This window comes from Hippopotamus amphibius, chromosome 9, assembly GCF_030028045.1.
Source record: "Hippopotamus amphibius kiboko isolate mHipAmp2 chromosome 9, mHipAmp2.hap2, whole genome shotgun sequence".
Taxonomy (NCBI): domain Eukaryota; kingdom Metazoa; phylum Chordata; class Mammalia; order Artiodactyla; family Hippopotamidae; genus Hippopotamus; species Hippopotamus amphibius.
In genome coordinates, this window is record NC_080194.1 from 74,085,073 (window position 1) to 74,156,058 (window position 70,986).

Below are 70,986 nucleotides of genomic sequence, written 5' to 3' on the forward strand. Positions count from 1 at the left end.
CGGGCCCCCTGCATTGGGAGTGCTGAGTCTTAGCCACTGGACCACCAGGGAAGTCCCTCACTCACTCAAGTTTTAAAAAACTTTAGTTGTGCGTGTACATAGTTTAAAAAGTCTGTAAGGCTCGTAATGGAAGGTAGTAGTCCCCCACTCAACACAAACACGTACACACACACACACACACACACACAGACCACTTCTCAATCTGCAGAGGCAATTGCTTTCAGTTCTAAATTATTTCCCTATATTGCTACTTCTTGATTTTTTAAAGTACCTTTTTAAAGTTTTAAGTACCTTTCTCTCACCACCCACTCCCTTTCTCCTTGCTCTCTCCACACCCACATGTCCATTTTGTGTTCCCTGTCATCCTCCCACTATAATTACATCACACATGTCGTTGGAACAGTATTCACTGTTTGCATTATTAGACCACATAAATGCTGTTGACAAGTGAGCCATGTAATATGTGATGATTACTTTTCCTTTCCTGTGTAACAATTACAGTTATGTAATCTCCTCTCAATATGTTTAAATACCTTGGATAGTATACGAATTTCATCTTCTTGAAGGAATCTCTTCCAGAGTCTTCCATCCTGTTCCAGTCAGGATTACTTTCTACCGCACAACCATTGGACTGGGGATTCCTCTGCCTCCGTTGTGGTATCTTCTCTTCCTTCGATGCCATACCTTCTCTTTCTTGGTTTACTCACTCATTTCTGTTGGGGCACACCCTCTAGTAGCTTCCTGAGAAAATGTGCAAAGAGACCTTACATGTCTAAATATGTCTTTACCTGCATCCTTCATGATCATTTGGCTGGTATAGAACTCTGGGATGGAAATAATTTCCCTCAGAATTTTGAAGGCACATTTTTTCCTAGTTCCCACCTTGCTATTGAGAAATCCAATGTCAGTGTGATTCTTAAGCCTTTGTATGAAGCCTACTTATTTTTTCCTTCTATCTGGAAGCTTTTGTGATCTTTTTGTTCTCAGGGTTCTGAAACTTTGATGTCTTGGTGACAGTCTACTTTCATCAGTTGTGCTGAATCCTCGACATTTCAGTCTGAAACTGATGTATTTCAACTCTAGGACATTTTCTCCAATCCCTCTTTGCATAATTCCTATTATTCAGATGTTGAGTTCCCTGGACTAGCCCTCCAACTATCATATCTTTTCTGTTTTCCATCACTTAGCCTTTTTGCTCTATTTTCTCAAATTTATATTCCAACCATATTTTAATGTTTTTCATTTTCTGCTATTGTAGTTTTAATTTTTAAGAGGTTTTTTGTTTGTTTTCCCTGTAGCATCCCATTCTTGTTCATGGGTGCAATATCTTATCTCTTAGGATGTTAATGATAGTCTCCTCTTTAAGTCTTCTGCTTTTTGCATAGTCACTATCTTTCAAGTTCCTTTTTTTTTTTTCCTGTTTGTTTAACCTCATTCTTATTAGAGGCTTTCCTCAAATGTTTATTCATCCTTTGCTGCCTGCTTATATTTAAGAATGGGACACTAAAAGACTTGATATAAGTTGATCATGATTGGCGCTGTATGCAAGGATCTATTGGGCCATTCCGTATCTTTTTTGTTGAGCTGGTCAAGAGAAAAGCTCTTCAATCTCCTGCCTGGAGGGTACTCTCCTGGCAGCTGGAGTTTGGGTAGCCGCATGGAGAAAGAAGGCTAGAGGCCTCAGTATTGGGTACAAAGTGTTCACTTGATTCCCGTTGTCAGAGTGCCCCCAGAATAGAGATCCTCTGTTACCTCTCCTGAGAATAGACCTTCAGTATCCAACCAGGAGGGAAGGGGTCTGGAGTCTGATTGCTTCTTAAAGAATTTTAAAGTATTTTCCTTTTTTTAAGCCTCCCCACCCACCCAATTTCCAGAAATACGTGGGACAGCCAATTCCTGAACCATTTGGGGGTTTCGCAGTGTAAACTGGGCTGCTCTTCAACTTTCTTTATTGCCTATTTAGGATTCAGTCAGTTACCATTCTTTGTTGGCTACGTCTGGTTTCTAATATTTTGATAAATCCCTTTACTGCTGTTTTAATTGGTTTCAGGAAAGACCACAGGGTGAGTGCAACTTGCTATCTTTATCCTGTTTCAATTTTTAAATGAACAGCAACACATTTCAGAGCACGAATTCTCTGTTTCCAATTTATAGAGGTAAATAGAGTGTAACCAGAATATGGAAGAGGGCCTGCAGGGGCCTTCCCCACCAGTTCTTTACCTGTTAAGATCTTTTCTGGCTTTAAAAGCCCAGGTCAAAAGCCACCCCTTGTGATGCCTTCCTCAGTCTCCCAAGCTTGTATCTTGTTTTATCCAAGTTGGACTTACTGAGTGATAGACATTACAGAACCTTATAGACATTATTCCACTTAAACCTTTATACTTTATAGCTATAGAGGCTCAGAGAGCTGGATCCACAGACCAAGATTCCACAACTAATGAGTGACAGGACTGAACTCCTGTCTCTACTACCCAGCCCCTGTGACATTATCCCTATCTCAGAGGCTCCCCAAAGAAGGAGCTCACATTCTAGTGAAAAAAAGGCACATGTACTGCAAAGTCAGCCCCAGGTACAGAAAAGCAATACTGAATAGGGGTAAGGAAGTTGAGTGGTGTGTAGTCCAGAGGAAGGAGGGCTTCATCCCAAGTGACTGAATCAGGGTGGGCTTGACAGAGGAGGTGCCACAGAGAGGTTAATCACCAGTTCCTGGTAACCCAGCAGAAAATGTTGGTTTCAGGATCTAAACCCATCCCTTCTAATTCCAGGTTGCCTTCTTCTCCCACCCTGTCCACTCTTGCTTTACCCGGGCCATCAGCTGAGGGGAGGCTTCCTATTCCAAAATATCTCTTCACCAATGTTTCACAATGTGTCATGTATGGCCCGCCTGCTTGTCCCTAAAAGCCGGTTATGGGGTCCCACCTTAGACATACCTAATCAGTGGGAGATGGGGCCCTGGAATCCGCATTTTTAACAACTGTCCCCGGTGATTCTTGTGCTCAGCTAAGAGTGAACAGCCCTGGGCCTATAGTGACGCCGAACTGCGCAGCAGGCAGAGCGAGGACACTGGAGTCAGCACTGCCCTTCTTGGCTCTCGCTAGGTGCCGCCTCAGTTTCCCGCCTTGGAAATGGGCCGAAGTGCTGCGGGCTGCCTGCCCCAGGAGCACAGGCACGCTCCACACCTGCCTCCCTCCCCAGGCTCCTTTCCGCCCGCCTTCATCCGCCTCGCCCCGAGTGGAAGGAAACAGCTGGGGGCTCTTCGCTTCCAGGCTGCGGTCGCCTCCTACTCGGCTGCGGACGCGCCCTGAGGTTGGGGGCTCGGGGCCCCCTTTCCGCACGCGCCGGCCCCCCACCGGGGACCGCAGGGGACCCGAGTGCGCGGCGCTCCCCGCCCGCCGGGCAGCCTAGGCCCCCGCCTCCCTCCGTCCAGCCCTCCAGCAGCTCATAAATATTCCCTGGGTCCGGAGAGGGCGGAAACGGACTTTCCAGCGCGCCTTTGGCCCTGGCCCACCTTCCCCCGGCGCGAACCATGCGAGGAGAAGCCTGGACCCGAGTCAGCGCCCCTCCGTCCGCGAGGCCTGAGGGGCGCATGCGCGGCCCGGGACAGGGCGGAGGATTACCTCTCGCACCCCGGCCCTGCACCCCGCTTCCCATTTCCCAGCCCGGGTGCGGGGCCTGGGCAGCAGAGGCAAATGGACCCACGATGGAAATCTGCAGGAGGGCTCTGCACTCGACCCAAGGGTCAGGGAAGGCTTCCTGGGGATATTTAAGCTAAGTTCTGGGAGCTGAATGCATACAATGGACAGCGGGAACAGAATATGCAAAGGCCTAGAGGGTGGCAGTTGGGGAAATTACAGGTATTTTGTGTTACTGAAGTGTTGAGTTCAAGGTGAAGTGTCACAAGACGGGACCGGAGAGATTGGCAAGGACCAATCCAAGCAGGGCCTTGTAAACAGTGCGTGGCAGGCACTGTAGGGTTCTAAGCAGGACCTGTGCTTGAGCCAGATTACTTGCTTTGAAGAAAGACCACTCTGGTTTGGTGTGGGAGGTGGAATAGAGAGGTTGCAGGACATGAGTGAGGAGTCTGTAGACAGAGGTCATGGTGCCTGGGCCAGAGCAGCTACGGTGGGGATGGAGAAAAGGGGATGATGGACTGGAGAATTCCTGAGTGTTAAGGGTAGGGCTCAGTGATAGGCTGGATGATGGGGTGGATGGTCCAGCCTTTCCCAAGTGGGAAGCAAGGGGAGGATAGGGCCTCCTCCCATGATGTGTCCCTCCTTCTCTATCCATCCAGCTTGGATCCAAGGCCTCGTTCTGTGCCCTACCCCACCACCTCCAGGAAGCATTCCCTACTCCTTTATGGATTTCAGAATGTTAAAACTTGTGTTTGGTTATTTGCTGTCTTGCATTGTTCTAGAATTAATTTGTGTGCATCAGGCTTCAGAGGAGCCCAGCATGGTGGTTAAGATCACAGTAGAATCCTAGCAGGCTGGCTCTGTAACCTGGGAAAGTCATTTATTCTCTCTGAGCCTCACTTTCCTCATCCATACAAAGGGGAGAATAATCCCTCCCTTGAAGGATTCTGTGTGCCAGGCATGTGGTGTGTGCTCAGTGAGCTTTTTTTCCCACTAAACTTAGTCAGCCTGGAAACCTAACAAAGGTCTCCAGAGTGTCTCCTGAAACTTCTTTTCTGGAGCTTTCAGATAGAAGTAACAGAGTGGGGTAATAGAAAGATTTTAAGGCTGGGATTGGAAGGCACGAGACCCTGCTTTGGACTTCCCATGTGACTTCAGGCAAGTCGGGGCCCCTTTGTCTGCCTTGGACAACAGGGAGTGGGTGAGATGGCCCTTGGAGTCCCCACTGCTGCCCTCAGTCATCCAGTTTCCAGTGGAATTCCATAGCTCCCATAAAGCCCTGAACACTGTGGGATTAGCCGTGCTCATTCCCAGGCTGCCATGACCTCCTCCTTCCAGCCTATGAATCTGGTTTCCCTCTATGGCCATCCTAATGGGGAAGCAAAAGTATCCCCCTCCTGCAGACCTCTAGAGACCAGATCTGGGGCTGGTCCTCCAGCAGGGCTTAGAATCTAGTGGGATTGGGCCTGAGTTTCCTTGGGAGGCAGGGGCACTTGGAACACAAGTCCAGAGCTGCAGTTCCAAGAGGACAAAGTGGCAAGGGCCTGGCTTGGAGCAGCTGCAGCAGCTATCAGGACATGGGAGGTGGGCATCTGGGAGCAGCAGGATGAGACATATGTGAGCAGAGCCATGGGATTTGAGTAGGTCCCAGCTGAAGGAGCCATCACAGTGGTGTTACCGCACCCTTCTCTTTGCCCAAATGAAAATTAAGTGAGCCGCCCATGGTCATACAGCAGGCTCATGGCAGGAACAAAGTGGTAAAGTCTTCTGTGTTCAACACAGGTGAACTGAGTCACTGAATCATCTAGTCCAATGACACTGAGTAAATTCTTAATAAATGCTACTTAATTGAATACCAGGTCCTATGCTGGGAAGCAAAGGGTCGCACCCACACTCTCTTTCCTCAAGGAACTCAGAGCCAGGGAAAAGCAAGAGATGGACACACACACATTCCTGGCCTATGCAGAGGTAAAGGGCAGCCCGGGGATTGGTAGGGATACCCAGAAGAAGATGGGCTTGAATCCCTGCTAAGGGGCAGGCTTGGGGCTCAGTGGTGAACTTGGGATGAAAGGTGTGTTAAGGAAGCCTTCCCGGAGGGGGTGACATTTGAACTGTTCTTTGATGGCTATGCAGGAGTTTTCTAAGCCAAGAAGGCAGAGAAGGATATTTTAAGCCAAGGCAAGAGCATATGCAAAGCCATGAGGGCGGGGAAAATATGAAGTGTTTAGGGGGTTGGTGAGTGTTTTGCTGTTTAGGAAGTGAGGCTGTAGTTGTCAGGAGGGGTGGGAATGGGAAGGGCCTTGAATGTTGGGCTAAGTGTGCGTGGAACCCCAGGGCAATGGGGAGCCATGAAATGTTTCTGAGCAAGGGAATGATATGATCAGAATCCATTAGAGAAGGGAACATTCTGTGTTTGGTAAGCCACCTGGAGAGGCCTGGGGGAGGGGGAACTGGGGCCGGGGACCTGTAGGAACACCTGCCTGTGCTTCAGTCCACTGGGACTTGTTTAGGTCAGAGCCAGGCTCCTGGGACTGATGGCTTCTTCCCAGGTGGACAGTAGGTGGCGCTGCACCCCTGTGCATCTAGCCTCATGGGCCGCACTACCTGCCCCTCACCTAGGCGGTGCGACCCCTTGTCCTGCTTGGCCCTGGTGATTGGGCCCTATCTCTGCCTCGAAAAAGATTGGGTTGGGGTGTGTATGTGTGCTTGGGGGGGGGGGGGTGTGGACTTTGCTCCCCCTCCTCCAAGAGCAAAGAGGGCCACCTGCTTTGCTTTACAGAACCACAAGATGGGTGAGCGGGGAGCGCCTGCTGACTCTTCGGGTCCGTTTCGCAGGTAGGGGAACTAAGGCCCAGAGAGGGAGGAGTTTGCTCGAGTCGCTGCGTGGGTTAGTAGCTCAGGGGTTGTTCCCGTGTGCCACGTGCGGGAAGTGTACCTGTCCCCTCCTCCTCCCGAGTCCCTCACCAGTCTCCTCTGCCTCGCCGTTCCCACTGCCTCTTTCCCACTCAGTCCTCAGCCGTCTGCCTGGCCTGGCCATTGTCCCCGTCTCCTCACAGGTCGCTGCACGGTGGTCCCTTCCATGCCTGCCTGTACCTCTCCCCTCCCACCCAGCCCCCACCCAGTCCAAGGATTTTCCTCACAGACAGAGGCAACTTTCACCCTCCCTGCCGAAGCCCTCCCCTGCCCCACCAACCCCAGGGGCTCCTGAGCCCAACAGTCTGGCCCTGGGAACAGGGCCCACGTCCCTCTCACAGGCCTTATCTGCTCTGGATCCCTCATGCTCCTCCTCCCTTCCCTGTTCTACTGGCAAACTCCTGCTCATCCTCCACGACTCAGTGGGGCTTCTGAGAGCTGGGGGTTTATGTACCCCTCCTGGGCTCTCATGGCTATGACTGCACTGTCACAGCCCCGTGCCCGGCTCCTCTGCCGGGTGACCTGGAGCGCCTCTCGGGGGGGACCCCTAGCTGGAGCTCAGTGCAGCCTCTCTGGGTGGCTGGGTGACCGGCAGGAGCATTCCCAGGTCAGCGCATGCCCTGCTGCGAGCCAGGTGCGGTGCTGGGTGCTGCTGTAGCCTCTCCGTTCCCAGCACAGCCCGGGCAGCTCAGAGGCTGCAGTTACTCTCCCGTTTTTGCGGAACAGGAAACGAAGTGCAGGAGGTCAGGCAGCGGGTGAGTGAATGAGTGCGTGGAAGGGAGCGCAGCAGGCTGCGGGCAGCACAAGGCCTCGGGCCGCAGCGGAAGGGCAGCGGGAGCCACAGGTACCCGACGGTCTGAGTAAGGCTAGTGTGGGGCTAGCCAGGCGGCCACTTGGGGTGCCTGGGGCAGCTGGCCCTGCACAGTGAGCGTCCTCCCTGTCTGGGCACTTGGGGAGCCCCCCCCACCGTTCTGAGTCAGGCGAGGACCTGGGGCCTGAGTACCAGACGTGTTCACGTGGCGGCGGTGAGGCAGAGAGCGCGGCCGAGGCCCGGGAAGAGGCTGCTCCAGTGAGCCAGGGCGGGGCAGGCCCCGCCGGGCAGGAGGCTCAGGGTCTGAGCTCAGGCTGGGCCAAAATACCAAGACTTTCCAAGGAGCCCTGTGGTGAGCAGGCCGGATGCCGGGAAGTCAGAGGTAAGGCTGCCCACGGAAGACAGGCGGGCAGGACGGGCAGGACGTGGTAGCGAGCCGCAAATATTTGCTGCAGAGAATCCCAGGCCTGGGGATGGGCAGGGTGTCTCAGGCTTCTGGGTCACAGTGTCAATGATGGGAGTGTCCTCAGCTTGCTGTGCTACCTCAACCTGGTCTAGGTACCAGTAAGGAAAATTCTAGCCTGGAGTACGCCAAGGGGACCCTGTGTCTGGTGCCCAGTCTTGAAGCTACGCAGAAGCCAGAGATAGAAGGGCCCTCGATGTCTAAGCCTGGGCCCTGTGTTGTCTGAATGAGAAACAGGCACAGAGAGGGACTGCGCCTGCCTAGTCCCACAACAAGCCAGGCCCAGAACTCAGGTCTCCTGATTCTCAGTCTGATTCGGTGATGACTCTAAGCACATTCCCTCCTGTTCTTCTAAGACTTGTACTCAGATTCTTTGGGGGAACCTTCTGGGGTCATTTGGTACAGCCCCTGTGGCTGGACTTCATCCTTACCCTCTAGGAGGCAGTGTTCAGAACGCTTTCCTGACCTAAACCCACTCCAAATAATGCTGGAGAGCTTCCTCGAGTCTACTCCTGCCCCCTCTAGCTGCAGCCGTGCTGCTTCGGGATGTTTTGGGGGCAGGGCATTGTGAGGAGTTGCTGGTGAGGAGAGGGGTGTCTGCCTAGTGGCAACGCCCAGCTCAACCTGATGCATGCCCACCCGATGGCATCACTCAGCTTGGTGAGGTCATCCTCTCTCTGGGAGGTCAGCTCCCGGGGCCTCCCATGGGGTCCTAGTCAGGTCATCTCCCAGACTCAGCCAAGGGGCCCAGCCACTTCTAGAAGGCACCTCTTCCCCTGGGTCATCAGTCTCAGGGTGGGGCACCTCTTCCTGACATCCATTTCTGGATGACAGGGTTTCTGGTCACTGCTCCCCAGCTGTGGGCTGCAGGGAGAATCCCTGCTGGTTTCCTGGTGGGAAAAGTCAGATTAGCCCCTGGGATGGTGCCACCCGCTCACCTTGGGGGCATGAGGGAAAAAGCATCATCCCAGCGCACGTGGGGAAATCAGGCGCGTCTCAGCACGCCCCAGAGCCTCGGCTCCCAGCCTTCTGACTCTTCCTCAGGCCCTGCCTCATCCCTGAAACATCCTCGCCCTTCCTGGGGAAGGGTGCACTGAGGGTGCTCGCCCTGACAGCATTCACCGCGTTCCCGCTGCTGCTTGGTGTGAATGCCTTCTCCGGCCATCCTCGCCGCCACTCTGGGTGGTGTGGGTGTCTCCACTCCCGATGATCCGCTGAGACCCCAAATTTCCAGGCCGCTAAGTGGGGGAACCAGGACTTTAATGTCCTTCCAAATCCTTACAGAATCAGAAGCTGTCCCCATTCGTGGATAGGGAAAGACCATTATTGCTTTTTCTTAAAACAATTGTAACTGGTGAGAATAACCATTCATTTCAGCTAGCCCATAGTAGGGGCTCAAGAAGTATTTGTTGAGGGAAGGAGTGAGTGAATGAACCAGCTCTCAGGGATGAGGGGCTGGATGAAAGGACCTGCCCTTATTGATGTTCAGCCCCTGCCCAGGGAGGGGGCTGCCCCATGGGACCCTAAGCGCAGAGCCACCTTTGTCTCTCGCCACTGTCTGGGACGTCATTTCCTCTCCCTCACCCCCCACCACTGAGGGATAGGCAATGCAAGTCTGAGGAGGGGACGAGAACCAGGGTTAGGTGGGGACTGAATTAACAACGGGATGTCCCCCGTGTGTCTCTCCTACCTTTGTGCTCCCCACTTCGCTGGGAATATACCCCTGGGGGCCCTCCTCTCCCACAGTCTCGACATGCTCGGGGAAGCCTCTTTGTACCCAAGTCTGGACGGGGCTTCGCTCTCCACTCCCCAGCCTTGTGAACTGTTGTCACAAAAGTTCCATGTTGTCATTGACTAGTTATGTGGTTGTCTGCCCATCAGACCGGGAGTTCCTGAGGGCAGGGCTCGTCTGATTCCTCTCTGAGTCTACAGCTCCCATAACACAGCCAGGAAGACAGATTGTTGGATGAGTGAGTAAATGAATGAATGAATGAGTGAGTGAATGAATGAATGAATGAAAGAAACAGGTAGCACAAATATCCCCGGTTGGCAAGTCTTGGGCCTTAGTTCTACCACCAGCTGCTGGGTGACGTTGGACAGAGCCCTGATCCGCTCTGGTTTCGGACCTCCCATCTGTCCACTGGGGAGATGGGACCCTCCAGCAGCCCCTCAGAAACCGGGAGTGAGGGTGGGGCTGCGTGCACAGGGGCCTGCTCAGCATGGAGCTGCCTCACCGCCGCCCCCACCTTGTCCCCTCAGCCCTGAACCACAAGAGGCAGGCTGCGGGAAAGACCCAAGCTGCTTTAGCCCCACGCTGCTTCACGTCACCTCCTCTCAGAAATGCTCCATCTCAGCTCTGATCTCTCTGCCCTGAGCAAGCCCGCTTGGTCAGTGGACCCACTGACATCAGCCAGGGCTTGCTGGGGACAGGTCCCGAAACCCACTCCCAGGATCGGACGGTGTCTGCAACGCTCTGCAGGTCACCAGGCCTGTGCCCCTCCCTGCAACCTGGGGGCCAGCCTCTCAGTGAGGAGGGCGGGACCTGCACAGGGAGCGGCCAGACTGGCCCTTAGCACTGAGTGACCAGTGGCCCCGCTGGGAATCTGAAATCAAGTCTTAAGCTCCAAACTGGTTTGCTTTAATACCTAGCTCTGCCTGAAGGTGTAAATTGGGGCAAGTGGGTGACTTCCTCTGGGCCTTGTTTCTTTATCCGTTTCAGGAAGATTTAACTGTTGCCCAGTATTCCTGAAGGTGCCTGTAGAGATGGAGAGACTGCTTGTGGAAAAAACTCCAGACCAGGAGCCAGGCCTGGCTCTGCCTCTCTCTGGGCTTTAGCAACTTGTCTGTACAACCTGGGTCCTGACTATGCCCTGTTCCTCCACCTTCCCTCCAACTCTCTTCATCCGCCTCACAGAGAGGGTGGTGGCTACAGTACTATCCTGTGTACCGGCCACTTTTCAGGCCTGGGCTGGGATGTGGGCATCACAGCCTGAGAGATCCCAGAGCTCTCCAGGGGAAAACACACCTGTCTGTTAGTCCGTCCTTCATCCATCCACCCATCCACCCATCCAGCCAGCCAGCCAGCCAATATTTACCCAACAGCGTCACCGTCCAAGGCCTAGGCGACGCTATGATTGCTGAGCAGACCCCCACAGGGTCTCTGCCCTCAAATACTCACAGTCCATCTCCCACCAGTCCCCACATCTCTGTCACCAGCTGGACTTGATTCCCAGCTCTGGATTTTTATATTTCACAGATACCTGCACGCCACCCACTGGACGCCTCCAGGTTCCTCACATTGGAGCACTTGAGCATCATTATCTCCACCTCTTTGTCTTTCAGTTTTCCCAGTTAATGACCCCTGAAATCTCAGCATCTTTCCAGACTCCTTTCTCCCTCTCACTTGCCTCTGACACCCAAACAAAGCAAGCAGTAAACGCTGAGGATACTGCCTCCAAATATATTTCTGCCCTTTCTCATCTCCATCTCCACCATCACTCTCCTCGTTGAACCCTCATCACTCAAGTCTTATTTACCTGACAGGTCTCTCTCACCCATCCTCCGTGTGACAATGGGATATCTCTCCAAAATGCACACCTGACCATGCCTCTCTCTGCTGAAAACGTTTCCAGGCTCCCATTGCTCATAGGCTAAAGCCATTTTCTTTGGGTCCACGTCCAACCTTCCTTTCTGCCCTCGGCACCTGCTTTACCCTTGGGCAGCTGTGGAGGCAGAAGAGCACTGGCAGGTCTGAGGGGTACTTCATATAATTAAATGATCCAGTGTAGGGGCGGTGAGTGGTTGATCCCTCTGCCATGTGGCCTTATTTGGTGCTCAGAGGGATATTGCAGAAGCCACCTCTGGGGGACACAAGAGGGAGGGGGAGATCTCGCGCCTCCTGCTGGTGTTTCACAGCCTCAGAAGTGTCCTCACTAGGCCCTTGGTGCCATCCCTGGTCCCCTATACCCTTCAGAGGCACAGCCTGGGTACCAGCTGAGAGCCAGCAGGTGATGCAAGTAATATGTTTTAGCGGAAAGGCAGGTGAGCCAGAGCTGGGCCCTGCCATTTCCCAGGATCATGGGTTAGACAGGATAAACAACAAAACAAAACGAACAAAACACCCAGCTCCCCAGCCATCTGGAAGTATTTGTCAAGTGCTTTCCCTGTGCTTTGTATACACTAAAGGTAGTTCTCACAGCTCTGTGAGGAGGTACAATTTATTAGCCCATTTAATTAATTAATTTATTTTATTTGGCTGCATTGGGTCCTTGTTGCTGCACGTGGGCTTTCTCTAGTTGTGGCCAGTGGGGGCTACTCTTTTTTTTTTTTATTATTTTTTTTGGGGGGGTACACCAGGTTCAATCATCTGTTTTTATACACATATCCCCGTATTCCCTCCCTTCCTTGACTCCCCCCGCCCCAAGTCCCCCCCACCCTCCCCGCCCCAGTCCTCTAAGGCATCTTCCATCCTCGAGTTGGACTCCCTTTGTTATACATCAACTTCAGTGGGGGCTACTCTTCATTGCATTGCGTGGGCTTCTCAGTGTGGTGGTTTCTCTGGTTGTGGAGTGTGGGCTCTAGGCATGAGGGGTTCAGTAGTTGCAGCAAGCAGTCTCAGTAGTTGTGGCTTGTGGGCTCAGTAGCTGTGGCTCACAGGCTCTAGAGCGCAGGCTCAGTAGTTGTGGCGCATGGGCTTAGTTGCTCCATGGCATGTGGAATCTTCCTGGACCAGGGCTCAATCCATGTCCCCTGTAATGGCAGGTGGATTCTTAACCACTGCACCACCAGGGAAGTCCCCTATTGGCCCATTTTAAAGATGAAGAAACTGAGGCTTGGAGAGCTGCAGTGACTTGCACAGTGGTATCCAGTTAGTAACTGGTGGACAGTAGGAACCTGGACAGGAGGAAGAGAATTCAGAATGGAGAGTAGGAGTGAGAGCCGGGAAGTAGTCCCTGACTTGAGCCACCACCACTTTTCTGAATCCCTGGCAGCCCTCCGGGAGGGTGGAGAGGAAGCTCCACAAGGCCAGGCCTGGCCAAGGTCATCTTGAGTCCATGCCTGGAGATGTGTTGAGGTGGTACAGGTTAAAGCTGCCTCAGCCACAGAGCCCTTGATGAGGCTTGTTCTGAATCCTTCTTCTGCTTCTGCTGAGCCCTGGGTATTGGGAGAAGAGAATAAGGGGGAGTAGACTCCTCTCTCCCCACCAGCAGGGCCATTAGCTACAGAACAAGGAAAGTTCCATCCTGGGTAAGTAGGCTAAGGGCCTGATTTGCCACCTCCCAGCCCTATGTGGAGATTCTCCTTCTAGGGCTAGATGTAGGGGGCAAGGATTTATTATCAAGAAGCCTCTTCTTACCAGAGGCTGGGACTTGTCAGGACAACTTGGGTGTTGTCCTAACTTGGTAGCACCGGGGCTGTGTTCAGATGCTGCTTTATCTCGCGTGCACTTGATGTGTGCTGAGCTCCACGTGGAGGTTTGTAATCAGTGGTGTCATCCAACCCACACAAGGGTGCAGTGGGAGAGAGATTACCACTCCCATTTCTCTGATGGGGAGACTGAGGTACAGAGACGTGAAAAGACTTACCCAGATTACCTAACTCGCAGCCCTAGGGTCTCTTGACTTTTCCTAGTTACTACCCCAAAACACAACTCCCATCTCATACAACCCCTGAATCAGGGAGCAGATATCAATGGGTAGGAACCTTTGGTTTGACTTTATTTTTGTTGGGGAGAGATTTTGGTTGGACCTGTCCACCTTCACTTTCCCCATCTGTTAAATCAGTATTAATACCAGGAGTAGGGCTAATAAACTCTGCTTTCCGGATGCCGTGTGGCTCAGGGGTTAGCACAGGCCCAGGGCCTGGAGCACCGGGAGGTCCTACAAAGGTTGGCTGGTATTTCAGGGTGGGTAAAGGAAGGAGCAGGCAGACCAGTCCATCCTCAGCCGCCCCACCCCCTTCGGGGCCGTGTCCCTTGCCTCTTCCTGAGAGGTTCCCCACCAGGGCCTGGGCCCCGTGGGCGTGTGGTGTGCGCACTTGCACTCATGCATGGGTGCGCTGCCTCTGCCCTCACACCAGGGCCCTGGGGGCCCCAGGGCCACGTCTCTCCCTTAGATTGGGGCTCACCCTGTTCATGGTGCCTGATTGCTTAATGAGCTTGACATCAGGGTATGAATAATTGCACCATAAATTATGTAAATCTAATCATAACAACACTAAGCTGGGCAACGCGCATTCTCTCAGCTCTCAGGTGAGCTGCTCCTGGGACAGCACTTTCGTGGGAACTGCACCACCCAGCTCTCTCCTACTTTTCTGAAATGATAGCTACTATGCCGTGAGTACCTTGGCCTCAGCAATTACAGTAGCACAAAGGGCTCCCTGCCCCCATCCTGTCTGAGTCTCACAACTATAAAGGGAGAACAATTATGGAGTGCTTACGGTATGTCAGGCAGAGTTCTAATCATTTCACATATGTTAACTCATTTCCTCCCCCAATAACCCAATGAGATAAGCATTGCTGGATTTCATAGACGAAGAAGCTGAGTCTCAGAGGGGTTTAATAACTTGCCTAAGGTCACACAGCTGCCAAAGTGAGAAGTCAGGAAATTTGACAGGATGGGAAACTGAGGCACAGAAGGGCGAGAAAGACTTGTCCAACCTCTTGTAGTCATTCAGGGTTCACCCAGGTCTCCTGGGACCTCTTCATCCATCTTTGGGGTCTGTGTCACCCTGATGTGTGCCTGTGTGGCTGAGTGTGTGTGTATTGAAGGTGTGGACCGGGGCCTCATTCTGGGAAAGCCAGGGGACGCAGCCAAAGCAAAGAGCTATTTTAAGGCCTCCCCTGCCCGCCCTGCTCCCCACACAGCCCCTCTGCTGAGCCAGGTTGCAGTGGCCCGGGGCCTGGGCCAAGCATGGAGAGTTTTGTTCCGAGAGCAGGGGGACGTCTTGGCTCCAGAACATTCACACTCAATGAATTACTTCAACGCTAGATTAGACTTGCAGGCTTGGAGCAACGTGATAATAGGGCCCAATTAAATTAATTTATATGGACTCTATGCTCTGAGCCCCTCCCTTGGTGGTGGGGCAGGCCTGACCCCCCACACCTTGGCCCCTGGGCCCAGCCCACGCAGGGCATTCTGGAAGGCTGCAGGGAGATGCGTGTGGGGGCTGCTCCTTACTTGGTGGGAAAGCAATGCTGGAGCGGCAGAGGGAGAGGCCAGGGTTGTTTTGTTTTTATTTTCAGTCTGATGTGCAGGTCGGGAGAAAATGACCCTCATTAAACAAAGCCTTCAGGAAGCAAATTCCTGGTTAGAGAAGGACTGGCAGGTCTGGTTAAGGCCCAGTTGCCAAGGTCTGAGGGGGCGACCTTGAAGGGGTCACTTGGGGAAGTCCTCACTCGTAGCCAGGCCTCTGTCCCTCACTATCCCAGGCAAGGGGACATGCGGCTCTTTGTCGTAGGGGATGGGTGCAAGAGAGAGCTGGGCACCTGGGCTCTGGTGGCAACTGCTGTGCGAAGGACGTATTTGAACCCCTCTGGGCTCAGGATGAAGCCCACCTCCTTAACAGGGTCACAGAGCTCTGCTGATCCAGCCCCTGGCCCTAGTCCTTCCGCCCCATCAGACACTGTAGATGCCCTGAGTCCGCCCGTGGTTCTCTGGCTGGCGAGCTTTGTCAGTACCCCCGCTGCCACCTCCCTGGCCTCTGCACTTGTGGTTTCCTGGCCCAGGATGTCCCATGGCCCCAGAGCCAGGAAGGGCCTGGCACAGAGGTAGCGTCGAGGAAGGTTAGATAGTCTTGAGTCTCGCCTGCAGCACTGATGCTATGACTGTCACAGTCCTAGTCCAGACCCAGGTGATCACTCAGCTGACACGGGCCGCATTGGTGAAGAGCCAGGTGCCCTGTTCATGACTCAGCTCAGCCACTGGCCCGAGACAAGTTACTTCCTTCCCCTTTCAGTTTCCCATTCTGCAAAAAGTGGGACTTGGTGTCCTGTATCTGCTGCTTGGGGATTCGGGCAGTTTCTGGTGTAGGTCTTGCTGCATCAAGTAGAGGCCAGTGTCGATGCCCTGCAGCTGAGGGTGGCAGAGGTGGGCCCTTGGGGCTGAGTCCCAGCCTGCAAGCAGCAAGAGGGATTTCCCAGGAACTGGGCCTCCTTGCCCTCTTCTCCCAGGCAGGCAGGGCTCTTTCTAGTGATATTTATCAAATGCTCAGTGTGCTCGATCCCTGCTGCCGCTTCTGCCAGGGACACTCCCACTCTGGGGTCCTGGCTGCCATCTGCAGGACTGGGAGCTTCGGCCAGGCCTGCATGGCTCTGAGCTCCAGAGAGCCCCCAAGAGTCTGGGGAAAAGGAGTCAACATCCCCTCTCCCCCAACCTGACCCCCTGTTTTTTGAATCCAGATAAAGGAGCTTGAATGTCACTTAAGAAATGTGGGAGTCCTTGCAAGGCAGGAAATGGCCTGGTCAGATGGGGTCTCGGGCGATAAGCCTACCTTTAGACTCCTCCATGTGGGGTCCCTATGGGCAGGCCCTGCACCCCCACACCCCAGCCCCAACGTGGGAAAAACACTTGATCTCCCTCAGGCTTTCCAACAAGCCATTGACTCTGTAGGGCCGTGGGGCCAACCACGGAAAAACTCCCCCTCCCCACCCCAGCCCCACCCAAAAAGGCTGGGCCTTTTTGGGTTCATAAATTGATGGCAGAAGCTGAGGGCCGGCGCCTGCTGCAGGCAGCCTTTGAACATCAGCCCCACACTCGGCACCCACCGGGGGCCTTCCCTCCAGCCAGCGGGAGCAGGCCCTTGGCCTGGAAAATGAAAGGCATCTGTGGGGAGGCGGGAGCCTGAGTAAGTCCCCTGACCCCTGGCTCACCCCTCCAGGGCCCCAGAGGCAGGCCTCGCTAGCTGAGCTGCGGGAAGGGCTGACTTGCAGGGAGCCTGGGGCCAGCTCCGGCCCCCTGCCTCCGTAGGACTCCTCTCCACCTTTCAGGTGTCAGGACAGCCAGTGGGATGAGGACTTAGCGCCTGGAATCCCATCTTCCCAACTCTGCCTTCTCTGGGCCTCAGTTTCCTTTTCTGTAACAATAGGAAGTTAGATAGGCCATCTGCAAGCTTTATTAGGGATCTCGTTTTCCATTGCATTTCACATTCCTTTCTGAGCCCCTCCTCTTGCCAGTGCTGGGTTCTAGAGAGATGCCAGGGGCCTGTTGCTGTGTGATGGGGAGGGTGAGGGACAGGGAGTAGGGCTGAGGGAGCCCAGAACTAGCTGGCTCAGCGGGAAGCGGGAGGCAGGGAAGACTTTAGAGCCGGTGAGAGTTTTGTTGACGACTGGAATTATTGGTACATTTATGTATTGATTAGGTAAACATGGAGTGCCTGCTATATGTCATAAAACACACTTGATGATGAGGAGGATGTGTGTGTGTGTGTAAAACAGAGATGAAGAAAGACACAACCCTGAGAGCAGAAGTTTTCAAATGGATGTGGAGGGAGGGCGTTCCTGGCAGAAGGAGCACAAGGCAAAGGCAGTGACTCAAGAAAGACCATCGTGGGTTTGGACAGGGACATGAATTTCTGTGTGGCGGAAGAGCAAAAGTGGCAACTGCTTTCTGGTGTAAACGGCTGGGGAACCAGAGAGACCAGAGATCGGATCCCAGCTCACCTCTTACAAGCTGTGGGGCTTTGAGGGCTGGGTTGTCTGAGCCTTGGAGTTTGTAGAGAACGGGATTAATTCTGACAGCGTGGGTCTGTGAGAATTAAATTACAGAAGGTAGGCAAAGCACCCAACCGGGGTCTGGCAGAGGTCAGCGCAGTGGTAACCAGTGGGGACACCACCAGTAAGCAGAGCTTTCCATCCGCCAGAGTCTTCCTACTATGGAAGCAGCTGCCCCGTGGGGAGTAAACTCCCTGTTACAGGAGGTGTGTGCCCTAGATGAGGGTTTATCAGTCAGGGAGGCTGTGGGAAGAGAGCTTGAACCAGAAATCTAGGTCTTCTGGTTCTCAGGTCTGTAATTCCACCAAACACATATAGCTGTCTATCCCCAACATCCTTCTAGAGGTTTGGAGCTAGCACTTTTGTCCCCTGAGTTTGCTTTTCTCTAGGTTCCAAAACTCTCACCTCCCTGGTCACCTCCTCCGGTCACAAAGTTCTAGTCCCACACTGGTCACCACTCTCTAGGAATCTTCTCAGTATTGAGTAGATTGAGAAAATCACCTCCTTGGATTTGGGCACGATCTCTATTGATATGGCCAAGGAAGTCAGTGGTTATTTGGCAGCCTGCCTTTCACTCAGCTGCAACGGGGAGACCCACCCACTTTGGCTAGATACTCTCAGACATCTCAAGATTTGTAGAAGCACAGAGCATTCCAGGGAAGTGATAAATCCTTGTGGGATGAATGAATGAAGTGTCCGACCTCCGGCTCAAGCCAGCCCTGAGGAGGGGAATCCAGAGAATTAGGGGGTACAGAAGGATCCTCACAGCTGGGGGCTGAGTTGCAGTCTTTCCTTGGGAGCTCAGAATGCTTCCTGTCTCCCCATTCATCATCACCCCACCCTGCTGGTTGCTGTCTGCACAATACCCCTCTTTGGGGGATGGAACGGCAGGCTAATGGACTCACAGATTCACAGACTGTCATCACTGAGAGGTCCTACAAAGGGTCCAGGTCAACCTCCTCTTCATACAGATAGTGAAACCAAGGCCAGATAGAGGGAGGCTGACAAGGTTTCCCAGAGTCACTCAGTGAGTCCCTGATGCAAGGTGATACAGGCAGGTGGTGAGGACCACATTGGGTTATGTAAGTGCAGGTAGCCTCTGACCTAGTGGGGGACACTGGCTCACCCTATTTGCGAGGCTTCTAGGTTAACCCCATTCACCATCACCACCTAAGGGCTGTGCAGAAATTCAAAAAACCTCTGGGCTCAGTGACCCTGGCAGATTCCCAGACCCCAGACTCCACAGGAGGATCCTGGCAGGGAAAGCATCCATCCTGAGGTGTGATCACAGTGCTGGTACAGGGACAGGGCCTCCAGCTCAGGTTCTGGTTCTGGCTTTGCTCTCATTCTCTGTGCGACCCTGGGCAGGACCTACCCCTCTCTGCCTCAGTTTCCCCTTCTGTGAAATGATGGTGTCACACTGGACCCAGAGGCCTCCGAGCTCTCTCCCGCTGTTTATCTGAATGCTTCAGCAGGGGGGAATTCTGCACTCACCTTCAGCATTTCCTGCCTTGGCACACGCCAAGCCCCTATCTAATCCTGGGGTCCCAGGCCTGCCCTCTGGGGAGAAATTGCTGTGATTTAAGGTTCCAGATTTCCTGGACCATTAGTGTCATGATACTTTATATCTGGGCCTCGATTGCTTTTTAATTAAAAACGAATCCCTCCCAAACCCTGGTTTCACATGCATCTCTGGGAGCCTGCGGAGGCTCTGCTCTGCCTGAGGCTTTGTGTAGCCCTGCCTTTTGCTCTTCTGTTCCCTTCCTTGAATCCCAGCTCCCCTTGTTTTAGGAAGAGAAGGGCCTGGAATTCTTTACGGACACCTTCTTTGAGTTCGGTGCTGAGGCCCCAAATTTCATACCACAGATGCCCAGCACCCCACATTGGAAAGCATCTGTGCAGGGCAGGAAAAAGGAATGGCCCCAAACCAGTTCTGTGTCTGGCACTCACTTCCCGCCCAAGTAGGGGTTGGAAGGACAGATTTGGTGTGCAAGGACTGTCACCTCCTCGCGTAGGTCCTGGAGGTAGAGGGCAGAGGGCTGTGTGTCTGATTCTCGCCTGAAACTCCATGTGAAGCCTTGAGGCTGGAAAGAGAGGAGAGGGGCTGCAGGGCCAACCCTGCCCTGGCTAGGGTTTGCAGACAAAGAAACAGGATTCCTGTGGGCCCAAATGGGCCCTCTGGAATGGAGCAGGGCACGAATCATGCAGCAAGGACCAGTGGAGGGTCTGCTGCCTGCAAGGGTCAGGTCACCCCAACCCACGGTGTCGGCCTGGGATTGAGGGGAGAGTGGGAGACACCAGCTGGAAGAGGACGCATCACCCATGTCAATAAATTTTTCTTAGCAAGGAGCAGGGTGGGGGGTCATTGAAAAATCCACAATACACCCCAAAGAGAGAAAACTGGGTCTGGGGCTTTGCCACCGCAAGAGGACCGCCAAGGCATACCCTGGCGCCCTTAGGCACGCCCTACCGAGGTCATTTTGTGTTTACCCTCCCACTCCTCCCCCCACTCTGTCCCCCTGCATCCAGACCTGACGCTGAAAGCAGTGGGCGACACAGAGGAGTGGAGGGAGGTGAGGAAGTGGAAGAAGCCCCCTAACGCCCTTCCCCCTCCCAGCGGCTACATCTGGAAAGGGGCCGAGTAGGGGGAGGAGGAGCTTTGAATCAGGTGTGAGAGTGACCCACTGAGGACAGACTGAGTGCCTCCTTTACCGCCTGGGAAAGAGACTGTGACTTTATACCTAACCTAGAGCAGGAAGGCTGGGGTCCACCCTGGATACCTGTTAGGGCTGGAGAGGAAGAGCCCACAGGGCAGGTCTGAGAGACAGTGGTGAAAAATGAAGTTTTTTTCACATGCACACCACAGCATTTAGCCTGTTCCATGCACCAGTTTTATATCCATTATTTCATTGAATCTCACAGCCATCCCAGGGATCAACTTTATCATTCCCTGATACAGATGAGAAAATGGAGGTTTAGAGAAAATCAATAGCTTGCCCAGAGGCACTTGATTCAGGATTTGAATGGATTCCAGTGTCCGGGCAGAATTTTTTTTTTTTTTTTTTTTCTGACCGCACCAGCCAGACTTGTGGGATCTGAGTTCCCTGATCAGGGATTGAAATGGGACCACAGCAGTGAAAGCACCAAATCCTAACCATTGGACTGCCAGGGAATTCCCTGGGCAGAACTTTCTAGTCTAGAATTTTTTTTTGGCCTTCAAGTTCAACCCCCCAAAACTCTGATTCAGATCAGGAGTGGGGCAAAGGGCTCTGCATTTTCATAAGCACCTGAGAGGCTCTGGTACGGGTAGATGGTCCAACGAGTATATCCTGGGAAACACCACCCTACCTTGATGCCTCTGTGGTGAGAATAACATTGCAGGCGATGGGGCAGCTCCAGAATGCCCAGGCCAGACATCACGCCCTCATCCCCATGCTCTCTGTGCCTTGCAGTTCCCATTCCTGTCTCGTGAATGAACACATAGCATGAGCCCAAAACCGTCATGTTGGGCTCTGGAGCCAGGCTTCACAAGCTTGAAACCCGGCTCTGCTACCTCTTCGCTGGGTAAGCTTTGGGCAACTTACTTCTCTCCATGCCTCCGTGTCCTCATCTGTAACATGGGATAACTGGGGTACCTACCACATAAAGTGGTTGTGAGGATTAATTGAGTTGGTTCATGTAACTCAGTGGTATGTCATGTGTAGTACATGGGGAGTGAGCACTCCATACGTGCTAGTTATTATTATTATTAATATTGGTAGGGCTTCCTAGGTGGCGCAGTGGTTAAGAATCTGCCTGCCAATGCAGAGGACATGCGTTCGATCCCTGCTCCAGGAAGATTCCACATGCCACGGAGCAACTAAGCCCGTGTGCCAAAAAAAAAAAAAAAAAAATATTGGTAGTAGTAGTAACATTACCTGTGTGAGTGAAGCACATTGGGTCCTTCGGGTTGGGGGAACTGGAGGGCAACATGGTAGGTCTACGTGGGCTGGGTAGGGGAGGGCCCTGAAAATCAGGTTAGAGAGCTTGAGGTGGGTACTACTGGGTGTGGATAGAGGACACCGGAGCCGAGATTTCTGGTGGAGGATCTTGCCAATCCAGGAGCAAGAAGACCTCCAGCTGGCAGGGGGTAAGCCCCAGAGAGAAGCAACTGTCGTGAGGACAGGATGTGCCCATCCGTTGAGTCAGTGGTTGGTGCCATCTTACCTGGAAGGCAAAGATGGGACAAAATAATAGCACCTGTTGGGCACTTTTTTCTTGTTCAACCCCCACAACAACCACGTGAAGTAGAAATAGTTGCTCTTATTATTCTTACTGAAGGGATGAGAACATTGGGAGCTGGCTTGCTGGTGCCTTAAGGTCACAGGGCTAATGGTAGAAGCAGGTTGAAACCCAGGCTGAGCTTCTCCAGCTCCCTGCCTAGCAGAGGGAGAGCCACACAAGCTCATCCTGGGGTTGGAGACAAGCCATCCTTCAGCGCACCCGGAGCACAGGTGAGCAGTCTTGCAGCACCTTCTCAGTCAGGTGTGGCTGGGTTGAGAGCCGTTCTCCGAGTCCGTCAGGCCACAGGATCAGTGAGGCAGGCAGGGACTTTCTCTTGGTGGTCCAGTCCCATCTGCCCTGGCGGCTTGTCCTTTGGTTTGAGGGACCAGCTGCTCCCCAGTGAGCTCAGGGTTCCCTGGGTCAGGTGATCCCGGTTGGTCTTGGGGCTTGGAAGCCGTCTGTGAAGTGACTTTATGGGGCTGTGTGTTCTCAAGGCCCATAAAACGCATGGAGTCTGAGGCCCTCAGAGTTTCCACGTCTTCCCGGCCCAGGGCCAAAGTGAGAGAAGGGAGCAGCTTCAGAAGCAGCCCTTGGTGGGGCTGTTCCCCATGCTGGCGCCTAAGCCAGGGGTACGGGGGGTCCATGGCAGCCGGGCCCAGGGTGCGCATCTTCCAGGCATCTTATCAGCTCTCAAAGTCCCTGGAGTAGGCGGGGGCCATCCCTTTCTTAAGAACTTTTTTTACTTGTTTCGATTTTGTGAAATAGTTTCTATTCTCATTGGACAGAAGATGAAACTGAGGTTCAGAGAGATGAAAGGACTTGAAGACTGAGGTGGCTCTGGGGAAGATGAGAACAAGAATGGGCCTGTTCTGGGGGCCCCCTCCCCGTCCCCCCCAACTATAGTGGGAGATTCTTGTACCTGAGAAATTGTATCCAAAGCTCAATTGTGTTTTTTTCCCCCCACTGTATATAAATGGAATAATGTAAACATGTTTTTAGGTTGCAAAGTGTGTGGAGGGGAATAGAAATTGTTTTGGACTCAGAATAGCTCTGAGTGCCTATAGGGCAGGTGAGGGCACTGAGGGGATGAGACACACAGGAAGCCACACGGTGAGCTGGTGGCAGCCTGGCCTGGGCCATTCAGACAAGGAGGCTGCCTGGTGTGGAGGCCTCAAGCTCTCAGCAGGCCCCCGACTCCTCTGGACCTTCAGAGGGGTCACCTGTCAGCCTGCAGGCACTTCCCTCCCTTTGATGGGAACCAGCTCTGGTCCCCAACAGCAATGTGGAAAGAATCTCAGAACGAGAGACCCCATTCCCTCAGGAGCCAGAACCCTGGCTCTAGCAGTCCTGACCAAGGGCCCTTCACACAGGGACTCTTCCAGCCCATGGGGAGTTCACTCCTCCCAAGGCAGCGCCTTCGTGTGGGGCTGCTCTGCCCCGGAGAACGTACTTGAAGACACTGGTTCGAATGTTTCCCTCCCTGTGCTGCCTTTCTATCGACCCTCACTTTGCCCACTGGGACCCCACTCACTCAACACTCATTCAGCAAGTACTTGTGAGCCTCGTGGGGGTAGCGCCTGTGTCTGCCGTGCCCTCTGCCCGGTAGGCCCCTCTGGGATGTGAGCACTCTGACTGGGCCCTCTTGAGGCGGCCCCTGTGTCAATGGTCAGTTCTTTCTCTGTCTCACCTTCTTGCCTGCGGGCTGCCCCTCCGAACAGTTATCGAAGGCCCACAGGACGCTGTGGGCGAAGCATGGGCCAGGGCCCCAGGCGGGGCACGAGGGCCTGGGTTGCAGGCGCTGCTCTGCTGCTGCTCCCTGCATCCCTCTGTGGGGCACGTAGGTCTCTTCTGTATAACGGGCGATCCAAAGCAGTCTGGAGGGGTCATCCTTGCTCTCTGGCCCTCGAGCTCGGCACAAAGGCCACTTCTAGTCTCTAATCCCCCCAGCTCAGATTCTTCCAACTCCTTCTCTGGGAAAGGCTACCTCCTCTTAGCATTGTCTATGTGTGAGGCTAACCTACCGTGGCAGAACCCTGCAGGTTTACCTTGTACCCCAGCCCCAAACCAGGTTGGGCAGAGGAGGGTTTGGTTAACATGGGTGTGAACGGAGAGCTGGGGGCCCTGGCAGGGCAACAGCACACACGTCAGGAGTGCGTGGTGGGGCTTGAAGCCTGATCACCGTAAGTGCCTTCTCTGTGACCTTGAGCAAGCTTTAACCTCCCTGAGCCTCAGCTTTTCCACCTGTAAAATGGGATTAGTACTCAGAGAAAGAGTTAAATAATATGTCTCATTACTGTAGGCACTCAATAAGTGGCTGATATTGTATTATTTCACTTTTCCCATTTAGGGCCAGAGTATCTATGGGCCCATAGAATGTAACAGTTCAACTCACTTGGCATTGGCTGGGTACCTCCTCCTCACCCAACCTGTCATACTGAGCTCCTAACCATGCACACCAAGCCTCAAGGGCTCCATGCAGAACGCGTGGCCAGTGGCAGACAGGTCTCAGGACACCCTGTTGTTGGAGGCTGGCAGCCGCGTGGGTAGGCTTTGGGGGACCAGGCTGCCTGCTAAGCTTGGGTAGGCTCGACCGCCTCCTCCCACCCTCCTGGCCTGGCCCAATTAAAAGGTTCTGCCCCACTGGACTCGGAGCCCCCGGGGCTGAGTAACTCGTGGGAGAGGGGAGGCCCCAGCTTGGGACACAGGCTCTGCACTGAGAGGCCCCTTTCCCTTCCAAGCCAGTTCAGTTCATTCTCCTGCCCTTTCCTGAGCACCTACTGTGCTGCAGGCCCTGGCTGGGTGCTTTGCACAATTTATCTCACTGACGCCTCACTGATCTGCAAAACAGGGATCATTATTCCTATTTTAGAGATGAGGCTCAGAGAGGGAAAGCGATTGGCCCAAAATTTCATAGCAGAGCCAGGATTGAAACCTGGGTGTGTGAGCCCAGAGCCAAACGTGCTCTGCCACACACTCTGCGTGATGGGCTGTGATGTAGGCAGTCCTTTCCTTCCTCACCTCCTCCTTTCCTTCTTCCATAATCATGTAGTGAGAACTTGCCCCGTCTGGGGACAGGGCTAGGTGGGTACCTATGGCCCCTGCTCATCACCCAGTGGGGAAAACAGACAGGGAGCTGGTTGTTATTCCACAAGGGAGGGAGGGGAGAGAGAATTCTGAAGAGGGCTGGCCTGGGCAAGAGGACAAGTGTTTGGAGGATCCTTCATTCAACACGCTTTCGTTAAAACTTTAGATGAATTTATTTCTAGCCCACCTCATTTCAAAAGGAGATGGCCTGCAGACATATAGAATTGAACCAGGTTTTAAAGGGACAAGGGGCAAAAAGGGCAGAAAAAAATACAAGGATGCAAGGAGTGAGGTCAACTCACAAAATTCCTGCTGGAACTTTTTCTCTACTTACCAAGCTCGAGCCAGGAACCAGCTCTGCGCTTCCTATAGTGCGTGGGAGGCAGGGACACACCAATGCCTTTCCATCCTGTTTCTCAAATTGCAACACATTTTCCAGATGAACTCTTATGTAGAACCCCAGTGAATACATCCAACAAAAGGGAAGGTGCTCTGGGTTGAAGGGAGGGGAGGGGCTCTTGGAACCCCAACCACTCAGCCTTCCCTCCACCCTCTTGGCTGCTCCTGGGGCCCCTCTGAGGGTCCTGAGGGCTCAGTTTAACACCACCAAGCTACAGTCTTCTTTGTCCATCAGATGAAAAGTGAAGGAAGCTAGGGGAACCCAGCTGTGGCTGACACTGAGCCCGAGTTAGATCCCTCCTGCGGTTTTGAGGACCTCATCCTTGCCAGGCTTGCTCTGGGCACTGGGGGCCCAAAGGAGTAGGACACGTCTTTGCCTGGGAACCTCCCTTCTGGTGGGAGAGACAGATGTGTGACAGGGACATTGGCTGAGTGAGCCAGCATTGACCTTGCATCTGCCCTGATATCTGCTGCCGTGTATCTGTTTATAATTGCAACCTGGGTAGGGGGTGTTGGGTTCCATGGTAGCAGGAGGGGGAAGACCTAGACTGGCATCCTGGCTAGAGCAAGAGGACCAAGTTAGAAATGTCCAGCACCATTGAGCACTTACTCTGTGCTAGGCAGGGCCTGATCCAGCTTTGAGAGATCTGAAACTTGCACAATTCAGGGAGTCCTCTTTAAGAAGAAAATACAAGAAAATACAGAACCAAGTACAAAAGTAAATAATCGGCATGAAGAGAGTGATCACAATTAATTACACATTTTTAAAAGTGAATGAAAACCACAGACACCAACAAATTCAGAAAAGTAATATAATCTTTTTTTAACTTTAATTTAGTGTCAGAAGTAGAGAACAAATGTATGGATACCAAGGGGGAAAGGGGTGGCGTGGGAGGAATTGGGAGACATACAGTATTGATACTATGTATAAAATAGACAACTGATGGGAACATACTGAATAGCACGGGAAACTCTGCCTAATGCACTGTGGTGACCTAAATGGGAGAGAAGTCCAAAAGGGAGGGGATATCTGTATATGTGTGGCTGCCTCATTTTGCTGTGCAGTGGAGGCTAACACAACACTGTAAAGCAACCATACTGCAATAAAAATTAATTTTAAAAAAGTGAAAGTGCATAAGTAGTGTCAGAAATAACCTTTATAACACTTTTTTTTCTTGTAATTTTGGACTACATACTCTTTCTTTGCCTTCTCATAATAACTTTTGTAATATTTTCTGTAGAAAGATATTTCAGTTTTTCCTCTTGTATGATCAGTTAAAACTAGTTTATTGTTAGTTGGGTTACATAAAGTATGCAACTTTAGACACAAAGCTACTTGCTTTTTGTATACTGCTCCAGATGGTGCCCTACAAACACGGAACTTCTTTTTTATTTAATTAATTAATTTATTTATTTATTTTTATTGGCTGCCTTGGGTCTTCATTGCTGCACACGGGCTTTCTCTAATTGGGGTGAGTGGGGGCTACTCTTCGTTGTGGTGCGCAGGCTCCTCATTGTGGTGGCTTCTCTTGTTATAGAGCATGGGCTCTAGGCGTGTGGGCTTCAGTAGTTGCAGCACATGGGCTCAATAGTTGTGGCTCATGGGCTCTAGAGCACAGGCTCAGTAGTTGTGGCACATGGGCTTAGTTGCTCTGCGGCATGTGGGATCTTCCTGGAGCAGGGATCAAACCTGTGTACCCTGTACTGGCAGGTGGATTCTTAGCCACTGCACCACCAGGGAAGTCCCAAACGTAGAACTTCTGATCAGTTCTATTCCACATGATTCCCAGCAAGAAAAAAAGATGTTTTCATAATTTCTAATTATACAGGCTTTGTTAACAGTGTCATTACTGACAGGAGAGAGTTTCTGTTTTGATAAGGCCCAATTCTTTGCCTACGGTTTGGAACAACTGATGCCCAAAAGAATATTCCACAGAGCAACCTTCAGGTGCATTCATTTCAAACCTCGTTTCTCTGCCGCTAGCCACACACTTCCGGGACCGGTTGCAGTTCCAACACTAAAGAGAGTTGGCACAGTGGCCACCTGGGGGTCTTCATGCTGGAAGCTCTCCCTACACTAGGACGGCCAACGATACCTACACCTGAAAGTGACTGCACAGCGTATAAAAACACACCACTGATCCCCCAGCACTGTAAGCATCTCCTCGACTCAGCTTCCCTTTAGCCAGATCCCCCGAATGCCTCAGCCGCTCAACATGCCCAACAGGAAAGGAAGGTGCAGGGGGATTCAGGGTGAAAAAGTGCTATCAACTGTTTGTGGCTCAAATACCTTACTTTTTTACAAAAGTTTATAAAAATATATGACCATGAGAACACATTTCAAGAGTATCTTCCAGAGAAGGGACAAGTGTAAGCAAAGGGCCCCTAAACGCAGACTTCATTACCTGCCAGGTAAGTTTGCCTCGGTGCCAGGCAGACGGTTCTCATCTGTCTGCCTGTCTCGTCTCAGGGAATCTCACAACCACCCTGTGAGGCAGGTTTTTTAATGATGAGAAAACTGAGGCCCAGAGAGATGGAGAGAGAAGCCAAAAGTCATGCAGTGGGGGACAGTTCTGAACTCAGAACCCTGTGACCCCAAAGCCTGCGCTTACAGCTTTGCTCCCCAGAAGCTGATGGGACTGCTGTCGAGAGATGGATGGATAGATGGTTGGATGGATGGTGGGTGGTTGGATGGATGGAGGGATGGATTCCTGACTTATCCTCTGATGCACTGGGTACCCAGCTGCTTTTCCTGCTAGACATAAACGACCCAAAGGAAAGACTGAGTCAGATGCTTCCCTGGTCCCAAGAGCTCAGCCCAGGGTAGGGTGCAGAGGAAGAACTTAGAAATGGGCCAGGCTGGGGACAGAGGGATGAGGAGACTCAAGTCCCTGCCCTCAGGAACTCAGCAACAATGTAGGGAAAGAAGCCACTGATGTGACATGTCAGAGAGACATGTCTCCTGGGTACTAGTGCAGGCTTCTGCTGAGAGGCAGCATACGGGACAAGTCCCAGTCCTTCTCCCCTTAGGCCATAATGCAGCCTGCAGGGGATCCTTGCATGGGGCTGGGGGCTGGGCAAGTTGACCTCTCGGATCCCCAGGTCCTGTAAAGCCAACCTTGCTCACTCCTCTGCTCCGAGGCCTTGCTGGGCTTCCCTCTGGAGTTTTCCAAGGCGTCTAGGGAATGAAATGCCCACCTGGGTGGTCCATTCCAAGGTTCGAGAGCTGGAACGCACAATGCCAGGTTGCTCGGAGCCAAGCTCAGTTCCGCTTCAGGCATTTGATGGGCCCAGCCTGGGTAAACACAAGCCCCATTAATGCACTGGGGGTTCCACCTCTGCTGCTGTCGGCCTCACCTCCCAGAGCCACGGGCGCTGGAGCGTGAGGCCCAAGGGCAGCCTGAAGAAAACACAGCAAGGGCCGGAATGGCTGCCTGGCAAGGTCCCTCAGATACTCTCTGGCCTCCCATCACAGACGGGGGACTGAAGTTTGGGGGTTGGAGGGAACAGGGACCCACTGAGGCAGAGCCACAGCTCAAACCCCAACTCAAGCCACACAGCCCACTGTGTACCCCACCACCCCAGGCCCTGAGCCTGCCCAGAGATGGAGACAGTGCTTTCTAAAACATCAGTAGAGACACATGGTCTGCCAATAGCTGCGTTCTTGTGAGGGCAGCGGGAAAGAAACTGTGAAATCAGAACCACCTAGAAAACTCCAGGACTCTGTCATTTGGCTCATTTATCACCCAATTCCTCCCCTCAGTCCACACACTCTGTGTGTGTGTGTGTGTGTGTGTGTGGCTACAAGTCGTGTGTGATCTCAGTTCTCTGACCAGGGATTGAACCCATGCTCCCTGCAGTGGGGGCTCAGAGTCTTAACCACTGGACCACCAGGGATGTCCCTGCACTCACCTTTCCTGATGCCAGCTCCACTCCAGGCCCTGAGCTGGGGCAGGGCACACCAAAATGAGTCAGCCCTGGCCTTTGTCCAGGATGAGGTCACACTCTGGTGGGGAGACAGGTGTGCACACAGGCAATGACAATGACAAACCAGTGTGCTCAGTGCTGGGACAGAGGGGCTGTGGAAGCCCCAAGGAGGGGCCCCTAGCACAGCCTGGGGTCCGGGAGTTCCCTGGGAGGTTGGGGAGATGAAGCCTGGCCTGAATTTTGAAGATGGGGTCATCAGGCCGCTGAACTATGGGAAGGCGCCTACAGCAGAGGGAACAGCACATGCAAAATGACGGTCCTTTAGAGGGGGCAGCACGGCTGGGAAGCGGGTCTGGCACACGATAAGCACACAGGGACTATCTTTTGAATGAATGTGAAGAAGTTTGGTGTTCCTATAGTTAAGACTCTGTATTGTATACTTGGAAGTTGCTAAGAGAGTAGATCTTAAAAGTTCTCATCACAAGAAGAAGAATTTTGTAACAATATATGGTGACGATATTAACTAGCCTTGTGGTAATTATTTCTCAATATATACAAATATTGAATCATTACACTGTACACCAAACTAATATATTGTCGTATGCCAATTATATCTCTATATTAAAAAAAGGAAAAAAATGGATAAAAGCTGTGTCCATTGATATGCTATGAGGAAGAAAACAAGTTTGGTGGAGCTGTGGGTGGTTTGGAGCAGCTGAGAGGGTTGGGTGTTTTGTTTTTCTTCACAAAAACTCATTATTGAAGTATAACACGATATGGGAAAGTCCACACATCATAAATACAGGGCTCAGCAAATTATCAAAAGGGAACACACCTGGGTAACCACTAAGCAGGTCCAGAAACAGGACAGCGCCCTGTGCCCTGTCCCAGCAGGACCTCCTTCCAGGGCTACCACCATCCTGCCCTGTCGCTGCAGGTTTAGTTTGCCTGCGTTGGGGCTTCTTAGTGCAGTGTGCACGCATTTGTGTCTGGCTCCTCTTGTTCAACACAGAACACATGACAGTCACCCACGGCATTGCACGTAGCCCCAGTGGCTTGTCCCCTCTAGTGGCTGCGTAATATTCCATTGTGTGAACAGATCACAGTTTATTTACTGTTCCTTCTGCAGATGGGCACGTGGTAGTGTCCAGTTTGGGGCTGTTAGGAGGAGTGCTGCTGCGAATATTCTAGTTCTTTGTGTGGGATGTATCTAGTAGTGCCAGCACTAGGGCCCATTATGTGCTTCTCTTCCCAACTTTGCCTTAGGTGACATCACCTTGGTACATAGTTCAAAACGGACCATGGGGGACTATTTACACCATAGGAATTGGCAAATGCTACAAATTGGGGCTTTTTAAACAGAGCTGGTTGGTCAACATTTACCAGCACGTCCCTGGGTCCATCCCCAGCGCTGGCTCACGGGAGCCGCAGCTCTTATATGCATCTTGAAGAGCAACACTGTTTTCCAAAGTGCTCGTGCCAGTTTGCTCTCCTCCAGCAGCATGTGAGAGTCACACCTTCACCATGGAGATGTTTGCAAGAGGTGGGGCCACCAGGCCTCGTGGACAGACTCACTGTGGGGAGGGAGGGAGAGGCGGGCTATTCCGGGAATGGCTGAGCTCTGGCTGGGCTGCGGGGGTGGGGGTGGGTGGTGAGAGTTTTGGACAGGCTGGGTGCACAGGGCCTGCGGGATGTCCAGGGGTTGTTAGACTCTTCACCAGCACCCCAGACTCCACGCCGGTGCCCCCACCCCACCACTGATTCCTCTGCCGACCTCCGCCCTCCTCTCTCATCCCCCTCCACCGCTTCACCCAGGGCTGTGGGGATACCTACAGTGAGCCTGGGTTCCCTGCCCCCTCCTGCCCCAGCCACTCTGAGCTACACTCCATTGAGACAAGGCCCCGCTCCTCTCTGGACCTCAGCGTCCCCTTCTGTCCAATGGGAGGGTCTGGGCTGCAGGCCCTCCTAGAGGTAGTGAGAGGCAGACTCCAGGCTCCTAGCTCTGGGGGCTCCGGGCAATGTCACCCACGTGGGAAACTCTTCAGCACTTCCAGAGTGAACGTTTCCCTCAGGCCCGAGGGAGTATTTGTGGCCTTGCAGGCTGCTCATTAGCTGAGGACTGTGTAGGGTGGTACAGGGGACAAGCCCCTCTGAGAACACCTTGTTGCATCTTCTCACCACCTCTGCTCCTCTGCCCAGGCCTGTGCCATCGGCCCTCAGGGACGAGGTCCTGGGATTTGCCCTGGCTGCACAGTCCTGTGAGTGGCCACGTCAGGATGCAGACCCAGATGTGGAGCTACAGGGTCTGGCTCTTCTCCACACCTCGATGTCCCCCCAAGACTGGCAAAGTCTTGGGGTAGGACCAGGGCATACCCACCTGACACCCCAGTGCCTAACGCAGCCCCTGGCATGGAAAAGATGCTTGGTGGGAGTCTACTGGATAAAAGAGCACTCTGTACCTCCCCCAGTCCTCTGTGCAGGGCTGGACAGTTGGGAGGCCTGGGGTCAAGACTGTGGATTGGCCGAGTGTGTGTGCCTGTGGGGATGTACAGGGGATAGGAGGGGGTGATGGGGGGAGGCGAGAAGGGGAACACATCCCTGACCAGCTGGGCGGTGGAAGGGGGCGCAGGGACTATTCTGAGGCCATGGCCCATTTTTACCCAGGAATTTCTCTGCAAAGCCAGGAAGTGGTTTGTATTTTCAGAAGGAAATGAGTGAGTTTTGCTCGTGGAGAGCAGATAGCTCTGGGAAATGGCTCCAAGGGAAACAGGCCACGGGAGGAAGGCCAGAGCCAGCCCGTCTCCCATGAGGCCAGCAGGTGTCGATCAGTGGGCTGACCAACGGGCTGACCGAGCTGACCGTGTCCCTTCCCTGACGCTGTTGAGAGATGCCTCCTCCGAGGAGGTTCTCTGCCTCAGAGCCTCCATGAGGTGCGCGTGGGCCAAGCAGGAAGGGGAAGGGGGCCCAGACTCCTTTCACCACCTCAGGGACCCCACAAATCAGGGCCAGCAAGGCCAGGGAGAGGCCCACTGCTTTCTTGCTTGGGGGGCCTGAGCAGGGATGCCAGAGGTGCCAGGAGGAAAGGCTGGAGGCCATTTGGAGATGGGCGTGCCCCTTCAGTCACCCCATTCATCCATCCTCCTACACCTATCCGCCCACCAGTCAACACCAAACCCAACTGAGGTCCTCTAGCTGGGAGTGGGGAGCTTGGAGACGGAGGCAGGCTCAGGACCTGCCTTCAAGGGGCTCCAGACCTGGTGTGGGGAGGGGACACTGAATGGCAGATAGCTAATGAATGACACAGGGGTGCCCGGAGGTGACCAACCCTGCCTGGAGGTCAGCAACAGCTTCAGGGAGAGGGTAACATCTGAGTTGGGTCTTGGTGGGAATAGGAGGATGTCCCAGGAGGAGGTGGGGGTGTGGCCCTCTGGGCAGTGTGCGTGGACAGCCTCAGGCCTCAGGGAACACAAGGGGCAGGTGAGGGGCAGGAGGGTGGTGGTATGGCTGTGGGCTGGCCTGGGCTCAGTCCCGCCTCTGCCCACGTCTCCATGTGAGTCTCAGCAGCCCCCTCTGCCTAACTCACTCTGTGACCCACGCTGTACTCTTCTCTGCCCCCGCCGCCTCCCCAGGCCTCCCCCGTCTCCCAGCCCTTCTACCCTGTGCATCTCAGCCCTTTCCGTGGCTTCAGGCTTTGTGCGTTGCTCATGTTTTCCTATGGTGAGGCAGGACCCCTCACCCCTTGTCTGTCTGAAGAGTCGTGTTGATCACTCAAAATCCGGCTCAGCACCACCTCCTCTGAGAAGCCTTCTTTGATCACTCCCTTCTCCGACAGAGTTAAGGCCTCTGCTCGGGGCAGCTGCTGGCGTCCCACATGCTCAGATCACTGTGTTTCAGAGGGTGTCATGTGTCTGTCTTCCCAACAGACCTCCCAGCTCCCCTTCCTTCCCAGCAGGGAGGAACCTGAGGGCAGCTCCAGGAGAGGCGCTCAGCAGGAGAGCCGAATCGTAAAGCAGAGAGCGTCTCTGTCCAGCCAGGCTTCTGGTCGAGGAGGTGAGCTGGAGGGGGTACGTGTCCTGGGGTGGGGGAGGGTGTGGTGTGTACTGTGCTCAGTCCGTGGTAGGGGCTCCACAAAGAGATGGGGAGGTGGACGTGGGAGAGGTCAGGGTGGGATGGGTAGGCCCAGCAAGTCTCTGGGGAGACCCATGTCATGGGGAGAGAAGGATGCCAGGCAGGGGGACGGTGTGGGGAAAGGCACAGGGTAGGACTGCATGGACAGACTTTGATGCGGGGCAAAGAGCAGCAGGAGGTGACATGGGCAGGGGGCACTTTTGGAAGGCCCCATAGGAATGGCTGTTCCCTTTTGCGCTCACCATGGCCAGGCCCTGAGCTGGGTGGGGTGTCTACGTAGCTCATCTAAGCCACACAGCCACCCGTGAGGTAGGTGCTGGTACCATCCCCATTTGATGGAGGAGAAAACTGAGGCATGCAGAGGCCTCACGACCTGTGCAGGTCAAAGCCAGGATCAGAGCCCAGAGGGACCTGACTGCAAAGCCCAAGCTCGAGACCACCGTACCCTGCTGTCTCTGACCGGCTTTGCCTCTGTAATCTCAGGGCGGCTGAGGTCCCAAGAAGGCAGAGGCTTCACTGGGGCTGCCCTAGCTTTGGGCCTTGGTTGAACTCAACCATCGCAGCCAGGCCTCCCTAGTTGCATCTTCCAGAGCAGGGGGTGCTACTCAGAGCCACTGGAAGAACTTCAGAAGTAGCTGAGCTGGTAAAGCCTGAGGGGCATGGAGGGGCATGTGGCCTGGCTCCTCTGTGAAGAGGACCCCAGTTCCAGTGCCCTCTTTGAAGGAAGCGGAGGGCGGACGTGGGGGCTACGGAATCCTTGGAATGTGCCTTTTCTCCAGTGGTGCAGACTGGGAGCAGGATTTCAGGAGGAAGTGCTCTGAGAACAATGGGGCCTGGGTGGGGGGCAGCTTCTGGGACAGACAGGGCAGGGCAGGGAGAGGCAGTGCCAGGCATGGGCTGGGCAGGGCCCTTGGGGTGCAGGTGGCTCAGGTGAAACCACAGACCAGACAGGGAGCAGCCTCCTTTCTCCTTGTCCCCGTGGGTTCTGGGCGTGCGCAGCACCTGCACTCCGGCAGGTGCTTGGTGAGGACGTGGCTCCTTGAGCAGGATGCTTAGAACACCCAGAAATGCTCTCATCTCCGCCGTCTCTGCAGGCCCTCGGCCGCCTCTGGGATGGGCCTGACGGTGATCATCAGGCTGCCTTACAGACTGAGAAACTAAGGCTCAGAGAGGCACGAGTAACCCACAGGCACTCAGCATCCTGGGGACACACGCCCCTGACTCGGTCACACCCAGCAGTCCCAGACCTCAGGGTGATTCTGGGAGCACAGGGCAAAGCACACAGACTCAGACGTTGCCAACACAGCATGAGAGAGTGGGAAACCCAGGAATCCCGGGAACCCAGAGTGGGGAAGGAGAAAGCGAGGCTGCCTGGAAGAGATATTGTTGATCCCAGCCTCGAAGCATGAAGGTGATTTCTGGGGAAATCTGGGGAGGAGGTGCTGGTGGGCAGGAGGCTCTAGGTGTCAAAAGAGAGGTGGCATAGGGGCTGATGCAGAAGCCCTCAGCCCAGGGCTGGGGAGATGGGGGGTTTCTAGATGGGTGTGCCAGCTCCCCAGGCCCGCACTGGCCAAGCTTGTCTTGGGTGGGTGGTGACGGCCCCTGCCCCGGGCCTGGCCCAGGTGGGTTGTCTTAGACTAAGGGCCCCCCCCAACCAAGGCTGCACTGGGCTCCAGGTGCTGTGGCTACGGAAAGCAGCGCCCCCTCCCTGCCTCTGCCCTGTGGTGGGAGACCCCGGGGCCCCGCGAGGTCCCCATCCAGAGGGGTGGGTACCTCTTCTATGGTCATCCTGGCACTTTCGTCAAAGCTCTGGAATCTCTCCCACCCCTGCCATACTCTCCAGGCCCACTGCCTCTGGTGTCTCCCTCCTTTCTCAGCTCTGTGCTGTGCCCTCCATGCTGCAGACACGGAGCTCCTTCCTAAAGCAAATGTGTCCTGGGTGGTGGCCTCCCCGGCTCCAGGCCTCAATCAGCATTCAAGGCCCTCTCAGTCTACCCCAAATGCCCTCTCCAGCCCCTGTCCTGCCACGTCTGTCCCCACCCCATCTAGGTTCCTGAGCCACACCAGGGACACGCTAGGGCTCAAATGGGCCAGGTCTCCTCTGGCTCTGAGTATTTTCTATACTGTTCTCTCTGCCTGGTGTTGGTCCTTTGGCAAACATCTCCCAGTGCCTCCTCTGTGCCAGGCACCTGCCAGAGACCTGCCTTTGAGGAGCCCATTTTGTTGTGTGGGGGTGATGTCTGCACACTCTGGAGAGGGTGAGGAAGGTGCAGGGGGGCAGGGAGCCTGGGGGACAACATGGCAAAGTCCAGATGAGCGACGTGAAGGAGCAGGCCACAGAGGTGGGGCTGGAGTGACCTGCAGAGGCCTGAACGAGCAGCCCTAACGCTCCCGCTCGTCCTATTCCCAGCACCAGACCCTGCAAACATTAACCCTCATTCTGTCAGGATCACCTGTCTTGGAGAAGTAGAGACAGAAGGAAATCCCTCATCTACAGATGGGAACCCTAATGTCCAGAGAGGCTGGGGACCTCCAAGGTCCCTCCAGAGACAGAGGTCCTCCTGGTCCAGCCCAGCTCAGCCCAGCCCCCTCCGATGCACTGGTGCCCATTCTGGGGGGAGGCTGGAGGCACAGTCAGCTGAAACCAGCCCGGGCTGGGGCTTTCCCCATGGATCGCCACGTATTGAACAGGCGGGCACAAGGGCAACTGGCCCTCACCAGCACCCCTCACCCCCGCCACGCCACGCGGTCCTGCCCTGCTCTTTCCCAGCTGTGATCTCTGGCAGCGGGAAGGAGCAGGCCGTATCATTGTTTTCCTGGCTCACCTGACTGTTTTGATGGCCCCTATAATCACACGGTGGTGCCCCTGCCATCCTGTTAGGGAGACAGAGGGCCCCTTATCTGAGCAGACCAGACCTCTGCCCCCCAGCTGGAGCCCTGCTGAGACAGACACGTGGGTGCCCTGAGGTTACATATCAACAGCAAGGACAGTAAGAAAACAAAGAGGGCACCTCCTGCCCGCCAGGGGCATTCACACACATTGTCTCTCTGGACACTTCTGCCAATCAAAAGGTCAGCAGGCGGAAACAGGCTCTGAGAAGGTACGGGGCTTGCCAGGGCCACCTCACAGATTCCAGGGTCCAAGGCCCGCGCCTGGCACCTTTTCCTCTGTGCCCACCCCAGACACTGAGCAGGGGAGCTTCCAGTGCAGCAGCCTCGGCCCCGCTGCTGAAGACCTGGCTGGCCCTTCCTCCTGCCTCTCCTTCCCTGGGCATGTGTGGAAGCTCTCTGCGGGCAGGAGGCCAGGTCCCCGCCAGCACCTGGACGTCACAAGCTGTATGAGTTCCTCGCTGAGTCTTGGACTCTTGGCTGCTCTGAGGACCGCGCCCCAGCCATGGCCTCCACACCCAGGCCCTCGTCTCTCCACAGGGGTGTGAGACCGCCCAGTCTCTCCCTGTTGAGAGTGGGAGACTGGGAGGGAGTGACAGAGTCTCTGCCCACAGGACCAGTGGGAAAACCAGGACCACTCTCGTGAACTATTCTAAGGCGGTAGGTGGTGCTCTGCCACACCAGTGACCCAGGTGGCAAGCTGCAGGGGGGGAACTGCCACAGGATGGACAGAGTCCTGCAGCCTGGCCCGCAGGCCCCAGAGTCTCCTGTCACAGGCTGGCTTTGCACCTCAGGAAGTCCCTCCAGCTCCTAGCCTTGGGATCCTTGTCTCTAAAGGGATGGTAGGGCCGGCACCTGCTTCATGACCTTGCCTTGAGAATCCAGCATGAGGGCTTGTAATACACTTAGCAAGTGGCTGGCACTTAGTAGATGCTTAGTAAGATGTAGCTACTTATATTATGAATATTTTTAAACAAGTGGTAAACAGACCAGCTTCGCTCAGGTGCAGCCCCAGAGCTGAAGGCTGGACCTGATCCAGACGCAAGGGTGAGTTCCTCTCTACTGAACACCCGCTGCACGTCCATCATCACCTCTGGTCAGATGACCTTTGTGGGGAGGGGGACCTCAGAGACAGGGAGTGTCCTGGCTGAGGCTGCACAGATTTGGGGGAGGGGGTAAGAGGGACCCTCTGTCCAGCACACCACACAGCCACAGCCCTTCCCCAGACGGACCCAGATACGCCCCGCTCCCTCCAGCCCCTCGTGCTCAGCACCCCTGGGGTCTCTGGATATCCAGGCTTTCCCAGGAGCTGCTGGTGCCCTGCCCTCTGTTCTGGAGCTGTCTTCTCATGCCCAGCTCTTTCCTGCTTAGACACAGCTGTGGAACTGTCTTCCTGGACTTCAATGACATCTTCACTTGTACCCCGTTGTTTAAGGGTCCCATCTGGCCCTGGTCTTCACCCTGCGTCTTTGAACTTGACTGGGGTTGGGGCTGGGTCACCCACCGTCTGGGCCTCCACACAGGTGTGGGGTTTTGGGCAATTCCTCCCCCAGCCACTGCCCCCTGTTTCACCTCCTGTGCACGCAGACACCTGCTGAGTGGCTTCAGTGACAATGCATTCCCTCGGTCAGCAAATATTTGCCGCCTGTGGCTCAGCGCACCTGCAGGCCACCCAGGATGGGGGCAGAGGGGAGGGTGGCCATGAGCCAACTGTGCGAGGCTGCAAAGGATGCCAGTATCCTCTGGCTGCATCACTGAGAGGCATAGGGGCCAGGATCACAGAGGCGATGTCCTACTTTGGAGAACTGCCCCCTCTGGGCTCTGGGGGCTGGAGCTTGTTCAGAGAAGACAAAACTTGGATAGGTCATCAAGTGCATCCTGTGAAGTCTGGCTGAGATGGCAGGGGTGCCTCTCTGGAGAAGGGCAGGCTTGGAGGTGAGGGTGTGAGGCTGGAAGGCCACCATTGCCAGCTCTCTCTGGATGAACCAGGACTCACTAGCCTGTTATATCATAGCTCCACGTGATAAAGGACATTCTCCTGCATGGAGCCAGCCCACAGTGGGAAGGAGCTGCCCTGGGAGGCTGACCTCCCTCCATGGAAGCTACGCAAGACGATGGATGTGAATTCTTGCCTCGGGGTATTGAATCCTCACAGTTGGTGAGTCCCATGGGGCAGCTGGTTATAGGGAAAGCACTGGGAGGGAGCCTAACACGTGGCCACCAGGTCTGGCACCATCACAGACGGTGGGATCTGACATAGGTCCCCCATGCTGCTGAACCTCAGTTTCCTCATCTGTAACGTGGGTATGCTCATGCTTACCTATAATGGCTGTGGGGTGGTGGATGAAATGGGGCCCAGCACACAGTAGGAGCTCTGGAATGCCTACTCTACCCCATAGAAAAGCTGGTACATGAAAATGTCATCATGCCTGCTTTATAAATCTCTTAGGTTTGGTGATCTGTCCTCAGACGCCCAGCCACTGAGCCAGGCTCTCCATCCAGAGGACATTGCCACTGGTGCTCCCTGGCCAAGGGTGTGGAAGCTGTGTGCTGCAGATGGGCTGGGCCTCCCTGGGGATGGGCAGTAGTTCTGCACTGGGGATGCCTGGAAACTTACTCTCTCCTCAGAAGGAAGCTGCAACCTGTCAGGTGGATGCAAAGCGGGAGGTGGATGAGCACGCCTTCCCCACCCCTCTTCCCTGATTCCCCACCCTGCCCCTGCTGAAGCCCATCTCCCATCTGACCGCTGCCTGCTCCAGAGCCTTCCGTGGCTCCCCAGTGCCCACGGTATTCTTCTAAATCCGTAGGATGTAGCTGTCTTCCGAGCCCGGCCTCCATCTCCAGCCTCGCTCCCACTGCCTCGCTCTGGCCACACCCGGCTCCATCTCTGCAGGGCCCCTCCTGGCCCTTGCTCCTGCTGTGCCCCTCGCCCGCAATGCCCTCTGCGCCTCCTCAGCCTGTTACAAATCCCCTCACCAGAGACTGGAGGAGGCTTGAAATAGGCGCCGTGGATAGAGGGGAAATGAGTTAACTGGGTCAATGCATTTGGAGTTTGAGTCATTGTTGACTGTCTTTGGAGTGTGGTATGAAATTAGTGAAAACAATTTCTGCTAATGTGTGGTTTCTTTCTTCAACAGCGCTTGGTTTCTTGGGTCTAGGCATTAAAAAGGGGATAGTTGGGTTCATCTACTGTTGGATTCTTTTTGGATTTGGTGGAAAGAGAAAAGGCAACAGGATTGGGGTATTAGCAACAGTGTTATTGAAATGATGGAGTGTGGATCAGGTGGGAAGCAAGGAAAGAGGCAAGCTTATGGACTGGGAGGAAGTGGAGAGATCAACTGATGGAAAGGCCGTGTGAGGTCAGAGCACCATTGACTGGGGTCTGATCACACAGACAAATGGGAAGGAAGGTGTTAGCAGGCATAGAGTTGGGGTTTCAATCAGTGCTTTGAAGGTGGAGCCATAGTGGGTGGTGGCGAGGTCCCAGGTGAGACTGTGGAAGTGAAGGCTGGAGGTGGAGAAAGGGAGCGGAAATGATGGTGGGAAGGACTGAGTGGCCAGGGAGCGGGGGGGGGGGGGGGGGGGGGGGGGGGGGGGGGGGCGGGGAGGCGGCAGGGGGATCGTCATCTGCATGGTCCTGGAAACCACCCAGGATCACCCCAGGGCTGAAGCGTGCGATTGCAATCATGTTAGCAGAGTTGCCCATGAATAATGGAGGGTGGGTGGGAGATTAGAACAGGGGTTGGCAAACTTGTCACTAAAGAGCAGATGGTAAACATTTTAGGGTTTGCAGCCTGCATCCTACAGGGTCTCTGTTGCAACTACTGAACTCTGCCTATAGGGCAAGATGCAAATAAATGGGCTAACTGTGTTTCAATAAAACTTTATTTACAAAAAAGGGCAACAAGCTCGGAATTAGCTCATGGACCATGAATTGATAACCCCTGGATTCAAGGATAACAGCAGTGAATTGGGGAAGAGAGAGATTGTCTAGTTTTTCTGAAAGACTGTTATGTATAGCTGGTGGTGCTTGAGACAATTTTAGGTGATTAATGAAAAAGCTTCACAAACTTTAAGCATGGAAAGTTTAAAACATATACACAATTAGATAGAATAGGATAATGAACTTCTATGTACTGATCACCCAACTTCAACAGTTATAACTAAACATCCAGTCACCTCCACCTCCAGCAGGAAGCCTTTACTCATCCCAACATTTTGGCCATAGCGTGGGCCTCCCCAGAGATCTCTGAGCTCCTGGAAAGCAGGGACTGAGGCTGGTCTATGTGAGTGCTGAGCCTACACCTGGGCGTAGCTCATTTTAGGGGGCATCAAGGTGGTTAGACTGAATCACCATGAGGAGGAAAAGCAACCATTGTCTTCTGAGCACTGACCCTGGTTTGAGAGCTCTCCCATGTGTCATCTCCCAGCGAGCAAGGGGATATGATTTTCATGTTACAGACAAGAAAATGGACACACAGAGAGCCTGAGTGTCTTATCCAAAGTCACACAGCATTAAGTGGAAAAAGTGGGCTGGGAACCTACATTTATCTGGCCCCAACACCCTGCAATCCTTGTCTATCCATACCCAGAGAGGAAAACGTTGCCGTACTTTTGGTTTTGAAAGGGAAGTAGCAGCCCTGGCCTTGACTTGCAGGTTGTGGGGGTTAGGAGTTAATTGTCATAACAGCCTTAGGAGGTAAACATTGATATCAGCTCTCAAGATATTGTGTATCAGCTGAGACACAGAGAGGTGAAGTGGCTTGTCCAAGGTCACACAGTGGTGGCTGGGATTTGAACCCAGGAGTGTGGCTAGAGAGCCCCCGGGCTTAGGTATTCTATTCTTGCTCGTTGGAACCCACTCCGAGTTTGCCTGCTGGCCCTCCGAGGGGACTAGGGAAAGCTGCCCTGGGTCTGAGATCTCCCTGGTCCTCTCCAGTCCACCTCTCCCCACCCCCTGCCCGGCCTGCCACCCACCCAGCTGCCCCAGCAGAGGAGGCTTTGATGGGTTACTTGCTGTCACCCCCTCCCCCAACAGGAGTGGGGAAGCAGGAGAGCCTGGGTGATGTTGCTGCCTCCCCAGCTCTGCCAAAAGCCCTCCAGCTGACCTGGGGTAAGAGCCCCTGGCCGAGGCCTGCCTAGCCCCAGGTGGGCCTCCCCAGTTCATCCTGCTCGCAAAGCCAACAGACCGTGGCATCTACAGACCGTGACCTCCTCCCAGCAGACGGCAGCTCCGTCATCATCTCCAGCTTCAACGCCTCAGTGCGCTTGGCGGGGCCCAGCACCAGGGCTCAGCCCCCTGCCTCCCTGAGCCCACCCATGCAAGCCAGAGAGGGGCTGTGGGTGGTGAAGAAGGCATGGGACATTGAGGAAGGCTGGCATTCCTGGCTCAACTGGGCTGCAGCATGGCTGTGTGACCTTGAGCAAGTTACTTGAGCTCTCTGAGCCTCTGCTGCCTCACCCATTCTTTTGCAGGTTCAGTGAACCAAGGTGTGGAAATAGCCTTTGTATAGGCTGTGAGGGTGGGAGGGGCTCCTATTATGCTTGCTCGCTCTCCCATGACCCATTTCTCCTGCCCTTTCCAAGTGACCCCTGTGGTCACGTCACATTGAAGAGGAATGCTCTCAGGTGCTTCAAGGACCATTGCCCTGGCTTGAGGGCCAGGTCTGCACACTCTCCCATGCAGAGAACCCTGACCATCCCAGGCAGGTGGGGGCCTTGGTGATTCCTCATCCAGGCCCTGCGCATGCAGTGGAGGTACAGAGGCCTTGTCAGGAAGCTACCAGCATGAGTCGGGGAGAAGCAAGTGCAGGAAAGAGTGTGCACTGCAGGGAGAAAAGCCTGGGCCATACTGTGGGGCAAGAACCGCTTTGGAGTCAGACAGACCGCGGGTCAGATTTTGGCTTGGAGGTGTGGGGCACAGGAGGACCATGCAGCTACACAGGCTGGCTCTGTGCCACTTTGGGGGCCACCCTTTGCATTGCTAACGTCTGGGACTTGTATATTTATTAATTCGATTTTCTGCTTTGAGGAAAAGACACCTTTCACATACATGTGAAGGTGCTAGCTCTCCTTTTGTCATATACCTCTTCCGGCATCTCCTGCACTTGCCTGGGACTGTTCTGAGACAGGGACTGGGTCTGATCATCTCTGTCCAGAGCCTCGTACAGAAAGGACCCTTGCCAAGAATTTCCTGAGTGACACCCCTGCCCCCCTCCCACCATGCGCCCTAGAGCAAAGGACACTTGTGAGGGCCTGAACTCAAAAAAGAGGGCCCTCAAGTCCCAGACAGACGGTGGACATCAGAAATGGCTAGGTGGGAGACTGCAGTGGGTCAGGAAGGACAGTCCCCCCAGGCCAAAGCCCAGAGCGTTAGGTGCACCACCAGAGCTATGCACAATTGTTCAGGTTGCACACTGCACAAAGAATTGAGGGGCTGCGGGCTACAATCTGTGCTCCTGCACCCTGGTGTGAGGCTGCGCTGCCAGGGGAAAGAGTAGACTGTTCTCATTTACACTGAGGCACCGCATGGGGCAGCAGCAGCCCTGCCCTTGCCCTTTGTGCAGACTCAGACCTCTCTCCAGAGCCTCCCAGGCCTCCCAGCCACTCTCTTGAGTGTGGGTTCAGCAAATTGGAACAGAGATGCAGACTTGAGGTATGGGAAGAGTCATGTGACATGGATACGTGACACAGCAGTATGGCAAGGGCAGTGACGTTGGCCTCTGTGGTCAGACAGATCCAGTTCAAGGCCCACCCGGCTTTGCTGCCTGCCAGCTGAATGATCTTGAGAAAGTCTCTTAACCTCTCTGAGCCTCAGTTTATTCTTTTTTTTCATCATGGCATTTTTAAATGGAAGTTTAATTGGCAGAGAATAAAGTACACCAATTTTTTTCTTTTTAATAGCTGGTCATGTCAGGATTTATTCAAAGAAAAAAAGGTCACAATTAATTTTGAAGCCTGAGTATCTGTCGCAGGCCTGGCATATGACGCTGAGGAAGTGTTGGACACAATTGTGTCAGAAAAATGAATGTTGCAAATATCAGAAAGCCCTGTGGAACCTATAATCTTTCTTTCTTTCTTTTTTTTAAGAACTTTTATTGAGATACAGTTAACATACAATAAACTGCATATATTTAGAGTGTACAATTTGGTATCCCAATCTCCCAATTCATTTCCCCCAACCCTCCCCTTTCCCCACTTGGTGTCCACATGTTTGTTCTCTACATCTGTGTCTCTATTTCTGCCTTGCAAACCAGTTGATTTAACGTACACCAATTTTAAGTGTACATCTCAACTACTCCAGATGCATATATCTGTGTAACCACTATCTGAATTAAGAAACAGATTTTTATCCCCCTAGAAAGTTTCCTTGTTGAGTCTCAGTTTCTTTATCTGCAGAATAGGGAAACAATAGCTCCATAGAATGTTACAAAGACAAAAGAGAGATGAAGCAGGTCAGGCATTTAGCACGGGGCCTGGTACACAGAGTGTGCTGAGGCCACGGTGGGCTGTTATTATTTCCCTCTCCCGTTCAGACACTTAGCAATTTCGGCCTCATTTGAGCTTCACCACAGGCCTGCACTTTACCTCTGCGGAAACTGAGGCTTGATGAGGCACAAGCCCTGGCTTTGCTTTGTGACTTTAGGAAAATCACCTCCCTTCTCTGGGCCAATGAAGGAATCAAATTAGAAGCTCCCTGGGTCTCATCCGATCTTTTGGAGTCTGTGTTTAGGTTCCGTGGTGTGAAGCCAGGGGCCCTTGAATGTTTCCATGCAGTCAGGGGGGTGTGGGCCTGGGCCTCTGTGCAGGTTGTGTGTGTAGGGGTGGGGGAGGCAGCTGGGTTTTGGCTGGCCGTCACTGGAGCCAGGCCCCGGGGATGCACCCGTGGAGCTCTATCTCTGCGTGAACTTTCAGCCCCGATTTGCACACAAGGCGCTTTAGAAATCTGTTTACCTCCCCTGCGGCCCCCGACCCATTTCACATTTGTCAGGGAGAAACTGGAGGAGCCAGAGTTGCCCTTCCTCACCTCAGCCACTCCTGGGACATTCCTGGGTCAGGACAGAGTGAAGGTGACATCAGAAAGAAGAATAAATCCTGGAAGACAGAGCTCCGTGTTTCCTCCCTTTGATACAAAGTGGCGCATTCCAGGCCCTTCTCCCTGCAGCTGAGGGGAGCTTGGAGGCTGGAGACAAGACAGAAGGGAAGAAATCTAGATTTTGATAAAAAAGAACCTGCTCCCTGGGGGGTGGGAAAGCTCAGCCTCAGTCCTGCTATCCAGGCAACTCCATCCTGGATTTATTGCCCACTGGCTGGCCCGGAGTCCCACATTCTAGCTGCCATCCGCTGGGCTGCCTCATACATCAGGACCAGGCAGGGAGTGAAGGCAGGAAGGAGCCGGGGGCCTGGGGCAGGAAGGCGGTTTTGCGGGGCGCGAGCCCCGATCCCTGGAGGGTTCAGGCAGAGATGAGAGTCCCACTGGACAAAGAGGTTTTACGGGGACCCAGCCTGGCTCGAGGCCAGACAGATGGGAGTTTGAGTGTTGGCTCCCTCTTCTATTAGTCAGTTGATTTTGGATAAGTGGGCAGTGACCAGCGTCTCAGCTTCCTCGGCTGTGATGTAAGGGTGATCACACCCATCTCCCAAGATGGCTAGGGGAGCGAAAGTGGCGGTATCTGTTAAATGCCCAGCCAGAGGCATAAAAATAGGATCCAAAGAAGTATTCACACAGTGGAATTTGCTGTTTTGCTATCTGAATTCATTTTCTATGGCTCCTGTAACAAAATACCACAAATTTAGTGGCTTAGAACAATACAAATTTACCTTACAATGTTGTAGGCCAGAGGTCCAAAACAGGTTTCCCTGGGCTAAAAGCAAGGTGTCTGCAGGGCTGCATTCCTTTCTGGAGGCTCAGGGGAGACTCCACTCTCCAGCTTCTAGAAGCTGCTTGCGTTCCTTGGCTCATGGCACCTTCTCTCTTCAAAGCCAGCAGTGGCTGCTTGCGTTTCCTCACACCCCATTGCTCTGGCGTTGACTCTTCTCCTGCCTCCCTCTTCCACTTGCAGGGACCTTTGTGATGACAGCAGGCTCATCCTGGTAATCCAGGGTAACCTCTCTATTTTAAGATCAGCTGATTCACAAGCTTAATTCTACCTACAATCTTAATCCCCCTTTGTCACGTAGTATAACATATTCACAGGTTCTGAGGGTAAGGATATGGACCCCTTCGGGGGACCATTATTCTGCCTGTTGCTCCATCCAAGTAACTGCTTGCTCCATCAGGACAGGGAGCCTTGCTATTGCTGCTCATCAGGAACTGATGGATGCTGTGCACTAGTGGCCCCGTGTGCTGTTTCCTCTCTTTCCTCTTTCAAATAGGAGTTGTGATTGCAGTTACTTTATTCTCTCTCGGTCATTGCGGAGTCATGGCATGTTGGGGTGGTTATCACTCAGGCCACAGATTACAGGGCTTTAGGAACACAGCTAGGACTTCCCTGGTGGCACAGTGGTTAAGAATCTGCCTGCCAATGCAGGGGACACGGGTCTGATCCCTGGTCCAGGAAAATCCCACATGCCACAGAGCAAATAAGCCCGTGCACCACAACTACTGGGCATATGCTCTAGAGCCCGTGAGCCACAGCTACTGAGCTCATGCACCAGGACTACTGAAGCTCACACACCTAGAGCCCATGCTCTGCAACAAGAGAAGCCACCTCAATGAGAAGTCCAAGCACCACAAAGAAGAGTAGCCCCCGCTCGCCACAACTAGAGAAAGCCCACGCAAAGCAAAAAAGACACAACACAGCCAATAAATAAATTAATTAAAAAAAAAAAAGAACACAGCTAACTGAAGGAAAAGAATGTAAGTCACCTGGAGATTTGGAACTCAGCAATTATGTGAGTCTTTGATTTGTCTTCCATTTGGGGGAGAGGAGGAGATGGGAAGGTATTATTTTGTATGTGAATAAGGGTATGTGTGAATGTTAGGCCAGCAAAGGGGTGGACTGTGTGGGGCAGTTGTTCTTTTTGCCAGCAACATCCTTCCCCCTTTTATTCTGGTAACAACATGCTGATTTTGCTTTAGGGTAATCATTCCTCTCACCCACTCTCCTCCACCTGCAACTCCAGAGACGTTGGCCTGACCTATCAGAGCACCAAATGTTCCTGACCACAAGGGCTTCTTCAGGGATGGACACGTGGCAGCAGAACTAATAGGGTGAAGTAATGGAATACGTGTTGGGACTACTGAGAAAGGCTTTTTTTTTCCAGTTGGATCTGAACCTGGAAGATAACTCCACAGTTATCTTTCCACCACATAGATCCTAAGAATGAAGCTAACATGGAAAGCAGGAGAATCTAGAGATGGGGCAAACAGGTCTTGGGGACAGAATCTGAACCCTTGAAAAAAGCCATGCCTGAAATTCTCATACCCTTGAATTTTTTAGTTACGTGAGTCAATACTCTTCTTTTTTTTTTTTTTTTTAATTTTGGCTTAAGTCAATTTTGGGGCAATGGGACTGTCATATGGCAATGGGATTGTGAGGATAAATAACATCCTTACAGTATTCTCCCATTTATAAAGAACTTTTACATCCATGACTCTATGTAATAATCACACTAAGCTCATAAGGTAAGGGTTATGAGCCCTACTTTACAGATAAGAGAACCAAGCCTGATTTGATTTGGCCATGGTTACACGTTAATTACATGCCAGGGCCAGATTTCCTAGGATGAAAACTTATGCTTTTTTTCCCCTCTTGTGTCACCTTCCCAGAAGGTGAGGTGTCAGAAAAAGTGGAATTTGAGATGGGCTTTGAAGAATGGGTAAGATTCCAATAGAAAAAGGTGGGAAGGACATTTTAGGGTGGAAAAAAACACATGACAAAAGCCTGGAGGTGGAAGGGACAGGTGTGGTGGAGAGTGATGGGAGATCAGGGCCCACTAAGGACAGGTGCACAGCTTGGGGCAGGGCATCACAGGTGGAAATTAGGTCCCCGACGTCTGAGAAGATGGGCTTTGGAAGAGGCAGGAGGGTCTGGCTTGAGTCTCATCGATCATGCACTGTGGAGTGATGCCACTTCACTCAGGTTCTAGAGGGGACCCCTCTGTTTCAGATCTGGGAAGGGCTCTGCTATCATCTTCTCTCAAAGCCGACAGCCCTGGGCTTGCATTTTGGCCCTTCTGCTCCTAAAATATGTGACACTGGGCAACTCACTTTACCGTCCTGAACTTTGGTGTCCCATCTGTAAGTTACAGGGTGTGACAAGGATTCGCAATAATGAGAGTAAAGCATGAAGCTTGCCCCTGAGTGGGTGCCCCAAGGATGGTGGCTCTTGTTTTATTATGACCCTCACCATCATCATGAACATTGGTACCCCGTGTCTGATCCCACTCCTCCTTCCATCCTTTCTCCCCAGGCAGACAATATACCCGCAGCCTGATTCCTCCTCTGGTGACTTCTGGGCCTGGATTTCTGTTTCCCTGCAGCTTTGAGCCTGTCTGATTCTCTCTCTCTCTTTTTTTTTTTAAGCTCTTTATTGGAATATAATTGCTTTACACTCTTGTAGCCTGTCTGATTCTTACCCTGCGAAAGGAAATATTCGGTCCTTTGACTCAGGGACATTGTAACTCTTACCACAACTGTGAGTCATTACTTATCCTTTTGTGTCTGTCTCTCCCGTTCTTCCCGTTCCACATGGGGTGGGCCTGTGTCTCTCTCGGTCAGCTTCTTGCTTAGAGCCTGGTGTATAACAGAGCTCCCTAAATATTTGCTGAAAGAAAGATTGAATGAGTGACCGCTGGTTGAACTCTCAGTGAACAGACAGCAGTACTCAGAGTCATGGTCAAGGCCCCAGCCTCTGAGTTCCCCGGGAGGCACCGCGGACCACTCATTAAGAGATGGCAGGATGAGGTGAGCTTCTCCTGGCAACTCTCTGAGGTAGGTAGGATTTATCCCCATTTTAGAGTTTGAATAAACCGAGGTTTACAGAGGCTTGCTCAAGATCAGCCTTCCTGGAAATAGGGGGCTGAGCTTGACCTGAGATCTGTGACTGGGGCCTGTCTCTCAAAGCCCATCTAATGCTAATTTCAGTGCCCACAAATCTGCATGTTTATTTTCATCTGAACGTTTTATTTATTTCACTGATGATTTCTCTTTGCAATCGAGCTTTTTGTTCTCCAAAATTATATCAGGCAAACCTAGTGAAAGGGGCAGTCATCCCTGAAGCATTTTCCAGAGCCAATGCTGGAAAATGGAGGACGAGACGGGGTGCCAGCCCCTGCTATTGTTCTCAGAGACCCTAATGGCAGTCATTCCACGAGCAAGCTGCTAGCCTGTAAGCAAATGTGTCAACTTTAGGAACAATCAAGTAATTCCCGATCCGTGTTGGATATTAGCCGAGCGCTGGATATTGGCCAGCTGAGTGAGTTGCACAACGCTCTCCCTGGAGGGGAATTGTTGGATGGGAGGGATTTTCCAGCTCGTGACTTGGATGAACCCAGAGCTATTTCCCTATTGAGGAGCCCCAGCCTAAGAGGCACCAGCAGCCTCGGCTGAGGGTGGCTGGGACAGAGTGGGGAGTGGGCTGGCCTAGTCTGCCCAGGCCTGGCCTGCTGGTGTGGCCCTCAGAAGTCTTAGTGGGATTTAGGTCTACACAGCAGCCCTTTGGAAACCCAGCAGCTGGGGTTGGTAGGCAGCTGGTTTCCAGGGAAACAGGGCACCCTCTGCCCAGCAGGGAGAGGGGGCCAGAGCCTGAAGAGAGGCCAGAGCAGCCAGGGAGGAGACCCCGGCCCTTGGAGCTGAAGGGTCCAGGGTGGGGGAGGAGGACACCGTGTGGGAAGAGGGCAGGAAGGGGGATTTGGCACAGGCCTCTGCTGCCTGGTCTCAATTTACTTGTGAGGAGCCTCCTAATAGCCGGGTGAGAGCCGTGCACGCTTTCCTGAGAGCCTGCTAAGTGTTTATGGAATGATTTGTGAGGAGAAGTTTCTTTGGAAGCAGCTTGGGGAAGGTATGTTATTAAGAGCTTTCTCTCCAAGTTCCCCTTGGCCTGCTTCCCCCCAGGCCCCTGGGGTCTGGGCAGCCCATGGTCACAGCAGCTGTTTGCTATTTCGTAGGCCATGGGGCCGGGCAGTGCACGGGGGCTGGGGGAAGGCAGGGCAGTGGGGCAGTTTCCCCCTCCCCGAGGTGGTGCGACGCAGCAGGGGAGTGCTGGCGCCCGAGCCAGGAGCCCGCCTCTCAGGGAGGCACCCCGGGCCCAGGAAGGTGTGGGGTCTGTCACCGGGGCCGAGGAGGAGGCAGGTCACGGGCCCAGAGGCAGCTGAGTGGTTGTGGATGATGGGGACTGAAGCACGGCCATTAGCCACCGATAACATGGAAGTCTCTGGGGAGTGACGTAGACAAGCCAAAAAGATGGGGAGGGACCGATGACCCAGTGAGGTGTTTGCCTTCCCCACAGACTGGGGGGAGCGGTGTCCCTGGCATTAGGACTGTCTGGCTCCTCTTGATCTCCCCGTGGTCAGTGGACATCAGGGCTGGCCCCAAGTAGGGGCTCAGCGTGGTGCGTGGTGGGCCCTCACCCAGGCAATCATCCCCGTCAGACAAGGGCCCAGTGAGGGCACTGGGCCAAGCCTGGAAGCTAAGTTCACTCTGACTCTTGGTCTGGGAAGCCCAGGACTATCTCCCACCCGCAGAAATCCAGCCAACCCGGTCTCCACAGAACAGCCTCTTTACCTCAGGAGTTGGCAGCCAGCTACACAGGTCCACTAGCAAAGACCAGTGACTGGTCATTTCCGATTCTGTGAGGCCCCTGGCAGGGCATGTTGGCCCATCATGAGTTTATCCCAATTTATCTGCACAGCAACCCTGGGGAGGGGGAGGGAGAAATCGGACGTTTCACCCCCCCAATTTTATAGCTGAAAAAAACTGAAGCCCAGAGACTGTGATCACTCTGCTGAGGTCATACAGTGAATACTTGCCAGGTAGGGTTCATACTCAGGTGTTAAGATGAAAGCTGGTGTTCTTGCCTGTAAACTACACCTGCCAAAGACATATCTCTGTCAACTAGTTTGGCACGCTGCACTGTCATTGTCTGTGGTGTCTCTCTGTGTGGCTGTCTCCCCACTTACCTGGGAGATCCCTGAGGACAGGGGTCAGGTTGGCTTCATCCTGGGTCCTTAAGTCTCAGTACTGGGCCTGGCATGGAGGAGATGGATGGATGGATGGTTGGATGGATGGATGGATGGATGGATAAACTCTAGGTCACAATTTGGAAGATGGTACATGAGCAAATTAACGAAGCTAGTGTGGCAGGGTTCTTGGAGAGTAGACTGCTGGGGTGAAGGGATATGTGTTTGGGGCAGTAGGTCTCAACAGATGCCAAGTAACAAACCAAGGGGCTGTACTGGAACTCTGTGGGAGTGATTTTTCAAAGTCACAGTGATTGGGGATCTCCACTGACATTATGCAAATGAGGACATTGGAAAGTCTTGTGGGACATTTGTTTGAGTGAAAAGCCTGTTTGTAATCACCTGTGTCTCAAAACTACCTTTATTTTACATATAAGCACAAGTAGTTTTTACACAATTCTTATACATTCTGAATTTTCCAAGAATACAACTACTTTGTAAATTGGTGAAAGACTGTCCTTTGTTCAGAACATTAAGACTGGTTCACCATTTCGGAAAAATTACATCACTAACGGCAGTACTTCTCATGACGTTTGAGTGGCCTGGCCCGTCTGTAGGCACAGCAGTTACAATTACAGTGATCCCACAGGTAGATCCTTCTGTTATGTCTGCTTAGGGTAGCCAGCCCTGGGCACAAAAATGGTGAAATATGTATTTTTATTATAAATTACTTTCCACTTATTTCGTTTCAGTTTTACTCAGTGGTGTGCCGGAGCCAAGTCACACGAGAGTAGATGAGGTGTGTGTTTCTTCCTAACTCCGCATTCAGCGTCATCAGGCTGGTCGTTTGAACTCAGCCATCGTGGAAGTATTCACGCCATGGAAATTGGCAAAAAATACAGGCTTACCTTGGAGATGTTGTGGGTTCGGTTCCGTACCACCACAATAAAGCGAATATCCCAAGTCACATGAATTTTTTGGTTTCCCAGTGCATATATAAAAGTTATGTTTACATTATACTGTAATCTGTTAAGTGTGCAATAGCATTATGTCTAAAAAAACAATGTTGTACTTTAATTAAAAATACTTTTATTGCTAAAAAATGCTAACCATCATCTGAGCCTTCAGGGAGTCATAATTCTTTTGCTGGTGGAGGGTTTGAAATATCACGAGAATTACCAAAATGTGACGCAGAGACACAAGTGAGCAAATGCTGTTGGAAAAATGGCACTGATAGGCTTGCTCCACACAGGGTTGCCACAAACCTTCAATTTGTAAAAAATGCAATATCTACAAAGCACAATAAAACATGATATGCCTGTATAAATCAAGTTTTATTTTTTTCCTTCAGAGATTCAATTACTAAACATTTATCAGCTCACCATTGGTTACACTGGCTTTTTCATCGTGTGGGGAGGCAGGCTATATTATCTGTGAAGCCCATCTCATGATACTTTTTCATCATAATAAAGGAGGCATTAGGCCCCATGGGATGGAGACCCACAGGTGGGGTGAAATGGGCCTGTGGATGGTTGTCGGTAAGGACCTGCCCATGGCAAGTGAGAAGCAGCCTCCTGAAGGTGCCCGGGAGCTTTGAATACTTGTGAGGAGGCCTTGAGGGAGTGTCAGACAACCACAAAACGTTCTTCTCCCGCCTCCCCCCACCCGCTCCAGGGAGGCAGGAGCCAGACCAGAGACAGCCCCTGCTTCCTCCCTCTGAAGAATTTAGCAATTTGGCATAACAGACACTAGGGCTCCTGTGTTATGCTGGGCTGTTTTGTTCTTTGCAGTTTTGACAGATAGAACTGGTCAGAAAAGGAGAGGCCAGGTGACCTTGACAGTGACCAGCCCTTGACTTGCCCTCCTGGAGGTTCAGGCCCTCCATCAAGTCACCCCCTGGGGTCAGCCCTAACCCTCCTCATCCTGTTGCACTCCAGCCCACTCCCCAGGGCTCCACATTTAATGGTAACAATGCCCAGCTTGTGAGCTCCTACTGTACGCCAAGCCCTGAGTTAAGTGCTTCTCATGCGTGACTTCCTGGTATTCTGCTCTCCCCACCTCCCGTGAGACATCATCTTCTTTCCCCATTTTTCAGATAAGAAGACTAGCTCAGAGAGAGGATAGGACTTGCCCAGTGTCACCCAGACAGCAAGTGGTGGAGCCAGGACCACAAGCTAGGCTGTTTGACTCTTAGTCGGGCTCTTAACACCACACTCAAACTTTCAAAGGGAAGATAGTATCTGTTCAACTCCTCCCTTTGATGAGGTCCGATGTGTAGGTCAGAACTGGAAGTGACCAGAGAAATGACCTAATCCCATGGTTCTCAACACTCCATAAATCCACCCCTCTCCCCTGACATACACCAGCTTCGCTATCAAAGAACCTGCTCCCACTGTGAGAGAAGCAGAGGCTCTCTTTTTTCTAGAAGGGATGTTTCTGCTGGTCTGTTTATCCTGTAGGTAGGATCAGGCTGAATAATGGTGATTTCAGCAGTGTCACCGAGAGCCAATGTTATTGCTATGGCTTTAAAACACAAACAGAGAAAGAATCTATTCGTCACTGAGGCGTGTAATAAGCCTGTTGAGTAATCAGCCTGCCGGCCATGGTACCTGCAAACCACAAGGATGATAAATGAAATACCACAGCCAAATTCTTGGACACTCGAGGGTGGGTGCAGGACCTGTGAGCAGGGAGGTCACAAGCCTTGTCCTGTAGACTTTGCTTCCTACCAGTGGGCTGAGGACCCCCTGCTCAATTTCAACTTTCCATTTCGTAGATGGGAAAACCAAGGCCCAGGAAAGAGAAGTGGTTTTTCACCCAAGGTCACCGTCGAATTCAAGACAGAGTCAGGGATGGGAGCCAGTCCTCACTGGCTGTCCACAGTCTGGGAGGAGAGCAAGTGCTTGTGAGCATGGCTGGGGTCACATGGGGTGTTCTGTATCCCTCTCTGACCCGCTTTTCTCCTTCCTCTGACATGCCCTGGCTGACGTCAGAACCCCTTCTCCTCACCTTTGCAGATAAGGCTGCTAAGGCTTCCAGAGGGACTTGGGGACAGGGTGTGGCTTCCGGAATGTCCAGACTTGAGGACGAGCTGGAGAGAGATCAGGATACTTGTCTCCTTTCCCCTTCCCCAGGCCTGTCCACTTGCAGCTGTGTGGGTGGATCCGGACACTCTGGGATTTGCCAAATGGGCAGAGACACTAAAAGTTTTCCCCATATCCAATCAGAAAGGGACTTCTTGGAAGGAATAAAGACTGGGCAGGAAGTGGCTAGAGCTTTGACTTCTGAGCACTCTAGATACTAGCCACCAGAGTGAGCCAGTCATTTCCCTTGTCCTGACTTCAGTTTTCCTCTTCTGTAAAATGGGGAGAGGGAAGGATGCTTATCCAGTCAATGAAACTTTACTGAGCACCCATCATCAAAGTTCACATTTAGAACGTTCCAGGTGCTGAGCTAATTGCTGTCCATGCTTTCTTGCATTTCAATCTCACAACCACCTTCAAGCTAGGTTTTATATTTCTTATTTCAATGACAAGTTAACTGGGGTTCAGAGAGTTTTAACAGCTTGTCCCGGACCCTACAACAGAGCCAGGACCCATACCCAGCGGCCCATGGGATGAGCCTGTGCCACATCCTGAAGGTACTTTAAGCTGGAATATGGTGTCAGCTGGAGAAGGAATTTTACAACCAACCATGGAGACATCAAGTCATCCTTAGAGGATACGGCTTCACACTGGACACAGAACCCAGTCCTGGGACCCAGTCACTCTGAGTTTGAAAGGAGGGCATCTGACATCATGACATCACTGGTAGGCTGCTGGGGGCCGTGGATGCTGTGAGGGGAGCTGAGTTCTAAGAACGATGCCAGTTACAAGGCCAGCCACCAGGAACTGAGCCAGGCATTTTACAGACATTTGCCGATTTGCTTCCCCAACAGTCCTGTGAAGTGGGGGTTAGTAGCCTCGTATTATGGATGAAGAGACTGAGATCCAGAGAGGTGAAGTGACTAGGTCACAGTTACCCAGGACTATGGTTCTGACCAGGATCTGCCTGCTCACGGTCCATGGTTTTTCACTGTCTCTAGCATCAGTCTATATTTGTTGCTGGATGCTGCACGAGTCACTGCACCTCTGTGAATTAAAGGTTCCATGAGATGAGAAAATTCATTCTTGCTCTTGTTAAAAAGTGTTGCAGGATTTCAGTGAGATCATGGATGGAGATGTGCTTTGAAGTTCTGCTCATGACGAACATTTTGCTATTATGTGCTTTCAGGGGTATTGGCAAATCTGTAGCCGAAAGGTATAATCTCCTCTGGCCTGCCCATATCTAAAATTCTACCCTGAGAGCTGCTTCCCCAGGGTCTGACTTTGTCCCCAGTAAGTCCTCTGGAAGAGCAGGTTGACTGGGGCAGGATTACCCACTATCAGACACTAAGACCTTCACAACATTGCTATGTGGTTGGGTCAAGTTCAGTGGTTTCCAGGAAGGCAGGTGGTGTGGGACAGATGAGCTGTTCCTTCAGAACTGGGTGAAGTCCTGTCTTATAAGCTCAGCCCCATCTTCTTGTAGGCAAATACACCACTTCCCATGGAGAGCAGACATGGCCAAACAATTCTGTGGCCACAAATGCTTTGGGCCCCAACAGATCTGGTGATCCAGGTCTGGGAGTCAGAGAGGTGGGCTCTGGGAGGCCCCGCTGTGTGGCATCTAGACAGACATGAAGCATTTGTGGAAGACTGAGAGCCCCATTGGGTGTGTAGAAGCTGCCCAGAGTGGGTGAAGCCAGTACAGAGATCAGAAGCCAATGCAGATCAACCCAAAATGGACAGACACTGGACTCTGTCACATACAGTGGCTGACAGTGTCATTCTCCCATTGCTGGTCACTCAATCCATCCCAAGGGTCTTCCCAGGTAGCCAAGGGGTCTGTAGTGAGCTTCTCCAGCACCATGACAGCTGGCAAGGGACTGAGGACAGGGGAAGCCACCCCTTCCTGCAGGTGGAATATGCCAGAGGACCCAGGTTTGGTTCCATCCTGTCCTAAGGAGGCTTTGGTAGCTGTGCTGAGCTTGCAAGGTGGTTCCCACGACCCAAAGTGTAACGGGCAGCGGGTCATAGAGAGCCACAGGCTCAGAGTCTATGAGATCCTCTGTTGCCAAGAGAGCTGGATGGAGGAAGCAACCTGGCAACATGGATGAGACCATGAGGGGCTGATGCCCTGGGTGATTGTGAGCCATTCTGCCCTCTGGTCCTCACCTCCTCAAAGGTACAGTTAGGTTTGGACCCCATGATCTTAGGCCCCTCAGCTGTGACATTCTCAGGATGCTCAGTGATCACACTCCACCCATAAAAAATGTCCTGATTCCCTACTGCCCTCAGAGTGGAGTTCAAGGTTATTATGGCAGTCAAGGCCCTGCATGGACTCACCCCCGGTGACTCTGCAACCCTAGCTCTCACTACTTCCTGCCTTCTCCTTTAGGCCCCAGCCACATGGAACCAGCTGTCACTCCCCACACTCTTGGGCACCCTTCCCTTACTGATCTACTGGCTTTGACTCCTGATGCGGCCTTCCAAGAGGGCTTCCAAGAGGAAGCCCTCCCTGACTGCCTTCATACCCCCTGCTCCTGTTCTCATCTGCTCTTGTCTGCTGTGTCTGTCCCTGCTCTTGGCTGGCCACTTGCAGCTTTGTGCGTAAGGACCAGAGAAGAGTGACATAGGATCCTGGTGCCCAGCACAGTGCCAGACACAACTCAGACCCTCACTGAAGAGGAAGGAGCACTGGCCACCTCCAGCCTGGTAAGATGCTGCTGCCTCTTCTCTCTCCCCCATCTTCCCCTCCTCCCCCTTTCTTTTTTCCCTTTCTCCTCCTTCTCCACTGGCTCTGTGGGCTGTCCTGCCCGGGGCGGATGAACTCATACTCTGATGTGGCTTGGCCAAGCTCTCCTTTGAACGCAATGAAAACCAAACAACACATTGCTCATTGTTGTTAGAAAAGTCCATGGGATGGAAAAGCTGCCTCTTTACCCACCCTGCTACCACCAGCTGCATTTTCCTGTTCCTCAGAGCCTAAGTGTTCATGGAATGTAGAATTCTAGGATCTTAGAATCACAGGATAATGGAAGCTTAGAGAAATGTAATGCTAGATTTCAACAATCATTGAATCAGAAAGCCACACTAATGATATCTTTAATGTAATATTATATTACATTAAAGACACAGATTCCTTTTACCACGTGGAATCTTTGCATATGGAATCCCAGAATCCCCATCAAGGAGATGCCAAAAACATCAAGTTGGACCCAAGACTCCACTGGCTGTGGTATCCACATGCCATGGACTGAATGTTTGTGTCCCCTCAAAATTCATGCATTGAAGCCTTAATCCCCAGTGTGATGGTATTTGAAGGTGGGGCCTTTGGGAGGTGATTGGGTGATGAGGGTGCAGCCCCCTCAATGGGATTAGTGCCCTTATAAGAAGAGACACGAGAGAGATGATTTTTCTCTACTATGTGAGGACACAGTAAGTAGCTGTCCATCTGCGAACAGGAAGAGCACCTTCACCAGACACCAAGTCGGCCAGTGTCTTGATTTTGAACTTCCCAGCCTCCAGATTTGTGAGAAATAAATGTTTGTTGTTTAAGACATCATGAAAACCCTCTGTACAGGATCACACAGCAAGTAGGGGCGGGGAAGGCTGTGGCCCTTCCAGTTGGGGCTCCTGCCCTACACAAGACGTCTCAGTGTTGGGAGGAGGGCTCTGGTGAAAGACAGACCTGAGTCTGACCCCAACACCAACAATGCCATGACATGCAATTCTGGACAGGGCACTCAGCCTTTCTGACCTCCAGTTTCATGGCAGCAAGGGCATAATAATTTCAGATGAACAGTCAACGGGTGGGTAGCTCGTGTCTTATCATGTTCTAGGCTTTCTCCAAATGTGAGGCATTCAAGGGCTTGAACAGTGCAGGGCTATCTGGAAAGCTCTGGTGACCTGCAGGATTCAGAGGTAAGGGCAGGAAAACCAGGTGCCTGGGGATAGAGCTGGGCTGCGGCCACGTCACACTGAGAATGTTGATCTCAGGCCCACCGGGGAAGAGGACAGACAAGACCTCTGGTTAAGCCTTTCTTGGGTCCCCATCCCCACCCTGCACATCCTCCCTGACCATAAATCTGGGACATTCATGTAATTGCCTGAGCCTCCGTTTCTTCATCTGTAAGCACAGGCAGTAACACTCTTGGTTCAGTGCCCAACGCCCTCCTCCCCACCCCCAGATCCCTTTCTGGTTGTGCCTTTCCTCTCGGAGGCTCAGTTTACTCACCTAGGACTTAGACCCCAGGCCTGAAGTTTCCTTGAGGGCAGGACTAAAATGCGTTCCCTTTTTAACCAAAGCATAGTGTGGGCCAAAGGCATCCATACCTATTACAGACAAAGAATAGTAACTGGCTGTGCCTTGGAAGGGACTGTACTGGTCCCCTGGTCATCTGTCGTGTGTGCCTTCTCACAGGTATTCGTGTGGTCATTTCAGCTGCCCCTCAGAGAGGCTGAGTGTCTTCCTCCAGGGCACACAGTAAGGAATTGGTCCAGAGGTGGCTCTACCCCAGCTATTCTGTCCCTATGACTGTTTTTCTGTTTTACTCCACCGGGTGGCATCTGGCTTCATAGCCTCTGACTTATTTACGTACTGGGGGAGAGGGGGTTGAGGCTGGGAGGCCTCCTTTCAGGACATCAAAGTCAACCGAACCGTGCCCTCGGTGGGAGGTCGGGAGGAGCCTGCCCTGTCAGCCTGTCGGCAAAGTCAAGCCTCTTCCAGAGGGGCAGGGGTGGGGGTGGGGGTGGGGGGCTGGGTTGGGATCAAGTTGCCGTGAATGGAAACAAACTCCACCCCCAAACCAACCCCGAACAGAGATTCCAGGAGGAGCTGGGTGTCCCAAGCTGCCCCAGGCTAGGGATCCAGGCTCCCCAAGGGGCGTGCAGTTCCCAGGCCTGTGCTGAGCAGCCCTCCCTCAGAGACCCAAGCAGACGGAATTTCTATTCTGTGAGCCAGCAGCCGGCCCGTGCAGGAGAGCAATTCCAGGCCTGGGTTTTTGTCTGCCTGACAGACATCCGCAGAGGGCTTGCTGTCTCCCAGCAGCCACCAGAGAACAAGGCAGGCAAGGGACCAGGCCAGCACCAAAGCTTCCAGAGTAGCAACAGGAAGGCCGTGGGCACATTAAACGGACGGTAGCTGGCCTTATTAGGGCTGGTAGCACCTCCTAGAGCACTGCTAATGCTCCGCTGGGGACCCTTGGCCAGCAGTCTGTGCTCACGTTTGGATGTGCTTCTGGCTTCCAAGGGAAATGGTAGCTGAAGGTAAACCAGTCCCTAATACTCGTGAGGGAGGCAAGAAGCACCTCAGGCTCATCGTCACCACAGGGGCCGGTCCCTTCGTTCAAGTCTGTGGGACCCTGGTGTAGGAGGAAGCAAACGGAGAGAGCTAGCACCTGCTGAGCCCCTATCATTTGTTAGACCCTGGGCCAGCCCCTTGTTAAAATGCCTCCTGGGGTTAGTCCCCAGCACGGCCCTGAGAGGGAGAGCCGGTGAGCGCCCCCACTCGGCAGATGAGAACCTGGAGGCTCAGAGAGGTGATCAGATTGCCAGAGGATGCAGCGGTGTGTGGGGCAGGCTGGTGGGGCAGGAGGGGAGATTCCCTATGCCAGGCAGCCAGGGCTTCTGCTTTCTGCTCTTTTCAGCTGGAATGCGAGCCTGGAGAGGCCTCAGCGGGGGCCCCGTCTCCTCGTGGTAGAACTTCAGAGTGTGTCTGTTGCTTTTTCTTTATCCCACTTTGTACTTCCTCTGTGCCTTGGTTGTTTTCGGTGTGTCATGTATACTCCTTTTGCATCATTGTGAACTCGTTTTCTCCTTTTAATGTGAATAGTCTTTGAGTTTTGCAGGTAGGCAGACCCCTAGGCTGAGCTGAGCCCACTGGTACTCCTCTGTGGGCCACACTGAGGGTGAGGTCCCAGCAGCCAGCTTTGCCCACCTGGGATCCTGGCTCCTGATTGGGTCAGTGTGGACACGTGACCCAGGCTGGGCAAGTCACATGTTCCCTGGCTGAATTGGGGGTTTGGTGTTCAGAGTCAGCTCCGGCCCTCAGTCAGCTCGTATTTAGGGCCAGACGAAGGGAGGGCTGAGGGGTGTCTGTCCTCCCCCATGAGTCCAGGAAGCCATGTGCAGAGAGAGGCAGTGATAAGAAGTGCCCTGGCCCTGCCTGCTCAGCGCCTGGCTGCTTTTCTAGTTCTCAAGTGACCCAGGCTGGCGCTCACACCTGACTGGGGTTCCAGGGAACACCGTGTCCTTAGAGTGAATAACCCTTTTGGCCTAAGGGCACCTAAAAATCTTAACAGGACAGCTGATTTATTGCAACTTAAAACTGGGAGAAACACTTAATCCAACTAGACCTTGTTTTTCTGAGTTCAGGGCAGCAGTACCCACCCTCAGCTTTGTCCACAGTTCTGAGACCTCCTCTCTCCAGAGAGGCATAATCAGTGCTCCCCACAAATAAAGCCCTCCTTTCTCTCTTGGTGCCACTCTCCCTTCAGGGCCATGTACTCTACACACACACACACACACACACACACACACACCTGTCCCCACTGCCCTAAGCCCATCACTTTGCCCTTCCACCCAGATGTACCCTCTTCCTACCTTCACCTGCTGCTCCCCACGCTTCCAGAGGGCTCCAAACTCAATATCACCTCCCACTCCCATCCCTATCTCCTACAACCCTTGAAATTCTTGGTCCAGAGCAGGGAGCACCTGTACAGCTCGGGTGATGGGAGAGTGTGGGTTGGGAAGTAGGAGGCTTGAGGTCCAGCCCCCGCATCTGCTGTGGGCCCTGTGTGACCTTGTGGGAGGTCTTTGTCCTCTCTCGGCCTCTACCCTGGCACAGATAGAAGTCAGTCCTGGATGACTCCACTTTTAAGGCTGCAGAGTAGAGGCCTAGGGTCTTCCAAAGAGTGGGCCCTAAATCCAGTAAGACTGTTGTCCTTATAAGAAGAGGAGGAGACAAATACAGGCATGGGGTAGAATGCCATGTGATAACAGGCGCAAAAATTGGAGTGATGGAGCTTCAAGTCAGGATATGCCAAGGGTTGCTGACCACCACCAGAAGCTAGAAAGAGGTGAAGAAGTCTTCTTCTGCAGAATCTGCAGAGAGAGCGTGGTCCTGCATGATCTTGGATTTGGACTTCTATCCTCCAGAACTCTGAGGGAATAAATTGCCCCAGTTGCGGTGCTTGGTTTTGGTGGCCCTAGGAAACACACATGGAGGGCCTTTCAGCTAACTCTGCGGACTTCACCCAGCTTTCCTCCCAGTCTGAGGGCACCCTCTCCCACTGCTACCTGCCTCCTTCTTTCTGTTTCAGCCACATCAAATAATTGTTCCAGTTTTCCCTTCCTGTCTTTTCTCATGCTGTGCCAGAAGACACATCTCTTCACCTGGTTCACTTCTACTCACACTTTAAAGCCTCTCTTGGACTTCCCTGGTGGCACAGTGGTTAAGCATCTGCCTGCTCATGCAGGAGGCACAGGTTCAATCCCTGGTCCAGGAACATCCCACATGCCACGGAGCAACTAAGCCTGTGCACAACTACTAAGCCTGTGCTCTAGAGCCCATGAGCCACAACTACTGAGCCTACATGCCACAACTACTGAAGCCCATGCACCTAGAGCCCATGCTCTGCAACAAGAGAAGCCACCACAACGAGAAGCCCACACACCACAATGAAGAGTAGCCCCCATTTGCTGCAACTAGACAAAGCCTGCATGCAGCAACAAAGGCCCAACGCAGCCAAAACTAATAATAATATATTAATTAATTTAAAAAAAAATCTCTCTTGAGGAAAAAAAAAAGCCTCTCTTAGACAATCATCTCTTCCAAGAATAATAGCAAACATTTATTGACTCTTACTGTGGGTCAGGCAGTATGCTAAGTGCTGTCTGTGAATTGTTTCATCTGGCCCACCCAACAGCTCTGGGAGGGAGGTGTCCTTACCCCAGTTTTACTGATGGCGAAAACCAAGCCCCAGAAAGCCCTCCGTGAGCTTCCCACAGTTATAAGGGGCACAGGCCTGCGTGGCAGAAGCTGTGCTCCGCCACTGCCCCATGTCACTACCACCCTGCCTTGGGAGCCCTCACCTTTCCCAGGAACATCTGCTCTTCCAGGCCTCCAGCTGCTCATGTTTCAGGATAACAAATTATGCTGTAACAAGAGGTGAAATCAAATGCCGGCCAAATAGTTTTCCACGGCCATTTCATGCAAAATAATCCCAAGGCATTCATCTTCCTCACCATGTGGGGTTAGAACACATGGAACCGGGAACGATGGAGGAGCCAGACCCCAACCTGGCTCTCACAAATAAACAAGGCGCAGGCGACATCGCGGCCAGCAGGCGGCTGCAGCATAAATCAGGGCTTTTATGGGGCAAGGGGCCTGTCAGGGCCCAGACCCCCTGCCTGGCCTCTGAAAGAGAATGCCAGTGGACGCCCTTGTGATCAAGGGGGGACCACTCACTGATATGCCCACCCAGGGTCTCCTGCCAGGTCCTCAGCCCCACCTGGTAGGCCCTGCTCCCCCACTCCCCCACCCCCACCCCAGGTTCAGCAAGGGCCAGATGCCAGCATACACACCCACCCCCTGATCGTCTCACTCATTCGTTCTGTATTCCGTTCATTCTGTAAAAAATTTCTTGACTGAATAAATTGTCTCACTTCTTTCCCCCTTTTTTTCCCATCTGCCTCTCACCGACTCTGCAGCACTGAAGCCTCTAAGATGCAGAGCCCAGGGTGGTCCCCCACTCGCCGCAGAGCAGCCTGCTCTGATGTGGCTTCAGGTGTGCAGGGGGAGGCCCCCGGGAAGGGACAGGAGGCCCGAAACCCCAGGGTCCCCAGAGGCAGCCTGGGGGCTGTGGCCCCTCCAGGCCAAGGCCTCGTCCCAGGTCTGGCAGAGCTTCTCCCTCCATCTTTAGAGCTGCAGAAAACACCCCAGATGTAAAGCCGGCTGGGCGGGCCTCCTGTGCTGTCCAGCCTGAAGGCCAAGACCCCAGTGGCTCCAAAGGCAGTGCTGTGCTGCTGTGTGCTGGGTGGGCCCTGCAGGGCCAGGGCTGGCCCATCCGCTTCGAGCGTCGGATGCCAGGCCTGCATGACAGGCCATGTTGGCCGGAACGTAGGACAATGGAGTTGTTAGGAACAGACTCTGCCCCCGGCGCAAGCATTTACTAGCTGTGATTTGAGGCAGTGATTTGACCTCTTTGGGTTTCCATTTGCACATCTGGGAACTGGGAATAAAACGCCTGTACCTTGCGGAGCTGTTGAGAGGCTCAAATGCGCCGATGTGTGTATTGTGCTGAGCAGTGGGCCTCGCGAGGTCTATGCTCTCAACTGGCAGCCGTGGCTCCAGCACCCAGAGCGGACCTCTGGAGTCTGGGATGCGGGAAAGACAGGCGGCTGGGAGTGAGGAGGGGCTGGAGAGATAGGGGCTCCCCGGAAGTCATGGGAGAAAGCACCCCCATTTGGGTTGAGGGACCTCTTGCCCCCTGGCCTGCCTAAGCTCCAGGCCTGCTTGAGCTTCCCTACCACACCCCCCTCCTGGGGGGCAGGAGGATGTCCAGCCCTGCTCATAGCAGCCACCAGGCACCTCAGGTCAGGGAGACAATGATCTCAGGCTCCAGGAGTGAACTCCGGCTTCATCACCTGCCCACTGTGGGATCTTGGGACTCAGTGATGGAGCCCCAGTTTTTCCCCGCTCAAATATGGCTAATGCCATCTGCCTCATTCAGATGAGAGTGAAATCAGGTGATGGGGATGAAAGGCATGTGCACAGGCAAGGGATTCGGGTCTGAGAATTAGAAGACACCTCAGGGAAGGCCTCAGACACGGCCTCTGTGTAGATGAGGACACTGAGCTACAGAGGGGACAGTGGCATGCCACTGCCACAAAGTGACCGGACGTGGCCCAGGCCAGACGCTGAGCTCAGCCCCCAGCAGGTCTTCCCCACCTCTCACAACCTCCTGGAGGCAAGCGCAAGTGTGGCCAACATCTCATTTGACATCCCGCTTTTCAGATGGGTCTTCCGGAAACTGCCCGACCGTTCCCAGTAGAGCAAAAGCAGAACTGAGAGTCAGCCCTACCAGACCTCCCCTTTCCCGGCCAAGCCGCACAGCTCTGCTGTGAGGCCACCCAGTGCCTGAATCAGTTGGGGATTCCAGAATCAGCCCTGTGCTCCATCACAGCCCCCTTTCCTCAGGCTGGGTCCTCAGTGAGTCAATGAAGCCTCATCTCCCTTGTTGCCCAGAGGAAAACTAGGGTGTGTTTCGAAAGAGAAAGATACAGATAATGATGGGCCCTACTAGGCTCCTGCCTTCTCAGCTCCTGAATTTGCTCCAAGGCCACCTTTGCTCTCTTATGGCCCAAGGGCGCCAGTAAGGCTGTATGGTGCCTTTATGAAAGTTAGGAAAAAGGTGCCTGTTTGAGCAGATACAGCCCCATGCCAGGATTTCACCACCCACTCACCCCCTCAGCGGGATGCCCTTGTGCAGTGAACACCCTGCACAACTGGCCCTGCCCAGTCTCCTCTGCTCGTCCCTCCCAGCTGGGTCCTACACTATCCTTGGGGCTCCCCCGGAGTGCCAGGCAGGGGAATCCTCTCCCCAGTCTCCTTTTCCTCCTTCCCAGGACCAACCAGACACCGCTCCTGTGTCAGGATGCTCCATGGGACCCAGGCAGGGGAAGGACCATGCCCAAATTCATGAATCTTCTAGAATTCTCCAGCTTAACTCGGCTTATGGCTTCAGACTCCAACTCTGAAGAAGCACCAGAGATCCCTCTCCTCTCACTGATGGGACTCAACCCTCACTTCCAATTGCCTCCTATTCTTTGAAGTTCTCTATATTCTCCATGGAGATAGCATGGGCTGTCCATACCAGTTGCCCTGCAGATCTAGTCCTATAACTTCTCCCTGGAAATCCTATTTCTGCTCCCCAACACCCACCGAACAAAGTTGGAACTCCTTCACCCAACCCCCAAGGTCCTCACAGCCCAGCCCTGTCTTTGCCTCCAGCCTCACTACAAGGCCCTCCCCTGCTCACCTCTGGGCTCCCAGCAGATAGAATCCTTTAATTCCCAGAAGGCACCAGGTGGCTTCAAGCCTTCAGGATACTTGCCTCTCAGTGTTCCCCTGCTCTGAAAATGAGTGAGAAGCTTGTCCCACGGCACAGATCCTAGGAGTTACCCAGAACATTCATGACCATTAACTTGTTTGAACCTCACCATAGCCCTGTTGAGGAGTCAGGGCAAGGTTTTTTATGTCTCTGGCATCCAGTAGCATACTCACGTTTAGATGCTGGATGGATACAGTGGGCAGATGGGTGAATAACTGGATGGCTTGATGGGTGGGCAGGAACTGGATCTGGATACAAGGCAGGAAGAACTTGAAATGTGGTAGAATCTGCGTAGCCCAGGGACCTCCTGGAGGGAGTTCCATTTTATGCAACTGGGTGAATTGGGGGTGGAGAGAGAGGCTGTCAGTGATCTCTGGGACCAGAGAGGGGAGGAAGGACCTGCATGCGGGAGCAGGCCATGATGGAGGGAGGCGGGCAGCGGCTGCAGCGGGCCCCTTTCTCCTCTGGCTAGTTGAGCACTGCCCAGGGTTGAAGAACTTGGTGATTCCCCAAGCCACCCCAGTCAAATGCTAGAGGGGCCTTGCTCTGCTCCGCTGCCCACACCCAGCTCTGGGGGCCCCTTCCCAGGAGTGCTTGGGCTGCAGGTGGGGTAAGGCGAGGCGAGGGGAGCCTCTAACCGCAGGCAGCCTGCCCTGGAGGTGAGGGCCTGGAACCCTCCATCCCAGGGGCCTGGGACTTCGATTTCTCAGTCTCCCCAGCTGCCAAAGTGGTAACGAGTCAGGGCTTTGCAGGGTGAGGAAGGAGTCTGAAAACCATTAACAAAGAATCTCCGGTCCAAGGGAGACACAGAGCAGAGGGGCGTGGTGCCTGCAGGAGAAGGTGGGTAGGGAGGTGGAGAGGGCTTGAGAGCCAGGCAGGAGGGATCTCTTAACCACAGCTCCACCCCTCCCCTGCCACATGCTCCATCCCAGGCTGGATGCGAACCAGCGCACGTCTGCGTGTCTGTGTGTGTCTGTGTGTGTCCGTGCGTCCCCATGTGTGTCTGTGTGTGTAATCAGTGTACCTGCCTCTCATGATTGTCACGAGGCTTAAACAAGGTAACACGTCATAAAAGGCCTGGTGCAGGGCCTGGCACTCCCTAAGTTCTCTATCAATCTAAACATTCCTAAATTCTCTGTGATGACGGGGAGAGTGCAATCGTTAAGAGCTCGACTCTGGGGCCCGCTGTCTGGGTCACTAGGTGTCAGCGCTGATCAGCACCGTGAGTTGCTGTGGGTCTGTGTCCTCCTGCGTCTGGTCCTCAGCAGCAGCACTTCCACACGCTCTGCTCCGCTCTCTCCCCATCTCCCGGCAGCAGCAAGCCTTTCTCCCTCGAGGCTCTCTGCTCTCATCAGACAGGATCCTCTTGCTGCACAGGGAAGGTGCTGTAACTCCCTGCCGCCCAGACGTACCAGCATCCATTCCCATGCTCGCTCTGTCCTCTTCCTGGCCTGTCCCACGGAAGAGACTTCCTGAGTCTGACCCCTGGGCTCCCTGCCTGCTCTTCCCTCCTGTAGGCCCCTTCTCCACCCAGCACCTCCCTGCTTTGTCCTCACCCGCTTCCATCCCCGGGGAAACACATCCAAGCTGCTTCCCCCCCCCACCCCTTCTGTTCAACAGGCCCCCTGCCTCGCCTCCACCCTGAGCCTCAGGCCTAGCTCCACCAGTGCCGCCGTCACCCCACCCCACCCTTGCACCCACTCCCACCCCTGCCCTGCTCTCCAGATGCCTCTTTCCCTGCCTCCCTCCCATCTCTTGGGTCACAGGAGCCAACCTCTCCTGCCATGCCCCACCTCTAGCTGCTGTCACGCTGTCTGCTCCAGCCTATTCTGGGTCTAGCAGCCAAGCGCTCTCCTGGGCTCCATTCACCTATATCTGGTGGCCCCAGGCACAGCTGCTCTGGGGAGGACGGGGTTTGAAGCCTGGGACGGACTGACTCACACTCAAGTCTCCACAGGCCTTTATGGAGACTGCTGTCCTCTCCGTGAATTTTCACCAGTGTCTGTCTTGCCCATCTTGCATTCCTCGCGGGGTGGGGGCTCTCTCTCTCACACAGAGAGAACTCCTCTCTCTGCCTAGAAGGAAGTCATCCTCTAGAGCTGCCCCCAGTGCATCAGAGACTGGGAGGCAGTGCCACACTGGGATGGGATGGTTGGAAGTGCCGCGTCATCCCTTCCAAGCTAGGTGGCCTTGAACAAGTTCTTGTCACTCTCTGAACTCAGTCTCCTTACCTGTCAATTGGGAAATGCCACCTACCTCACTATGGGGACAGTGTTTGGCCTGGGTCCTGGAACAGAGCAGGCATCCAGTGACTGGGCAGGTGGCAGGATTTCAAAACAGCTAGCCAGAAGGCAGGGCCATTAGCCGCCCCTTCCCACGTGTGTCCCAGGGCTGTTGCACTGACACCCAGGGCTTGATCCAGGGTAAAAAAAATCCAGGGTCAAAGCCCACCTCACTGCACAACCCTGAGTCCTCTGCTCCTGCCTTGAAAGTCCTTTTCATGTCAAGGGCAGAGAGTGGGTGCCAGATAAAATCAGGGAATCATATCTATTCACCGAACACACCTTCCCTGTCTTGCACTGCGTGCACGGCCTGTGCTGGGTGCTGACGCAGAGATCCATCAGACCCACTGCCCCTGAGCAAAGCTTACGGATTGGCAGGGAGAAGCCCCCGTAAACAGAAAAATAACCCTCAAGGTGGTCACAGCCGGGACAGAAGGAAGCCTGGGGGGATGGGAGCCCAGCCTGGGAGGGCAGTGAGCACCGACTCACAGATCCCAAGGAACAGGGAACTTAAGAACCCAGATCCTGGGGCTTCCCTGACAGTCCAGTGGTTAAGACTCCACGCCCCCACTGCAGGCGGCCCAGGTTCAGTCCCTGGTCAGGGAGCTAAGATCTCACAAGCCTTGTGTCCAACGTATATGAGACTTCCAGAGCGCCAAGAGGAGGCACTGCTGGGGATCAGCTAGACGAGGAGGGAGGAGGTGTGGATGACACCACAAAACCCACTTGTCCTGCCAGAGCCGCAGCTTATCCCTCCTAACCACCCAGCAGGGGAGGGGGCGTGGGTTTCACAGAGAGAAACAAAGGAATGAGCAGGTGCCGTGGCCAGGCCAGCTCATCGTCTCCTCAGGGAAACCCTTAGTGGACGAGAGAGGCTCACGGAGCTGGACTGTACGTTCACGTGCGTAAGGCTGATTTTCGAAAGGCCGGGTGGGGAGGGGCATTAGGGCGCAGTACAGGGAGCTCAGGCCTGGCCTAGCCCTGATTCTGCCGGGAGCCATCTGTGTGACCCTGGGGACGTCACTCTCCCTCTCTGGACCACAACTTTTCCATCTCTAAAATGGAAGCATTCATTCCCACCCCACTAAGGAGGAACAGACATCACGCATAGGGACGCCCTGGCACAGGCTAGGCACAGCATGGGGATTCAGCAAACGTCACTTTTCTTTCTTTGCTCTGAGAGAGTTTGACCACGCCCAGAACGCGCTGCCCTGGGGAGCGATGGCAGCCTGAGCAGCCGGGTGGGGAGGACACTGATGTGTTTCAGGCAAGCCATTCCTGGGACAAAGCCACCTGCTTCCTCCTCCTCCAACGATTTTCTTTCTAGAAGAAAGGACCCTTGGGAGGGAGCAGAAGCAGTGGGTGGTGGAGAAGGGGGCACGGTGGGGTGGGTGGAAAGGACTCACATCAATATGTTTTGGTGGTGGTTCTTTCTTTTTTTGATCTCTAAGATGCTGTTCCTGACTGCAAGCTTGGGGACAGGGGGGGATACCCCAACCTAGATGGGCCCCTGGGGCAGTAGGCATGGAAGGGGTCCTGGACATGGGAGGTCAGGGCTCCAGTCTGCTCCTGGGGAGACCTTGGGCTCAGCTGTCCTCCATTTCAGGCCTCAGCAGCAGAGAGGATTTGGACAACCTGAGCCCGAAGATCCTTCCAGCCCTAACATTCCAGAGTCAGGGTGTGGGAGAGCAAATCTGCGTTCCAGGGTTTTCTCTGCCACCCACTTGGCTTTGGGAGACTCTCAGCCTCTGTCTCCTCGGTTTCCCTGTCTGAACAATGAGTGGGCTGACCTTGGTGATCTAAGGGCCTCGTGAGTCCTGTCCATTGTTTTGAGTGTCTCCTGGGATGGAAATCTTGAACTTTTTCCCTGAGTCTGGCCACCCAAGAGGTGGGGGCAAGCGTGAGAGATGGGAAGTGGGGAGGGGAGGGGGCAGAGAAGGCTGGACTCGGGGGCCGGAGATGCGGCCCTGAATGTGGAGCCCCAGCCCCGGCCACTTCAGAGACAGCGACCCCTCCCTATGTACACCCACTGTCACAGAATTCCTGTGAGCTAGCTACGTAGGGGTCCCATTTTACAGACGGGAAGACCAAGGCCCCAAGGCAGGAAGGAAGTTGCCCAGAGCCTCATGGCTGGTCAGTGGCTAGGGTGGAATTTGGCAGTGGGGGGTGGGGGGGCTTATGGAAACTCCACGGCCTCACACCCCTCATCACTGGCCGCTGCGGCCCATCCTCCATAGGATGGCCACTGAGTCCCATCCCTCATGGTGCAGGAGGGGAAACTGAGGCCCAGAAGAGAGCAGGGTGGTGCACTTTCCCACTGACTTTAGTTGCAGTGGCTGTGACAGTCCACAAAGCCGGAACATCTCTGCTAGGAGCCTTGCTCACTGTCTAAAATCCCCCATCAGAGCCCCCATAGTCGGGTAAAGCCTGTGTCCTGAGACCCGTGTGCTGAGAGAGGCAGAAAGACAGAAAAGCATTAGAGGATATGGAGGACATGCCAAGAAGGAAGGGACCCTAGGGATCAGTGAGGGACCAGTGAGGGTCCAGAAGGGGACAGGCGCTTGCTGGGGGTCTGCAGAGGGCTGAGCTCCGTCAGGCGGCCCATCCAGGCCCCGCTTCCCCAGCCCAAGGAGCGCCCTCCTTCTTCCCCTGCCCCAGGCGCCCACGTGGACGTATGGTCCAGGAAGCAGGAGGGCCTGGAGTGGCAGGGACAGCGGGCGGGGCCTGGGATCATCTCCCCAGACCTGGGTCACCCTTCTAGAAGGTGCTGCGGGCCGCAGCGGATTAATGGTGCAGAGGCCACTCATTTCCTCTGGAGGCAGGCACGCCACACAGCCCCCCATTGTTGGCGGTCCTTATCTCGGGAAGTTCCGCTCGCCCCATCCGGAGGAGGCAGGCGGGCCCCTACGCCCCCGGCCTCACCTTTCTTTGCCCCTCGGAGGCTAGAGAGCTCGGTGGGGCTGGGATCAGGCAGGCTAGACCTGTGCCCCTCCCACTCCCCCTCAGGAGTCTAGCCTTTACCTGAGGGCCAGGGGGCTCTGCGGAGGGTGGGGCATGGCAGGACGGGGGTCTCAGCTGGGTTTCAGAAAAGAAGTCCTAGGGGGAGTCAGGGATGAACTGGGAGGGGTAAGGCGTGAGGTAGGGAGGGTGGGAGGCAGGGCAGGGAGGGAGCCGGCTGCACGCGGGGATCCCATTGGAATGGGGCGAGGCAGGTGCCCTATTCCTCTGCTTCAAACCCTCCCCGAGGATGGCACACAGGCTCTGCCCATGCCAGCCCCTGTGGTGGAGTGCCCTCCGTGGGGTGCTGACATCCACTTTAAGATGAAACATGGGTATCACATAACTCCCTCAGGAAGCCTTCCCTGACCCCAGCTTGTTGGGGACCCCCACGTAGGCTCAGTACCTTTCAGCCCCTGTGCATCACCCCATACCCCCATCAGAGCCCTGAGTACCTGGTGTGGATACAGGTCTGCCCCCCAACTAGATTGGACGTGTTTTGATGGTGGAGATTCCGATGTCACCAGGACGTGCCGCACCACCACCCTCTCCAGTCGGGCAAGGAGCTGGACCCACTAAAGCGTGCTCCATCGCAGCCCCCTCGCCAGCCATGGCTCCCTCCCACAGGCACTCTAGGACCTCTCCTCACCTGCCTCTCCCATAAGCCCACCTACCCTCTCACCACCATGCTCTTATCAAGAATGTCCCTCCACCTGAAATGCCCTTTCCATGTCTACCCCTGGCAAAATCCCAGGCCCTCATTAGGGACTGCCCAGGGGCCACCCCTCCTTGGAGTCCCTCTAAGCCCACCACTGATGCAGGGACTTTAACAAATGTCTCTCTCCCTTTTTGATCAGAGCAGCTCTGTTCAATAAATAGTTTGATTAAAAGGGTCCAACAGCTAAAAAAAAAAAATAGAGTTTAAAACAACTGATTTTATCCATTCTAACCCTTAACAGATAAAGATGTCACTCAGCTGGTATTTTATGAGAAGTCTAGAAAGCAGTAGATTTTCATTTTAACAGAGGCTTTCAGTACCTTCACCTTGAGAAGTAATTTAATGGATGTAATTTAGGCAGTGTGACAGCATGTATGGTAAAGCAGTGATATCTGGGGACAAAAGAGTCTACCCAGGGCTCTACATCCTACCCTGAAGGCAGCTTTCAGAATGGGC